Source organism: Ptychodera flava, chromosome 11, assembly GCF_041260155.1.
Source record: "Ptychodera flava strain L36383 chromosome 11, AS_Pfla_20210202, whole genome shotgun sequence".
NCBI lineage: Eukaryota > Metazoa > Hemichordata > Enteropneusta > Ptychoderidae > Ptychodera > Ptychodera flava.
In genome coordinates, this window is record NC_091938.1 from 7,347,987 (window position 1) to 7,420,075 (window position 72,089).

General features: G+C 38.1%; 4 protein-coding genes across 5 annotated transcripts in view; 3 read left to right on the top strand and 1 right to left on the bottom strand.

Moving 5' to 3' along the window:
• Positions 1-3,523: 3,523 nt before the first annotated feature.
• On the top strand, positions 3,524-20,571 carry LOC139143402 (arylsulfatase B-like). The gene is made up of 7 exons (XM_070713700.1): positions 3,524-4,190; positions 11,911-12,097; positions 12,733-12,932; positions 13,315-13,522; positions 14,461-14,710; positions 18,633-18,799; positions 19,651-20,571. Exons 1-7 carry the CDS (start codon positions 3,939-3,941, stop codon positions 19,917-19,919), a joined length of 1,533 nt encoding a protein of 510 aa, XP_070569801.1. The 5' UTR covers positions 3,524-3,938; the 3' UTR covers positions 19,920-20,571.
• Positions 20,572-20,575: 4 nt separating this feature from the next.
• LOC139143404 (transmembrane protein 237-like) lies at positions 20,576-35,868 on the bottom strand. 2 transcript variants are annotated; one of them, XR_011554585.1, is made up of 17 exons: positions 35,796-35,868; positions 34,966-35,020; positions 34,592-34,654; positions 33,389-33,583; positions 32,681-32,761; positions 31,226-31,348; positions 30,565-30,664; positions 29,558-29,601; positions 29,019-29,153; positions 27,887-27,993; positions 26,877-27,079; positions 25,969-26,045; positions 25,333-25,420; positions 24,495-24,524; positions 23,913-24,034; positions 21,323-23,557; positions 20,576-21,134 (listed from the first exon to the last, which is right to left on the bottom strand). XR_011554585.1 is itself a non-coding variant. In XM_070713701.1 (16 exons), exons 1-16 carry the CDS (start codon positions 35,808-35,810, stop codon positions 23,481-23,483), a joined length of 1,515 nt encoding a protein of 504 aa, XP_070569802.1. In that variant the 5' UTR covers positions 35,811-35,868; the 3' UTR covers positions 20,576-23,480. The 2 variants fall into 2 exon arrangements, 1 of the variants encoding a protein (XP_070569802.1); XM_070713701.1 differs by having other exon boundaries at positions 20,576-23,557.
• Positions 35,869-41,126: 5,258 nt separating this feature from the next.
• On the top strand, positions 41,127-50,127 carry LOC139143405 (uncharacterized). The gene is made up of 4 exons (XM_070713702.1): positions 41,127-41,360; positions 44,496-47,376; positions 47,596-47,652; positions 49,145-50,127. The coding sequence occupies exons 2-4, from the start codon at positions 47,316-47,318 to the stop codon at positions 49,543-49,545; spliced, it is 519 nt and encodes a 172-aa protein (XP_070569803.1). The 5' UTR covers positions 41,127-41,360; positions 44,496-47,315; the 3' UTR covers positions 49,546-50,127.
• Positions 50,128-67,617: 17,490 nt separating this feature from the next.
• Positions 67,618-72,089, top strand: part of LOC139143409 (steroid 17-alpha-hydroxylase/17,20 lyase-like) — a 15,008-nt gene continuing 10,536 nt past the window's right edge. Inside the window, exons 1-3 of the mRNA XM_070713712.1 lie at positions 67,618-67,837; positions 70,963-71,136; positions 71,982-72,075. Of these exons, the coding sequence (XP_070569813.1) occupies positions 67,684-67,837; positions 70,963-71,136; positions 71,982-72,075 (422 nt within the window). The 5' untranslated portion in view covers positions 67,618-67,683. The remainder of the gene's footprint in view (positions 67,838-70,962; positions 71,137-71,981; positions 72,076-72,089) is intronic.

The following is a 72,089-nucleotide window of genomic DNA, read 5'->3' on the forward strand; positions in this document are numbered from 1 at the left end:
GTTTCAAAAATTCAAAACTCAGTTTAAGTATATTATATCACAGTATCTCTACAATATACATGGCAAGTTTCGTCAATTTTAGTCAAGTCGAACAAGATATACAACCCTAATAAGGAAAGTTCGTTAAATACGCAAATTAATAATTAGCTAAAATAAAAATGCTAAATATCAATGTCTTCATTAATGTTATATCATAGTATCTTCAATGTACATGGCACATTTTGTCTACTTTAATTAGCCAATCCATATATATATTATATATATATATATATATATATATATATATATATATATATATATATATATATATATATATATACACATTAGGAAAAGTCGTTGAATATACTAATTAATAATTAGAGGTTCTAAAATATCAAAACCGACTATTGTTCATTAGTTTCTTAAATGTACAGAGCAATTTTCAACAATTTTGATCAAGTCAACATATCATATCAGAAACATATTCCTAAGAAGGAAAGTCGTTTATATGCAAATTAGTGATTGGCTGAATTAAAAATGCTTAATGACTTTCAATAGCGTTCACTGGAGGTTTTGTCATCTTTGATTAAGTACATCCAGGCATATATTCCAAATTAGGGAAGCTCATTATATATGCAAATTTGAAAAACTGCCTAATGACTCTCAAGAATGTTGTATCATTGTATCTTTCATATACATAGCAAATTTTGATGACTTTGGTCAAGTCAATTAAGATATTTAACCCTAATTAGGAAAGTTCGTCAAATTTGCTAATTAGGAATTGACTGAAGTAAAAAGTGCTTAAGTACTTTCAATAATATTGTGTGAACTTGTGAGCTAAACATGTTGTGCGATTTTTGCGCACGGTGATCGCAATACAGCCAAACCCCCTCCCCATAAACATAGAAATTGCTTTTACCATGTGCACGCTTTAATAATGTATGTCTCCCTTACTGGTTGGCTCCAATATATCATTTCAAAAACGCCAATCGGCTTCAATCTTTCGAGCCGCTGCACTACAGCCTTCAAAGGTCTTTGCGTAATGCTCCGAAATTTTAATGGTCTTTCATTGATTCTGCGCAATACAGTCATGATAGATTTGTCATTCTCTCTGTCCTTTTCTCGAGTTCATGGACAAACTTCAAAGTAATTCAGATTTTAACTAGTGCTGTTTTGACGACATTATGATAAATTGCGTAAACCAGATAAATCATGACCGAAGAGGGCGTGTGTCGATGCATACAGATACAGATAGACTCCTGTGACATTTTCTTTTGAAGACAAGGGTTACAGCGAGTCCCTGCGCTGACAAAATGACAATAACACGACCGAAGAAATGACCAAAACAAATCAATCACTGTTTGTAAAATTTAAAAAGCTGTGCCAGCAAATTTAATCCGCTTAATGTTCGCGTCACGTCAATATTGACGGATGACACCAAACGTTGGCAACCTTATGCTAAGTAGGACATCAAACAACGTATCTTTCTCGGAAAAAATGCCGCATTTGACGCCAATGACATATCAACTAGCTCCACCATATGTTACGTATCTTTCGTCACTACATATTGACAGTACTCATGGATTACATTAAAACTTTTCAGAGTCTGTAGAAAACTAACGTGCAATGATTTTTTTTCCAAATATTAGCCATTCAGATTAAAGTTCATAAGGAAAATATGTAAAACGGATCGAAAAAGGGCAAAAAAGTTCGTGGTTCCCGTCAGTGTTATCGATTTATCTCTCGGCGGGAGAATTGTTGTCTATCGTACTTTTCTATGTTTGGTCAAATAAAACAAACGGTGCCATTCAAAAGCAGAGCGAGACACCGTTCATCAGCGGCGGGAACGAAACATCGTTGAAAGCGACTAGCGGAGGTATGAGGCAGCTTTCAGGTTTTTCATGATGTGCCGACAACACCGAACGAGTGGATTCACCGAACAGCTCAGAGCAACATCCTCCTTTCACATGTCGCAGTTGGAGAATAGTAAGATAACGACAAAATATCAGTCTTTTCCGAACCGATGGCGGCAATGTTACTGATAAACAAACAAATATCCTTTACGCAACATTAGTTCTTATATAAAGAGACCATAGAAAGTGTTCGTTGACCATAGAAAGACAATATAGAAATCTTGTCGCTAATTATATGCCTTAATTAAAACAATGAATCTATGAACCTGTGATGGCTCTATAGGGTAAAACATCAATTTTCGAAAAAAACTAAGAGGCGAATCTTTTTCTTTACTCCAGGAGCTTTTAAATGAATCCCTGCAAATAGTAATCAGACAATAATTGTAAAAATTCCTATCCACGTTCCAGGGCACAAGTAAGGCACAGTTAAATGCCCACTTTGTGCGAACGTTTTGCGCATGTAAGATCGGTTTGCCCTTGAACATGGGCAAGCAAATGTGAAATATTGAAGGATGTACGAAAAGTCGTGCGCTAAAATGTGAGAGGAAATGATACCAGGTCATACTAAAATCTGTCCCTCATTTGAACGAGTAAGTAGCCAATGCAGGGCCGTAGTTTGTCGGGGTTCAATTTTTCACGCTATGAATTTGTAAATTTGTGTAAATTACCCAAATTCTAGTTAATCTAGGTTTTGCTCCTCTACAAGCTTGCCTTTGACAATGGTCAGGCTTCGGCCCTGCAATGAAACACCAAGATACTGTCAGGTCGACCACTCCTCTCAAAATTGTTAAATTTCATATAGATATCACGCAGTTTTTATAGAGGTGTGGACGCTCTGTTCGCTTCAGTAAAAAATAACTCATCTCAACTTCAGTAGAGTGTCACTATAAAGCGTAGTCTTCTGCGGGGAAAATTTAGTACAATCCGTACTCTGAACAAAGAGATTTTAAGGGATATAAATTATGATTTCAGATGCAAAATTTACCGTCCGCCTAAAAAATTGAATTTAATGACTTCCAGTTTATGCTTCAGGTCAAATATCTGTCTTATTTGTACACACGGTCAGGGGTTTGAAAACATCCCATATATCGAGTATTAATGATCAGTCACGTTGCTGCAAGTGGGAAGTGACTTAAATCGTTCAGCGCGAAAGGCACAGTATTATAATCGTGGTGTTTATTTTAAAGGAGATAATTGACCTGTATAAGAGACAGAATTCGCCAGTTTTCTCTTGCTTTCTTGATGCCAGAGTAAACCATTGGTCGATGTTTAAAAAAATTATTTGATAGAGGAGCACTGCTTCTCATTGTTCGCATTCTAACGTGGTGGTATCGTAATCAGTCAGTCTATGTCCGATGGGTTTCTGCCACCTGAACACTGTTTTGTGTCAGAAATGAAGTTCGTCAGGGAAGCATTCTTTCCCCAAAGCTGTTCGCAGTCTATGTAGACGAGTGAAGTTACACTTTGCAAATTTGCTCAATTTTGTTTTGCAAAATGTTCCAAAACCGGATTTCACATGCAAAACATGAAATTTCAACATATTTACATTAAAAAGTTGTCAAGATGAAAATAGTTCCGGTTCACTTGCAGTCCAATGGTGACTATGAGGCCCACGACGTCATCAACAAGGTACCATTGAATCCTTTGGAGTGCGCGATGTTCGATGTATGAGGCATTTAGTTACATGCAATATCGTTGTTGAAAAGTGTATTTCTGTCCAAACTAAAAATCAGCTGTGATCGATATCACTGGACATTATATATATTAAGGCCGTATTGGCAAGTGGAAGAGATGACAGTGACTAAAAGTTTCAACTTGGTTTAACGAGAAACTCTTCCAGTATTTAACAGACTACGTTACCGAAAACGCATCAAATAGTACAACTAATTGAGCATTAAAGTAGATGGTTGGCGGTCAATAGATGTACATTGAAAAAAAGTATTGATGTCAATCTAAATTATTCTGTTGAATGAAACAGCACATGCGTCAAACTGACAATACCAGACGTCGTACTGCGATTTATTCGAGCTGTTGCCGCCCAGCGTGATGGATCTAAAAGCACTTCTCTCCCTCGCATTCCTAGTAAAAGCGTTGGCCGTGTACACCGAAAGAGAACACCCACACATTGTGTTTATCCTTGCTGACGATCTTGGGTACTACGATATCGGTTACCATGGATCTCGAATTCAGACGCCTGTCCTGGACAAACTGGCTAACCAGGGTATCAAACTTGAAAATTACTATGTGCAACCGATTTGCACTCCAACTCGAAGCCAGTTGATGTCGGGGCGTTATCAGGTAGAGGATACAATTTCATCTACTTTTCAATTTTTCTTTCCGTTTCTACTTTGTGGTACATTCGTTCGAAAATTTCTTTCTCTTTTTGCCAAACGTATAAACAAGGTAAAGCCAGAGTAAATTCTTTATTTTGCGTCTCTCCGCGCGTGCCCAGGTTTTTGGATTTTTTGAGGGAATATATAAACTTTTCTTGCAGAATTTTCCTTCTTTGGCGATATTCTGTCGCAGACCCAAGTCACGATTTAATATTGCGAGAAATTACTTCCTTACAGCAGCCGTATTAAAACTCTTTAATCATATGAGTGGCGTAGGCCGTTATCCTGAGGAATAAAGTTAGGGCCTGGAGAGAATTAACAAGGGGGGAGGCGCTTTTTAAAAAGTCGATGCATGAAAAATATCCATACAAACGTGCTTACCCACCTCTTCTCCTCAATAAAAAATAAGTGACCTTCCCCATGCCAAATCATATATCTGTTTGCAAATTGCGTCATTATTTTCTAATTAATGTGCAAAAATAAATAAAGAATGACGAAAGCACATCTTAAGGCACTGGATAGAAAATACAGTAGGGAGGCAGGCGCTTTGTCGAGTTGGTCGCAATGTTTCGCGCAAGAATTTTTGGAGGGTCATAAATTCACACAGGGCTTTTGGGGAGGTCACCATTTTTTGCGCAACTGTTAGAAACAAAGATGTGGCCGGTATATCCTAAAATATCAAATCATAATACGTGGGAGTCTGTTGGGAAAACTATTAACATTTTCCCCGATAAAACAAGCTGTATCTGTTCTTTTATATTATATTTGATGATTCATGCTAATGTACATAGTTTGAAATGGGTGGTAAAAAGTGCATGTTTTGTTGATCCACTATACATGGGATTCTATGACAAAACTGTGAATAGTTCTTTTCCAACGTAAAACTACCAATACCTGTGCATTTATAGATGTTTGATAATTTATATAAATGTACTTAGAATTAGGTGGTTACAAGTGCATGTGTGTACAAGAAATCCAATATAAACGTAGAAATATTCGTGCATTTATAGATGTTGAATAATTGAAGTAAATGTACTTAATTAGCATAAGTAGGTTAAAAATCCATATGTGGACAGGAAATTTGATTTTGGAATTTCATAGAAAATGTGGATCCACTATACATGAGAGTCTATGAGAAAACTATGAATAATTTGTTCACAATACTAAATTAAATCTGAGCTTTTATAAGTGTTTGGCAATCGATACAAATGTACTTGATCAAGATCGCATATTTGAATGTACAGATATAAACAACAAATATGATATTGGAAGTTCACTCGAAAATATCAATTCTCTTCTCATGTGGTATAGTACAAGGAGTAAACTATTGAACATTTTTCCGAATAAAACTTGTTATATTTGTACATTTAAAGGGAGATGTTGTTCAACTAGGTTCAAATAAGTTTCTCGACAAACAATAATAGTGCTCTCTGTACAATTACAAGCCAAACTATAAATAAAGGTAAACGTTACAGAAACTGTCCATTTCTATTTTTGAATAGCTAATTGTATTACAAGTAATTGATAGAATTACCAATTGTGAAATGTTACCTTTTTTATGAATTATTTGAAACCTTGCAAGAGTGATTATTTGTAAGGTTAAAAAGTATTCGCTGAAGGTTCAAAGGTCAAATAAGAAATCATATGTCAATTAAAATAGAATTAATATGGACTGTGACACTCAGGGGGAGGGTCACTGTTTTTTGCGCATGAAAATTGGGGAGGGTCACTTATTTTGTCGCAAACACTTTTGAAAGGTCACTATTTTTCGCGCAGCATCATTTTGAAAAAGCCCCCCCTCCCCCTGTAATTTCTGTCCAGTCCCCAATTGGCGGCTGCCAATGTTACGATGAACACCAGGAAGCATTAACGAATCAGACTACAAGCTGCAACGACAGCCAACATGCAACACTGATAAAATTTGCCCGAATTGTCGATGTTATACGCAGGCGGTTATATTGACTAACAAATCTGCAAATATTGACAGCCAATATTCCGATCCTAGTAGTCTTTCGATGCTAGATAATCGAAATGTCAATTTGCCATTTACGTTTATTTGCCTTGTCAACGAAGTTTGTATATATACATGTACGCGTAATCAGTCAGCATATCGCACACAAAGCAACTTGCATCAGCTGTTGGAATGCCATCTGTAATGGTGTGACATGCATTGCCATATTATACAATATAGAAACATAGGGCCAATGTCCCTGAAGCTGCTATAGACATGGATACAAAATTAAGTATTTCTCGACTGTATGAAATTATCTCACTAAGGTCATCCTAGGGACCTGTTAACCAAATATTAAAGCTGTCTGACCATCGGTTTTGAAAAAACAGAGTCAACAGAGCCCCGCTGTGTTATGTTGAGAATAACTTTTCGTGACACATGTATTGATGAAGAAGGTGGTTATCTTTGATAGCTCATTTCAGGATGGCTTGACCAAAAATTGCAAAATTAGCAGCAAAAATACAAAATTGACGATTTCATCATAATTTAAATATATATGACATTAAAATAAAGCCTAGGAACCTGTATACCAAATATCAAAGCTATCACATGAGTAACTTTTCAGAAACAAATATTTTGACCAAAAACTGCAAAAATTGACCCAAAATAGAAATTTTAAGACTTCATCAAACTTCACTATATCACACTAGGAGAACCCCTAGGAATCTGTATACCAAATATCAAAGGCATCAGGCAGGTAGATTTTGAGAAACACATTTTTGACCAAAATTGGCATAAATTGCACCAAAACTACCGGTACAAAATTGCAGATTTCATCATATATTCAATATATCATATTTAGTTCATAGGAACCTGTATACCAAATATCAAAGCTGTCAGACGAGCGGTTTTAATGAAATAAAGTTTTTACCAAAAATGACAAAAAAATTCCTTAAAAAAACAGATTTGCAAATTTCATCACAATTTGAACAAATCCAAATTGGGTTATCTCTAGGGACCTGTATACCAAATATCAAAGCTGTCTGACCAGCAGTTATGAAGAAGAAGATTTTTTACCAAAAACGCCTTTTTTGGCACTAATTTGCATATTTTCAACAATATCTAAAAATTAAAAAAAGTAGTTTCTCATAATCATATTTTACATTTAGTACAAGAAATATCAAATCAGTAAGTACTGCTCTTCTCAAGATATTTAAGTGGACGGACTCCTCACAAACGGACATACATACATACATACATACATACATACATACACACACACTATTGAACCTCTCTTTTTTGGGAGTGGAGATTTAGCCGAGCGGTACTGTCTGTGGCCTCTCAGCTAGGCGACTGATACCGTATGTTGTGGGTTCGAATCCGATTGAAAACTAGCCGTACACATACATACATACATACATACATACATACATACATACATACATACATACATACATACATACATACATACTGACGCCGGTCGGATACCCATCCCAATAGCTTCTATAGACTATAGTCTATAGTAGCTAAAAAGGGAAAGAGATTATTTATAATAATAGAAATACTAAAACATTCATCAAAGTATGCAGAGCGTACAATTTCAAAAAAAGAGCGATTTTGTCCCTGTTAGGTGTAAAATGCTCATCGGGGACATAAATCCAGAGTAGCAAAAAGGACATTTTGCCAACCTGAGACGGCTATTTCTGAAGCTCACGGAGCAAACTGAATTTTCAAAGGCATACTTATATGAAAATGTATTACGTCCTCCCCAAGAGTACTGGAAAGGCGGTCATATTAGCTTTCAAGTGATCGGCTAATTTGTTTCCCTGGTACAAAGTTTACACTGCGACCCCTGAGTTTTATTCTTGTTTTCGAAAGAGGATGGTTTAAGTTTTACTTTCGGAAAGTTGGAGCGAAATTTTAAGTCTTTAAATTTCGAGTTTCGTACTACTTTAAATACAGGAAAGTTTAGAATTTTCTTTTACTTATGGTAGAATGCACCTCGGGGACAGATATTCGGACTCTTAATTGTTTACAATTCTTTTGTGATATACCATTTGTGGGGCACATTATATATCCCGAGGAATAAGGAAAAAATGACCTTGTTGTTTTTTCGAAAATCGAAAATCGAACATTTTATTTTTCTCGATAGATTTTACAATCGGATGGCGACCATTTTGAATATCAAATATCGGCAAATGCTGGGTAATTTGTGTTTTTAGTACCAAACTTTGCACAGTGACCCTGGCTTTTATTCTTGATTTGATTCTTGTGGATATTTCATAATTTTCCCTGAGACTTAAAAGTTATAGCTTTCCTTCCTTGCTTCAAATTTCAGGCAGTGTTTTAGAATATTAGACTAACTTTTCTGTATCCCTTCGCAAAAATTGGTCACCCTATCTCTGATCCATGAATGACATGAAATGGTCCACCTCTAAACTGTAGTCTGAAAGTGGTGATTCTCCTGCACCTGGCCCAATTGCATCAGCCCTTCCTTGCTAATTCGGTCCGGGCTTGTACAGGAATGCGAAGGTTGTATGAGAAAACTGTCAAAAAAAGGGTTGAGGATTTTGTGTATACATACTTGCGTGTATTTTTTACCAGCTTCTTACTCTGGCCTGGTGAATATGAACCATGAATTACAGTGCTCGTTGATACACCTGAAAACCAATGAAATCCAACCAAACTACACAAACGACAATAATACATTTGCCCTTGAATATAATCATGTTATCAGACAGCATTGTATTGCAATTGCTCACAGTTAGCATTCTCTTTGTAACAGAGGTTGTGTGCGGATTGAGTATGTATGCTTTAACCTCGACATGCATTAATCAGCTGGTGCTGCTTGTAATATTTAGCTTGTGTCTGCGTCTATTTCCAAAGTAGCTGTGCAAATTGTGGGGGCAATGGTCGCGGAATACCCGCACACAGCTGTATCTTTCAAAGGTAATAATAGAACGTGTATTTCAGAAATAATAGGTTTTACAGCAGCAGCTTTAAGGTTTATCGCCCTCGGCCACGTGCAACGTATGCTGTGCACATTGTGTCATGCAGACAAAACAATTTTGATTTTTAGAGGGGTTGAGAAAGTATGTTCCGCAAAATTATTTATTCGCCATCACTGCCAGTGTCAGCAGTCATTTTCTGTTGTAGGTCCCACAACAAATTGAAACAAAAACATTACAAATATTTTTTCTTGGCTAAAAAATTTCTAACGTGAGGTTCACAACTATATCTGATTGTTTCTGACAAAGGTAGAATGCAACCGAAAACGGTCTCTTCCAATGAGTTAAGGCAGGGATGCGGCCATTTTGAATTTCAAATATGGGTAATGTCAGGTAGGGGAGCTTTCAGTTATCACGAGGGGGTTGACCGGGGATATCAGGGGTGTTCCATCAAGTGAAATGTGACCCTCTACCCTTTTGCAATTTGTAAAGCATGACCCTCCCCATTCCAAATTTTACAGCTTTAATTTGTGTGATCTTACCAGAATCGCTTCGCCCTATATAGTTCAATTTTACCATATGTTCACATCTCTTTGTTTGTGCCTCTTGGGGAGTCTATTATTTGCTTATTCTTTTGAATTTAACCCTGCTTGCCATATTTTCAACATACTGGGTCTTACTCTTACCAAAATACATACAACTCTCTGCAATAAACGATATGGAATACATTACTTCTCTATTTATATGTATGCATGTGTATGTACGCTCCTTGTATTACAGAAATAACGGGCGACGCGCTGACCATTAACGTCTATTTATAGGCAAGGGCGAGGGGAAAGCTAAAAATTAACGGGCGAGGCTTGCCGAGCCCGTTGTAATTTTGGCTTTCCTCGAGCCCACGCCCACAAATAAACGTTAATGGTCAGCGCGGAGTCTGTTATTTCCATTATATTATCAATGAATCCCCAAACCGTCAAAATTTACGAAAATTTCCCAAGCGAACGACAACGGGGCCCCAGAACTTGTCAGTGAGTAGTGCGCGCACTGTAAAATTTTGCAAAACCGAAGATATTTTTTCAAAAAGTGTCTAAACTTGGCCCACAAGTATTCCGTTTTAATTTTGTGATTGATTATGATCTTTGTAAAACTTGCAATTTACGTTTCAGCCGAAAAGTTACGATGTTTACGATATTATTCATATTCACGGGCACATAAACAAACCATTATTGCGTATGTGTGGTCGCTCACATGGTTCAGCTCGACTAATTAAAATGCGACGGACAGGGCATGGTAATATAATCTTATGTGTAGTGACCTGAAGGTTTTTGGTAAAATTCCAATATCATATTTGTTGTACACAAATGAAATTCTAACCAGCCTAATCTAGTCAAGTACATTCATATCAATAATCAAGCTTACATTAATGCACACATAGCTAGTTTTGTATCGGAAAAAACATTTTATTAGCTTTCTTCATAAACTCCCATGTATGGAGAACTTGCATTTTTGGATGAAATTCCGATATCATATTTTGTTGTGCATATGCACTTCTAATCACCCTAATCTTGTCAAGTACATTTATATCAATTGTCAAACATACATAAATTCACTAATTTAGCTAGTTTTTACTGGGGCTTAACATTTATTTAACTGCAATAACCTACTTTAACTGTAATACGTTAATGTAACTGTAATTGTAATACCCTCTGTAACTGTAATACGGTACTGTAACTGCAATACCTAAGTGTCACTGTATCTGTAATACCTCACTGAAACTGTAATACCATATTGTAACTGTAACTGTAATACCATATTGTAACTGTAACTGTAATACAATATTGTAACTGTAACTGTAATACCATATTGTAACTGTAGCTGTGATACCGTATTTTATCTGTAACTGTAATACCATATTGTAACTGTAACTGTAATACCACATTGTAACTGTAACTGTAATACCATATTGTAACAGTTAAACTGTTACTGTAATACCGTATTGTGTCTGTAACTGTAATACCATATTGTAAATGTAACTGTAATACCATATTGTAACAGTTAAACTGTAACTGTAATACCGTATTGTGTCTGTAACTGTAATACCATATTGTAACTGTAACTGTAATACCATATTGTAACTGTAACTGTAATACCGTATTGTATCTGTAACTGTAATACCGTATTGTAACTGTAACTGTAATGCCGTATTGTAACTGTAACTGTAATACCATATTGTAACTGTAACTGCAATACCTTACTGTAACCTTACCTGTAATACCTTACTGTAATATGACTGTAATACCGTATTATATCTGTAAGTGTATTGTTTTTCCAAATTGCACAGGAAAGCCTCCATGAGTTGTAACAAAAGAAAATAAATTTTTGTATTTAAGTTTCGTTAAATTTGTTGTTGCTATATTTTGATCGTCAGAAAAGATTTGTTTTATTTTTGTAATTAGAAACATATATTGAGAATAATGTATTGATTTTAAAATGCTTTCGAATCTTGTCTGATATTTTTCACTTTTCGTTATTATTTACAGAGCAGGTCATGTAGTAAGCCCATTGATGTAAATATTTATGATGTACGTACATACATACATACATACATACATACATACATACATACATACATACATACATACATACATACATACATACATACATACATACATACATACATACATACATACATACATACATTTATTCATTCATTCACGTTGCACTCTGAGATATTGCTTGACCGAACATGTAAGCTTAGCGTACACAACTTTGAACTGTCCTCCCAGATACACACTGGACTACAGCATAAAGTGATATACCCAGCCCAGCCGCTTTGTTTACCGACAGACGAAGTCACACTAGCTGAGAAGCTCAGAGAGGCTGGATATGCCACTCATATGGTAGGGAAGTGGCACCTTGGTCACTACCAGAAATCCTGCCTGCCAACAAGCAGAGGGTTCGATACATTCTTCGGTAAATGGCAGATCATCAGCATATTATTTCTGGATAGGCAACAAAGAGCCTTTATTTCAGTTGGTTAATCACTTTGTAGCATAATAAAAGTGATATTCCATGTATACAGCCAATATAAATTTAATAAATGATTATTATCTTTGAGATTTGAACAAGATTGCTGAATTGTGTGACCACCAGAATATATGAAACTGTTATCGTTTACGCTAGTGTTAAAGCAAGCAGTCATTTGATTTCTTGACGCGATTCATACGAGTTTTTCTCCAAAGTTTGAATGTCAATTAAGTGTATAAAGTAAAAAGTGAAGATATGCTGTGATACACCAATTTGATTTTATTTGTTTTTCGATATGATCCGATATGACTGCCAGATGGGTCTGCCGATCAAACATTCCTCTGGCAGTCTTTTAAGTTTGGCACAAGGACAATTTCAGGCAGTTGATATATTCAATATATATTTGATTCCTAAAATTAACTGAGAACAACTGGTGACAGGAACATCAGATAGAAATGATGATCACGAATATTTTGTCACTATTTATGTCACTAAGCTAACTCTACAAAACGGCACTTTTGATTAACAACTGTCCGTCTAACGGTCGATCTATGTGTGCTTTTTAAACTGGCGTTATACAGGCTTTTACAATTGTGCCGTCGGCTACTACACGTATTCAAAGGACACGTGGTTTAAAGGCAATGAGAGTAATCAACACGTGTATGGTGATGATTTATGGAGAAATGACGTACTCGTCGCTTCGAAGTACAAGGGCAAACACAAAACCAGAGTTTTGGCTTCAGAGGCGCAAAATATTATCATGAATCACGGGAAAAGCAGAGTGAGTATTTTGAGATCTTCTGCAATGCAACAGTTGGCGAGTTCTTTATACGAGCGGACACTTTTGTTTTTCTCGAATGACGTATATCACTTGCAATTTGCGTGTATATAAGGAGAAGATCACTATCACTATGAAGATCACTGTTTTATAACATCAGACCAGAGCTATTAAATTCTCTGTTTTCCATTTTCTCAAAATAGTAGTCGGTTTAAAACACATAGGAAACTCAACTGCAGAATATGCATAGTTTCTGTATCAATGTTATGCACTCTGTATGTATGTATGTATGTATGTATGTATGTATGTATGTATGTATGTATGTATGTATGTATGTAGTTTACTGACCTTGGCCTTCAACTTCTAGACGGTACTTTCTTTGCAGCCTCTATTTCTATACTTAGCCTTCGGCGCTGTGCACGTCCCTGTTCAAGTTCCAAAAAAGTACGAAGATATGTACAGAGATATTGAAAACAAGGACAGACGCCAATTGCTCGCTTTGACAACCTTGATGGACGAAGCTGTAGGAAATGTTACGGCAGCAATGGAAGAGAAAGGTCTGTGGGACGATACAATACTGATATTCTCTTCTGGTAAGTTCTAATGTAATGAAACTACATGGATTTCTAGCTCAGCAGAATATTGCTGTGGTTGTTCATCGGTGAAGTTGCTAGTATTACTGCTGCTACTGCTGGGAATGATGATGTAACATAAACTTCAAATGTTTATGCAAAGACAGAAAGCTTCTATACAGCAAAAACTTGGCGTTAGAACTTACTTAATTATTAAATACTTATGGATAGATAAAAGAGCAGCGCAAACATTTAGAAAACAGCTTTTATAAATGCTTTATTACAGCATTTAGTTTGCGCTTTGCCATATCAGCGTCGTCACTTTTTGTCGTCTGCGTCGCTTCAACGGCCATGCATAGCAGAATAGGCACCCTTCCTGTCATTCATGCTCGGTCTAAGTGGTCTGAATTTTCGTTCGACAATGGTCGCTCAAATGTTGATTCTGGCTTTCTACTTACGGAGAAAACAACTTTTCAACGACAGAAAGACAAATGTTGATATGATAGTAATAATTCCCGTCAAAAGTGGGTATACACTTGATTTGGGTACAATTCGCTTAATATATCCCTTCTATACCCGCTTAAGGCATCTGTTTGATCTTAAAGTGGAAGACAGTTTTTGAATTCAAGGGCATTTGCGCTTTCTCTCATACTCCCCCTTCTCTCTCTCTCTCTCTCTCTCTCTCTCTCTCTCTCTCTCTCTCTCTCTCTCTCTCTCTCTCTCTCTCTCTCTCTCTGGTGCAAGTTATGTTATGCGGTCCTATTTCTAAGTTACTTTCTCATCTTTAATTCTTTTCATTTTATCTATAATATTTTAGCACCTTGGTGGTAATTAACAAGCATTCACGGCTTAAGGTTGGTCGGTGAAATTTGAAGAAGAAATGATAACAGAAGTTATGCAAACCCGCATTTTATTTAGTTATGATTGTATCTGTCTGTTATTTCACGTCTGTTTCTCAGATAACGGTGCGGCAACGAGTGCTGGTGGAAGCAACTGGCCACTAAGAGGAGGTAAAAAGGCGTACTTTCAAGGAGGAATAAAAGTTGCTGGGTTTGTTTCCAGTCCTTTACTACCGCCACACCAACATGGATCAACCAACACTGAACTAATTCACGTCAGTGATTGGTTTCCAACTCTGGTTCGCATTGCTGGGGGTCAACTGAATGGTACGAAACCCCTTGATGGCTTCGACCAGTGGGATACAATCAGGTAAGCCGGCAACCCAATCTGGTTAAACCTCTGTCGGGAGGCGCGGGGGTGGGTGGCGCTTTTAGATCAGCTCTGGTATGTCAGTTAGTAGTAGCAGTTTTAAACAGAAAAAATACAGTATTTCTGTTTTCAGGGACCTTCAAATATACGAATCTTTGTACGAATCTTTGTTAAAATGCAACAAGTGGGAAATATGTTTTGCTTGGCTGGTTTTAACCAACTTGAACTAATGGTGACGAGACTAGTCGAGACCAGATTTGATTCAGTCTTCTCATCAATGACGCTATTTTCAACATACATGAGGCATCGGCAGGCAGAACATCGAGAGGTAGACTCCCCCTCCTGCCCCCATAAAAAAACAGTTAGGGGGAAAGCTGGAGGAATTCAAGGGGGGATTTGAAAATTTTGGGGGTAGTGGAAAAGGGACTTGAAAGTTTAACACTGCCTGTAGGGGGCAGCACCTGAAAATTTTTAGTTCCCTTTTACCTTTTCATTTCCAATTCAAAGGTTTGTTAGGTAATTCAACGGAAAATGAATAGCATATTAATGCCATCCAATTGTTCTAATGTTAGTTATAATTAAACATAATCCGGAACCATTTTTCATATTTTATGACTTTTATCTCGCAAAATCTAAACCGTATGATTCTTCGTAAAAACCCAAACAAGTGGGCCTAGTTATGGGCAGAAGCTGCAATTGTTGATAATTTTTCAATATTTCTGTGCAATATATCAATGCAGTTTCTAGCTGTCTCCCTAGAATATGCTGAAACATACAATATACATTTTGTCGACAAAGCCTGTATATCTAAATATCATTTGTCAATGATACAATGCATGTTACACATACACAGGATGTGTTGGCAAGCTGAATACTGGACAGTTCAACATGCTGTTGGAAGTAGAACAAGAACCCAGTTGTATAAGGGAGCCGTCATTATTTACGGCCTGGGGGTCGAAGGAATTTCATGAGGAACTCCGAAATTTCGAGTAACCCCCTGCCAACTATGATGAATTTGAGTACCCTCCACCCCTGTAACTAAGAAATTTTGACTGACCCCCCTCTCTTACAAAATACATACACAGCAATTGTAAAGACGTTTCAAATCCTGGTGTACCCTGCCAGATTATCATCGGTTATCTCATGACAGTTGAAAAGGGTGAAACCAACAAAATGAAATTCAAAGTGACAACAAAATGCAGATATAAAAGCTCACGCTATAACCAGTATCCAACCATGTAGTATTGTTTGAGTTGGATGGGTATGATGACAGGGTTTTCTCTAGGTTATCTGACTGGGTATTGAAAGTACAAGGGAGAACATGAGGGGGAAAGAGTCAAAGGGGCTGTTCCCTATCTTGCATGGAAAATTTTGAGAAATTGACGCGTGCAATGGTTCAGTCTGATGCAATCTGAGAGGTGATTTATCTGAACACCTCGAGGGTAGAGCACGAGAGGGGGTATCCCCCTCTCGTATTGAAAATTTTGAGAAATTGATGTGTGTAATGGTACAATCTGAGAGGTGTTTCACTTTGTTTCCCATAAAAAATTGAGTAAACCCTCTCCTTCTTCTCCACAGAGAGCAACCCCCCTTGAAGTTTTCAATTTTTGAGTACCCCCCCTCACATTCCTCCGACCCCCGGGCTGTAAGTAATGAGAGCTCCCTAAAGTGAACACAAATATTGTCAAAATAATCAAATTAATACAGCTACTGCCTTGCTACTGCAGTGTCACGGTCACTGCATATCGGCAGTGAAAGAGATAGCTCTGACTCTGATGTAGTTAAAGATTAGTCTTGGTCAAATGACGCTCATGACAGTGAAATGTACATGAGATCAGATCAGATCAGAGAGCAACACTCGGAACACGGGAAAATTGAACGTTATCAGGTATTTGAATCCTGGTGTACGAGAATAATCAAATATTAAATAAAAAAATGGGGTCTCCATGCTTTATTTTCTAAATTTTCACATTCTCATCGTTAAATAACAAAAAAGTAAAACTGAAAACAGTAAAGACTCTAAACGAAAAAATGTGTGACTGAATGGAATTATTTATTTTCTACCAAATTTGCCATTATTACACCAAAGCTTTGAGAGATTAAAACGTTTGTTTTATGGAATATTTTAATCTTCAAGGTTTGTCAGTTTTGATCAGCATCTAAGTTATATATGTCTCGTACTTTTGAAAAAAATATATTTTGGTAGGTCAGTTTTTCACTATTAAATGAAGCCAGGAATTCACAATTTGCATACTCTCTCATGATCGTCATTCTGTGTGTTCTTCAGCAGGTGCCATTTACATGGCCAGAGTTAGATCCCTGCAACTCAAGTCGGCTTAGACTAATAAATCCAAAAACTCCACCTATGCGTTTAAAAATGAATCAATTTAAGAACTTGCTTTATAGGAAGATGGCCCTATAAACTGCTAATAACAGGTAGTGTCGAGTAAGTGTGTGTAGAACTGCCCAATACATGTTTATTTTTGCTTTGCATGCATACCTAATAAGTATGCGGCTATATGATAATTTTTGGCCTTGAAAAATAAAAGCAAACAAAAAAACAGGAAAAACAGATAAATGTTGAAAAATATAATTATGAAACTACTAAAATCTCATACAATACATACGTACGTACATACATACATACATACATACATACATACATACATACATACATACATACATACATACATACATACATACATACATACATACATACATACATACATACATACATACATACATACATACATACATACATACATACATACATACATACATACATACATACATACATACATACATACATACATACATACAGGCAGACAGACAGGCAGACAGACAGACAGACAGACAGAGTGGGGAGGGACTCACGATTTCTGAATACCCCGGCCAATGCCTTCCCCGGCCGTAAAGACTGCTTCTTTTCTAGGGGGATGTTCACCAAACGCAGCATTGCAATCCTATTAAGACTTCGTGACCGTTACAATGTGATGTCTCTCGATGCTTCATATAGGACGCGTCGGACTTATTCCGCAAGGGTATATTGATTGGAATTATAAGCGTACTAATGCGAGTACAAAAGAACTAATAACAAAGCTGACGTATAAGCGCGTAACACTATTATAAACGTTTTATGTTGTTATACAATTGGATTCTCAATGCACCAGCATGCGACATCAGGACGGTTGTGATGAAAATACTCGGGAAAATACTCATTGCAGCGTAAATTATCATGGAACCATGGACAGTAAAGGAGGAAGATGAAACTTAGGACAGATGATTCTTCTAAAAACTCGTGACCGTCCGAGACTGGCATTATGGCTACTAATACGGCCATTTAGAATAATAAGTGTTGGTGAATATTGAGCAATTTGTTTTTCCAGTACCAAACTTTGAACGACAACCCCTGACTTTTATTCTTGAATTTGGAAAGGAGTTGGTCAAACTTTACGTAATGAAAGTTTGAGCAAAACGGAGGCACGTACTACCTTAACAGGCCGACATTTTGTATTTAACCTTCTTGCCCCAGTTACAAGAGAAGTTGGACAGCACCCTTTGTTGGATTTTTCATATGTCAATAATAAAATAAGAAGAAGGTCTTGCTCTCTCCTTGTGTTATATCGTAATACCTATCAATTCAGTGTACATTGAATTTTCGATAATAGCACTGCTAACTGACTATACATACAGAGCTGACTAGAACGCTTGGCCCAACCTTCGATGGAAAAAAATGGAGATTTCGGATTTTTTTCAGTGAAAATTACGTTAACTTAGAGAGCTTCAAAACACGTCCACATAAGTCGTCGATCAAAAACTAGAAGTAATGTAAAATTTCAGACCGAATGTGGGCGCTTTCTCTACAATCAAGTGGGAAGTGATTTCTGAGTTTCTTATGTCGATTGTTGTCTCAATTTCACAGACATAACTTCCCATCTCCAAGGAAAGAGATTCTCATCAATATTGATCCATTGAGTGAGCGTGATGAATATGAAGAGACCACACACCCCTGGAAAAACCAGAACTTCGATGTGTACGTAAATTCTGGGCTCATCGTTGGTTCTTGGAAGCTGTTGACCGGGCATCAAGGTAAATCACGTGGCCATAAAAGCGTTTTACGCGAGAACTATCGTCAAAATATTTTGCGAGCTCAAGTGTATCTAATAGACAACGTGTCCTGTAAGGTACAGTTTAAACCTTTGCAGAGTGGTCACCCATAAGACCGAGAAATAATGATCAGGTAGATGGCTACGATTGGCTACGATTGGTCATCGTAGCATATAATTGATACTGCATTAAATAATGTGTGGAAAAAGTATCGGTGTATTTGTCGGACCGAAACATAATAATGATCCCAAAATTTTGATATCTCATTTCTGAAACGACATTCATACAGTTATTGCTCCTCGGAGGGTCTTAAACATGAAAAATCTCATGAAATTGTCCGAGGGTGACTACACGTATTTACACAATGAATAGGTGACCACTATGTTAGAACACTGATTGGAATAAATGTAACTATGCATATATTCATATCGATAGCTTTTTTGATTGTGATAAATATGCTAACGAAGTAGAAGTCGGATATTCAAGCTACGTTTTCTGTAACTATCGATGGATTTTCCATTGTGTTTGTCAGCTTTATAGGAAACATTTTCTTGCTCTACTCGCAATGTCATGCTGAAATATCACGTCCCCGTCTTGTCGACACAGCTTGTACCATTTCAAATTTAACTGTCAACAACTTCTTTTATTCTGGACATCAATTCATTTGACGACAAAAATATTTCATGTTGTGAATTGCAAAATACGTTGTGTTAGCGAGATTGATGCCGTGTGTTTCAGAACACTTTCTTGAGATAAAAAGAAATTGTTTTCTGGAACAAAGATAATGAAAGTGATATGAAGTTACAGTAATTGTCCCTTAAATATTTCTTCAGATCACGCATACTGGCGTTCGCCTCCTGAGATTCCTAGCGTGCAGATACAGACATTCAAGTTTTCGCAAAGCAAGGTCTTGTCACTCTACAACATCGAATCAGATCCAACAGAACAAGTTGACTTATCCGAATGTATGCCGGGAGTCGTATATCGCATGCTTGAAAAGCTTGGTGCATATAACAGCAGCGCAGTGACCCCTAATTTCCCGGATAACGACCTTGAAGCTGACCCTAGAAGACACGGCGGAGCGTGGGGTCCTTGGGCTTGATTTGATGTAGGGGAACAGTGCGGTGCGATGGACTTATAATAAAATGACGAGAAATTTATTTTGATGAATGAATTCTTGAATCCGATTAAATATTTTGTCGAAAAGAAACAGATTCGTTCATTCGTGAAAGCTTATGAATCTCTGGACCAAGTTTTTATTGCCTTTACGCCTACTCAGGGTATGTAGCAGTGTGGTTATATTCTGCATACTTCTGGAAGCAACTCGCTTTTCTATGTCCTGTCTGTTATAGTCTGTACTTGGTACTCTTCCCTCCACTCTCTTCATGCCATGAGTTGCTGTGTCTGATGTGTATGTTTTTTTCGCAACGCTAAATTATGTGGGGCCATAGCTGTGGTGGTTACAGACAGGATTCCTGCCTTTTACAGTCCATTTCGACAACAACAGTGGCATACACGAAAGAACGTGTGTGATTCTAGCCACGAGTGTATCTTATCAAATCTGTAAGTACTGCGGTTCTCAAGATATTTGAGTGGACGGACATCCTCACAAACGGACATACATACATACATACATACATACATACACGCCTATATACAGACTGACGCCGGACGGATACCCATCCCGATAGCTTCTATGGACTATAGTAGCTAAAAATGGCGACAGAACACAGAAATATTTAAAGGACTGGTACAAAATTTTAATAAATATAAAGATTTTTTTTTATTACAAAATGACAAACAGCACAGTCTGCTATGAAGAAATTATGCATCTGCTCACTAGGAAAACAAGAAGTTTACAAATATACAAGGATGTTGTTGATTGCTATGTACAAAATAGTTTATAAATCAAAATGTGATACTTGTGGCCTACTCTTAGATAAGAAATTACCTTGAGATATATGCATTACCTTAAAGGGACAGAGTCGGTCATATTTCATGAATTTTGTTTGATGCAAGATACTACTTATATTGTTTGACATGTTGATAGATACTGAATAATGGGTGACCATGCACATATCCGATCCCAGTTGTAGACAAATTAAATGAAACCATTGCGAAAGTGAATTAACAGTCATGACCATTAATTCATTTTTGTGATGGTTTCATGTATTGTGTCTAAAACCAGGTTCAAATATATGCATGGTCACCCATTCATTTAGTATCTGTCAACATGCAAAACAATATAAGTAGTATCTCGTATCACACAAAATTCATGAAAAATGGCTGACTTTGTCCCTTTAAGATTTGCATATATCTTAAGGTAATTTCTATATGTTTGTCCCTTTAAGTCACCCATTCATTTAGTATCTTTCAACATGCCAAATAATATAAGTAGTATCTCGTATCAAACAAAATTCATGAAATATGACCGACTTTGTCCCTTTAAGGTAATGCATATATCTTAAGGTAATTTCTATATGTTTGTCCCTTTAAGATTTGCACCAATACCGTCGGAGTGCACTGCATGCACGGCTATGAACAGTTCCTATTACTTTTCAAGAAAAAAAAATTGGTCTGAAAACCCTGGAGACAATTTTGCTATCCCTCGACATTATGGTAAAATGCATCTCAAAATCGAAAGTTTCAAAGTATTGAACCAATCTTTGTTGAGATTGGGGATCTGGCCACGCGGTTTTGTCTGTGGCTTCGCTGCTGGGTGACTGGGTGGGTGCCTTATGTTGTGAATTCAAACTCGACTGAAAACACCGGATTTCCTCAGGAACACTTTAGAATTTTGTCTTTCATAGTCAAGAATGAAAGTCAGGTGTCATTCATCATTTTTGTAGAAGAGAAACAATTGTCTTAAATTTACTGATAGTTGAAATTCAATGTGGACACTATTATCTGTGTTAAGTATGTTAAAAAAAATTTTTTTCACATAAACAAGAGAGCAGAAACATCATTTACTCCACAGACTTCAAAATGAGTCTACAAAAAACAGCAGACCAGATAAACATTCTCCTTTGGGTGGAGTCTACCCTTTAAAGGAACCTGCACAGTAAAATGCATGGGAAACTCTGCCGACATTTGTGGGTTCATAGCCCTCAGCACGGAACACTGTGTAATAGTTCCAGATTATTTTAAGAGTGTGGCTGTGCTGCATCATTAAGTGACTTCACCTTCTACTATTCCAAAGAGAAAGATTCAAAACACTTAAAGGTATACTGTCACCTGTTCCAATTTTGCCACAGTTACCATGGAAAGATAAAATCTAACCAATCACAGATTTTAAGCGGGTGGCCGCTTTTTAAAATCAGCGCCCTCACATGGGCATTTCAAATACCAAGGAACGCCCCTTTGACCATATATGCGCATATTTAGATTACAGGTGACTGTATACCTTTAAAGATACAGGTGTTACGACTGTTAGCCTCACAGCAATTGCCAAATGGCCATGTCACACCAGCTAACTGGGGCTAGGGCTAAGGGTCAGGGTAAGTATCACATGGGTCTAGGGGTAACTGGCAACCTACAGCAATGGACGGACATTTGGTAACACTATATATGCTGTACACGTTGAGTATATCCGTGCAAACATGAACTGATGTTCAGGTGATGTGACTCTCGTGCAACAGTGAATTTGAAAGTTTAAGTACTATAGACATTGTGAATTTCTGGTCACACCACTAACTACGCTATCATCTGCATACTCGTCAGAAGTTTTCACAGTTATCAATGACAGAGCAAAAATTGCCTGTACAACCTTAATTAACAAAGTTATTTTCTTTAGATAATCACGTTGAAGCCTTTCTCTGTGTTGACCTGCGTGATAAAATATCAATTTGACGGTTTAAAAGGTAAGAGAGTGGATTACATTCAACATTTCCCCGTTTTCCCATCCACTATTTAATGTTCTCACTGCCATGGTTTGGCCAAGACCAATACCAATGGTAATCATTGACCTGTTGACAAGGTGGTTGGGTGGACAGGTTCTTTGTATAGTATGGGAGTAACTAAAAGCTGGCTTCATTTCACTTTGTGGAGAGTGCCTCCACAGAAGCAGAATGACGAGTTCTTACAGACGTTCACACCGATGTCATACAAACCCATTGTAAATCCATCAATAGTCTGTGTGATAGATCTCTCCTACTAATGCTTAAACTACTAAGTTTTAAATCATAAAAATAAATAATTCCTAAAAATGATTGGCAAAAATGCAGTGCTCATAAAAACATTCTTGATTATCATTCAATCCCTTCATAACTTTATAAGAAAATTTCCTTTCTAATGAAATTTGTTGTGAAAGCATATTTTCATTCGAAAAGATTTTGCAATTTCAATATAAAGTAACGTTGATTTGCTGAAAAGGAGATTTACGATTTAAAACATTTTAGATTTGCAATTGCTCATATTTCAATCCAACATGAGTAAATTTATATCAGAGTTCACACTGTCACAACATCAGATGTTGATGTGGGCAATTTTTTTCAAGGAGAATTATAAAACCCTTTAATATTGTTAATTAATACATTATGAAAGTGTAAGCATTGTTGATTCAATCTAACTGCCTTGAAACATTGTGGTTGGCTTCCACACATTTGGAAAACGTGGGCCAGAGTTGAAAGGTCTGGCAAAGGGCCCTCTTGAGGTCTCACGTCAGCTAGACACCATGCTGTCGTTGGTTCATTTCTGTGTCTGCTTCATCCCAAAGTGGCTCATCAGTCTGTTTGAGATGGTCTGAAATACACAAAGACACATAAAATGATCAAGGCATGTGAAACAGAACTGACAAAATATCAAATTCACCAAGACAGGATGAGCATAACAGCTATACTGCAAACAAGTGCTGTACTTAAAAACAAAATCAATATTCAGCAATATGAAGCTCCCTCCTTTGATACTTTTCACACATATTTTTGTTATGAAAGGCAACAGCAATTTCCTGTGTCCCAGTCACGGAGAAGGGATTTGGACAAGGACAATGCAAGTTTGGAAAACACCGTATAGCAACAATCAAACTCTGTAATGAATAAATCACCACTGACTGTGATCAAGAGCTTGAAGAAGGGTATATCATATAATGAAAGTGTACCTTGTGTGTAATCTGTGGTCGGAGTCAGTGAGAGGATAATCCAACCCAGGATGGCACCGATCACTCTCATGAGATTCAGAATTCTCCAGACATAGAGCCTGTACTCTGCCTCGTTGTCTTGCCTGGGGTTGATAGATGATGGATAATGTAATAGTCTCTAGCTCAATGATAAGGGTATCAGTAAATTATGTAACAACAGGATGAACAGAGTGTCTCCTTAATAATTATAGGCTTCACAATCTTCACATTCATGAATGCGTATGTTTGTGTGTATGTAGGTGTATTTACTATATGTGTGTATGTATTAACACAAGTATAAATCTAGATATGTATGTTCATATGTTTGTGTGAATGGCTACGTGTATGTTGGTGTCAGAATCCCCTTGGGCATTCTGAAATTTTGAGTTGCGCCACCCTCCAACTCGCATGTAGGTATGAATGTATGTATGTATGTATGCATGCATACATACATGCATGTATGCATGCATGTATATGCCCATGCATACATACACGCATATGTAGATAGAGTCCACAACAGCTGTGATATTGCAAATGTACAACAGAAAGGCTTTCTTCACTTACCAAAGAGAGTCGTCTGGACAGTTGGGTTCACTGAAAAACAGTCAGAAAAAAGAAAACTTCAGTTTAGTCTTAAATCTGCAAAATTGAAGTATCAGCATTTGGAACACTGTCTCACATTGGTATCACTTTCAGCTGCACGCCCGACTGGGCTAGTTACAAAGTTTGGCTGGGATTTTTTCCATGAAATATGTTCTCATCCATGGAAGTAGAAACATTTTCTGTAAACTCCAAAACTTTTCTGGCTGCCTAGCAATGCCACCTATCAACAAAAAGACTTAAACATCCCAGTCCGAGAATACATGGCAGAGAAGCACAGAATGGAAACTTCTACCTATCACTACCATTGACTGCTTTTAGGGTCAAATTACAGATTCAAGTCAAATTACCACTGAATGGCCTTGTTCCAAAATACTGAAATCCATATCAAATTTCTAGGATTTTATTTGTCAGGTGATGTACATGTACTTACTTTTTCACATGCACCTAGGTAGGCTAACATTTACTTTTTTCATGCACCTAGGTTGGCTTAATTATGAACATGTAATTATTCACCCCTTTATGAACGCAACTTATTCTGAACCGGCAGAAAAATCAGAGAACTAGAAGATCACTATGACACACGTCAATATGACCTGCACTGTCTGCGTAAGATCAAATTAGTGAAAATCATGTTCTATATTTACCCAGTCTTCAAGTACTTAAGTTCATTGAAATACATTACATCGCACATGTTATGCTTTTCTAGTTTCAACCAACTTGACCTGAATGGCAAAGGGCTGACCCGGTAGGGAAAGGTTAACAAAGTGTCTGTATTGGAGATGAACTGATTTACACTTACCACAATGGAGGATCAGTGGTGCCATACAGACCAATTCTATCATCTAGTGCAGTGATACTCACAGAGAAAATAAGAGTGATCAAATACACTGAAAAAGACAATACATGTATGATTTGTATTTTTTTCAGTGATGATGTACAGTTTTTTTGACAAATCACATGTATGGTGATTAAAATCCATATAGGAACTGAGCACAAATACATGTACATGTACACCAGCCTTTATGGACAGGAAATTTTACATACCTAAGAAATGCCAAAATCAGCCCCCCACTAAACCTAAAGTTTGTTCTTGGTTTTTCGATACAAAAGGAACAGAGAAATGCAGAAAACATTGGTTGTACTAGAGCTGTCTTTGAGATGTTGAAGTGAAAATCCTATGTTGATTATTTTTTCACCTGTTCACTCCCCACTTCCCGTAAAACAGTCCGCAAACATCATTGATAACTTTGGGTTTGGGCCAAACCATTGTAGTGAAAGGGATAGAGTTGATTAATTATGTCTGTCTCTCCCTCTGTTAAAATTGATTAAATTCCTTTTGGCGTTTCAATCTCTTTATATCATTCCATCATTTTTTTATGAGTTACTCTGTGATCAAACAAGTCCAGGTCTGGTTGAGACCATTTCTAAAACTTACCTAGAATGGATATAGCTCCAGATTGGAAAGTTAGAAGCCCTTTGAAGAACTTCCTATTCGGTCTGGCAAGATCATATCTGTAGAGAGTGAAAATAAGATCACAAACTTGTCATACTATTTCTTTGATGCATGCAAAATAATAGAAAGCAAATTAAGGGAATTTTTCATTACAGCTGTAGACAATTTCAGGTTCTTCATAATACTGAAGTAAATCTAACAACAGAAGAAAAATATTGCCCCTTTTTTGTTTATTTTCATTGGTTCACTGTGGCTATATATAAGGTAGAACGCGCCTCAGGGACAGATATTTGGACTCTCAAACTTTTGCAATTCTTTTCTGACATGCCACTTGTGGGGTTAATTTTAAAGCTATTGGTGTAAGAAAACTTTTCACCAACTTAGCTTCTCGAAATTTGAAAATTACAATTTCACAGAGTTAACACATGGATGAGGGCCATTTTGAATCTTAAATATGGGTGAATCTTGAATTATTTGTTTGCCTAGTACCAAAATTTGCACGGTGACCCCTGATTTTTTTTCTTCATTTTGAAAGAAAATGGTTCAAAGATTCCTCAAGGAAAGTTTGAGCAAAAGTTCAAGTCTTCCACTTTCGGGGCACAAGCTACCATAAAATTCAATTGATGTGAGAGACAAAGACTCTTTGAAGTTTCAATCTTGAACTATCCTACACAAAGTCAATGCAAAGTAAGGAACGGTCCATACTCATTCTCTGGTTATAAATTTATTCACAGGGGTCAATTTCTCACAACGAAAGTAAAATGTTTCTTTTTCTCTTCAATTTCTCCATTTTTTGCATGGATTTAACAAAACATTCATGCATTCAACAACCTTCGACTTTGTCAGAGACATAATCAATGTTTTGGGGCCATATCCTGCCATTTGCTTACCTGTCGAATGCCGACACGGTACACACAGCCAACAGAAAGTAGTACATGGCCATGGCTGGCAGTGACAGCCTGTAGTAGTTGGCCAGGAAGTTTTCATCACCATCTGCTGACAACGAATACGCCACAACGCACTGCCACAGAGCAAAGCCAGCCAAGATACCATGGCAAAATAATGATATGGTCATGTGACCACGGTGGACAGACTGTACAGGAAAACAAAAAGAGATACAGTATGAAGTTTTCTTGAAGACAGTAAACAGACTTAATTCTTTGGGATTTTTTTTCTGTAGTAGCATTTTTTTAAATGCCTTGTGATGTTTTTAGTATATAATTTTAATTTCAGCGTTGAAAAATGGTTCTTCACTTAAAGGGACAAAGTCGGCCATTTTTTCATGAATTTTGTTTGATACGAGATACTACTTATATTATTTGACATGTTGAAAGATACTGAATAAATGGGTGACCATGCATACCCCGGTTTTAAACATGATACATGAAAGCAACGCGAGAATGAATTCATGTTTGCCATGGTTTCATTTGTCTAAAACTGGGGTCGAATGTATGCATTGTCATCCGTTCATTCAGTATCTTTCAACATGTCAAACAATATAAGTAGTATCTTGTATCAAACAGAATTCATGAAAAAATGGCCGACTTTGTTCCTTGAAGGGGAATGTCAGCTAGTATAATCTCTCTCACTGCAAAAACAAATGCGCAAAGTCCATTATAGAAAGGCGACTTCATTAGACAAGCAAAAAGTACCATTCACAGCAAAAAGTATCATCCACTCAATCTGAACATTTGTCGTGAAATATCTGTCCTTTCTCCAGAAGTGTCCTGATTATAGAGGTGTCTCAAAAGTAATAATGAAGTGGTGGATAGTATACACAGAATGTCCTCTCTTAATGCTAGACTGTATAGAAAGTACTGTGAAGTAATAAATATCATTCAAAGGGACTGTTTTGTTGTTTTCATGTGTTAGGGTAGCTTAGACAGGCATATGGACATACCATTGCTAATTCTGGGGATGTAACGGTTTTCACTGGTTCTTCTCTGCGTTCCTCTTGAGTTTCCTTGGCCTTAGCAAGACGTGATTTCTGTTCACTTTTGAAACCAGCTACAATATACACAGGATACTGCTGGTTAGAAATTGAATCTCAATGTCCCCCCCCCCCCTTCCCTAGCTATTAAATTGCTCCTCATACAACCAGTATCACCCCATCCCATGGCCATCACCACCACATCACCAGCACTACAAAGGCTTTGTTTTATTATTATGTAGGATACAAAATTCCATGTCAGAATTCAAGATTAAAGGGACAAAGTCGGCCATTTTTCATGAATTTTGTTTGATACGAGATACTACTTATATTGTTTGACATGTTGAAAGATACTGAATGAATGGGTGATTATGCATATATTTGAACCCCGTTTTAGACATGTTAAACGAAACCATCGCGAAATTGAATTAATGGTCATGACCATTAATTCATTTTTTGCACTGGTTTCATTGATAGTGTCTAAAACCGGGGTTGAATGTATGCATGGTCATCTATTCATTCAGTATCTTTCAACATGTCAAACAATATAAGTAGTATCTCGTATCAAACAAAATTCATGAAAAATGGCCGACTTTGTGCCTTTAAAATTGCAGTCATAATGTAGGAACATTGTCATTTCACACTAACTCAATTGTAATCCAATTACTGTAATCTTTTGTGAAATGGATTGGTTCAAATTCAAAGAAACTGGCCAAAACTCAAAAAAATGCAATCTCAATGCATGTATGTACACTTATAGTCACCATAATGGAGAAAGTAAATGATGAGATTCAATGTACCATTGTTAAATTGACCAAATTTATGTGTGTCACAATGGTTTAGAAAGGCTTAAATGTAAATATCCACTACCGGTATACATATTTCTTGGCAGGCCTTGACTTATAAAAATTGGAACAAAAAAGGCATTGGATACCGTTAATCATAACTCAAAATCAACACTGATAAAACATCCAATAGACATAAAAAGGATGCCTATGCCCCTTTCCCATAATATATCTTAACCTTTTGTCACTGATATTATTTCATATTCAAAGAAACTGGCCAAAACTCAAAAAAATGCAATCTCAATCAGGGTACATACTTTTCCTTTCCATAAAAAGTCGGTTGGTTGGCTGGCTAGGCAGGGTGGTCATGTGGGACGGCATTGGCACATCGTTTGATCTCTCTCTGTCAGCTGTGATAAGATCTTCTTCATGCACCATAAAATCAACTGAAACTGATAAAACCACACAAAGGAGGACATAAAGCTTGCCATTCAAAGAATTCTGCTCAATGGAGACTATTATATCTGTCACCATCTCTGTTACTTGTGAATACCCAAGCACTGCTGTGGCTTATTGGGTCAGGGGTCAGTGCCACAAAACAGCTGTGAGCCAACCTATACATGTAGGCTTTTCACGTAATATACGTCTTTGAAAAAATCAACCTGTACCGGCTTTATCACCAGGTACAATTCATTCTCTACTCCTGCTGGTCACTTCGACAATACAAACGCGTATTTTCAACCTATTTTCCATGTACCGTTGACGGTTTCTGCTCAAATTTGAATTTTTGACTTCTAATATATTCAATGCTACAGAGTGTAAAAACAAGAAGTTTAAAATAGATATGGACTATCACCTTCTCCGTCAGCTTGGTAATCTTCATCAGCAGACATTGCAACTCTGAAAAAGACAAGGGATACTCACATAATATACATAACTTCACCAATATGATCAACACTCACCAGCACATTGAAATCACTACACTCAATCTATTGACATTAGTAATAAGAGAAGTATCATGTGAGAACACTTTCATTGAAGTAGTCCTACATCTACAAGTAGCTGTGGATGGGTTTTAAGTGATGTGTCCAAGAAGACAGCATTACTGAATATCATAAAAAATACTTGCCAGAGAGGAAATATTCAGCTAACTCATTGAAGTTGACAGTTGTTGTTGTCAACAAGGAAAATTTATACATATTCTGAACAATTTTTTGTAGACTTTTGTAACGTACAGTAAATAATTATTTATGGAACATAACATCATAAAGATAATAATGTGCATCTAAAGAGTTCTATATAAGATCCTTTTTCAACTTTCTTATTTTCCAGAGCAACTGTTTTGATACAATTGAAGACTACTGGCCGCAAATCTTTTGAATTGGATAAAATGTAAAAAGATTTTGAAGAGGGTCTCTAGCTACATATGCCATCCTCTAACCTGGTCTAAAAGTTCTCTCAGTTATGATCAATACTAAACATCGTCTGTGTCCAGCAATCTTTGCACTTGTCACTCTTTCACCTTTGAACTCTGACCCTAGGGTAACCTATGACATCATGGGGAGATTTACATCTCAGCTGGAAGCAAAGTGTTGATGATCAAGTTTCACATCTAGGTTTAAATATTGGCATAATCACCTATTTTTATCATTCTTACATGAATTTACATCCTGTATTGTGACGAGGAAATTGTAAATTTTCACTTGACAGGGAGTGACAGTGGCACTGCAGCTAGAAGCTGTCATCAAATTTTAATCAAAATGGATTTACATGTATTCATACTGACAAAAATAACAAGACATTGGGTGACATGAGGTTATAAAAATGGATGAACATAGTTGGTGTAACAGTTTCACTTGTTACCTCTGCTGTTTCCTCTTTTTTGGTTTTCTTCCAGACGGTGGTTTAGATCTCGGTGTTCTGGAAGTCTCTCCGCCATCATCTCCGCCTTCAGGACTCTCCTCTGAAAGAGAAATAAATCAAAGATTCATTCCACAAAACATTGTCATTGGGAATCCAAGATTTGCAGCTGAGGAAATGGAAACACAATATTTTACAAACAAGCAGAGAGTTATGTTGAACAATCATATACAAGGGAAAAGCACAAATGCATGAGTCCATTTCTGAAAAATATATGTGTACAAAAAAAATTACAAAGAATAGAGGCAGAGACAAGACTTCCCTTGGGAGCAACCCAAGGGTCAACTGGAATTAACAATGAGCAAACAAGAGCGCCCTCTTTAGTTTAAGTCACCTACAGGGTGTAGAAGACAGAATATTGCTGAAAACAAAAGTGGAACATCACTTTTCTGCAATAGCCAAATGGATGCTCTGTACTTCATACATTCATTTTTATCCATGGCACACCAATCACTCAAGTGTCCTCCCCACTGTAAAATATTTTACATGCATATTTTTCCATTTTTTTTATGTGGGTCTGACTCAAGGGAATTTCAAGATGTCCCCTTCAGTGCACAGACTCACTAAAAACGAATTTGAAAAGTAAAAAGACTACTGCGCTCACCTTTTGTCTTTGGCTTGGCTTTCTTCCTTGGAGTTGTCTCTCTGGCTGATTCAACGCTGCCATTCTGCTCTTGTTGCAGGATTTCCTCACTCACAGATCTCGGAACTCTCTTCGATGTAGTCTCTGTATTTTGAAGAGAGTACAACAAAACAGTTACCACAAGACAAGTGAAGTTTTCTCCCCCTTGTTTCGGAGATACTGTAATTGGAATTTGCCTCACAGAGTTGATGAAGGTTATGGCAGCCATTTTGAATTTCAAATATTCATAAATTTTAGGTAATATGTTTCTCTGATTCACAATTTTGCAAAATTACCTATAAGTTTTATTTCTGATGATGAAAGTGAATGTTTAAAGTTTTCTGAGCAAATGTGTAAAACCTTTCTGCTTTGAGGGGCATATAACTTGAATCCTGACCAAGGGCATGCTTTAGTATGCACTCATCAATCCCTTACGATAAAACCAACTTGTCCAAAAGATATCATCTGCGCGACCCTTTGAATAAGACAATTGAAATAAATATTACAAGATTTTTGTCATTTTTCACATGTTTGCTACAATGTGCAAGGTTGCAGCTGAAATTTACACTGAAATCTCTGAAATATTTGCATAAGAACATAACTAAATGTAGACCTGCACATGACTCACATTAATTTCATCACTGCTGCTACAGTTACAAAATTAAATTTGTTCAGTTCACCTGACAAATACAGAAATTTAAACATACAAGTAACAGCTTCATTGCACTGTCTGTTCTGACACAATTAATAGCAACTTTGCATAACACTGCTCCAATTACCTATCAGTAGAGAGTTGCCTATCACCATCGATTTGTTAAAAGTGAGACAGATATTTTCAAATACAGCATTCATGAACAGTATTCCAGTCTTTGTCTTAATGCCTGTGTTATCTAAGTATGTTGATATATTCATTGCTGCACAACAGCTGAAGAGGCAAATTTCTGGAGCAGTAGAATCAACTCTTCATGTTGCAGTCAGTGATAAACAAAACTGAGTCCTCTATAGATTTGTATTTAACTATGATTACTTAAGGTTTGCCCTGAATTAAAATGAACAAATGTCCCTTTAAGGTAGAATGTGCCTCGGGGACAGATATTTAAACTCACTCAGTTTTACAATTCTTTTCTGGTCTTCCACTTGTTGGGGGCTCATTTTAAAGCTCTTGGAGTAAGAAATATTTTTACAGTCTTTTTTTTTGCCCACAGAGTTTGATGGAGGCCATTATGAATTTGAAATGTCCATAAATATCAGGTTATTTGTGTCTCTAGTACCAAACATTGCATGGTGACACCTGATTTTTATTCCTCAATTTGTGAAAAAATGGTGGAAAGTTTCATTTGGAAAGTTTGAGCAAAAGCTGAAGTCTTTCACTTTTGAGGCACATTCTACCTTAATCTTCAATATGCTGAAGTTTGTTTCTCCTTGATTTCACTTTACCTTTGGCTCTTCGTCTCCTGGCAGCACTGGGTGAAGATTTCAAATTGTTGATATGATTTTCATTGCCTCCTCGTAATTCAGCTGTAATCGATCAAAGAGACAACTTCCTTGACAGTTTGTTCAGTGCAACCCTTGAAAGGATGGTCACACCCACAAATTTAAGAAAAGTATACTTTTCTGAACATTTTGCATATTTTCTGCATCATGCTCTAACATAACCCATTCAGTAAATGCAGAATTACTGTATATATGGTTTTGTTTACACACAGCTAAAAAGCACTGGAATTCAGTAGATACTGGGACTAGACTGTTATAATTTTTTGTTACAGTCAAATCACAATCACTGAGTAAATATATTCCTATTATTCCCCTGTCCACACCACAAAATCAAGTGTGTTCTCTTTCAATCAAGAAAATTTCACATATTACACAGTATCTGATGGTATGGGGCTACTGTATCAGGCGTTTGTGTGAGGTTGACCATGGAGCATTGAGAAAGGTTTTTCTAGAGGGTCTACGGGTAGAAAAAATAAAAATTTCAAGATATTCCTCAAATGACTCAAAGAGTTCAGAAATCTGGAATGTTATGGGGGGGAGGCATTGCCTTCACAACTGTTTCACTCTATGGAGGTAAAACCTACATGTACCCCTTGTAAACAAAAAACGATATCAAAAATTTGGTGCTTAGGTGATCACATCTGCACATACCTTCAGCACCACTCTCAAAATCATAGCCGTGCCGAAGTTTACCAGATGCTTTCTTTTTTCTCTTTCTCGGCGTGTCGTTCAGGATATTCTCGCTGCTGCCAGACAGAGAGTGTAGCTTGTCTTCTGCCTCTAGGTCCTCCAGTGCATTGTGTCTGCCTGTACTACCAGTGGCCGGTGAATCGCTGGTTTCAATGCCTAGGGTGTGGGAAGTTATTTACGCAAATCATTAGAACATAAGAACCAGAGCATGTGACTTGCATGCGAAATACAACATCACATCTCGTTAAAATGCAGTATCAATACAATTCATGAAACACAAAGTCTGTGTATTTTACCTCACGCCAGGTTATGTGCACACTGACCTGCATGAGAATAGGACCTTAAATACTGCAGCTTATTAACCAATAACGTATATTTCTTAAACAGACCATTGATACTAACCACGATTAGCTATGGATAAATGTCATACAATTTGTCTGAAATTGCAAGGGCACTTTTTGACGTCACAAACACTTCAATAATTTGCTGACAGCAATGGTAGTCAGTGTATTCCACAACAACAGTTTCCACTTGGATATACACACATTTTCCACCCAATCTCTAGGTTATGCCTATGCAATTCACAAATTAAGAAAAGACGCTCAGCTGTTACCATTTGACTCGTCCTATAAGGGCAACTAGTGGGACAAGCTTACCTTGAAACATGAAATTGCTGCCTTCAAACGATGTCCAATGTACATTTAAATCCTTAACAAACTAGCATTTGTAACACCACACCATTGATAAGAGGCTTTGAGAAAACTACTTACATACCTGTTTTGTTTTTTTAAAACTGTGTAGTTTAAATGGGCCTGTCTGGAAACCAACCTGTCACACATACTTACTCAACGCCCTACATGACAGTCAAATTTTACCATAGGTAAACAATAGGCACATACCAACCCATGGTGGTGAAAAGATTAAAACCAAGGTTCAAATAAAACTGTTCAGTCGATCAATAAGACAAGCTTAACATGGTCTAAGCATGGTCTAATGACAACTTCAAGGTTATGTTGACTGAAATTTGTCAGCAGTCTTTCTTCATCATTTCTAAAACAGAACTTCACTGTCAGTTTTACTGATACCAAATACAGGTATGTATCCTCCTAATAAGCCTGAAAATAATGATGGTCTTAAGTTGCTGCTTTCTATTGTGACACTTACCATCTGATATGGGCTTCTTCTTCTTTTTACGCTTTCCACTCTTTGTGGATGACGTGATAGCATCTACATGACAAAAAAAGCAAGAGAGCACTATATAGCAATGAAACATGACAATTTAACTCCTAAAGTGTCAAGAGGTGCCAACATTTGATGAAAAATGAATATGTAAACAGTATTGAAACAGATACAAACTTGGCACATACATAGTAACATACACATATGAGTTCACATTGATGTATTTACAGGAACACTTGGATATAAATAATGAGCATTATCTGAATTCACACATTTTCAATCTGACGTTGACTACACTAATGAAATATGCCTGTCTAAAGCACAGAGTCTAATTGGTCTTCGGGCCTGTCATAACCTACCTGGATCACTGCCGGAGGTGAGGGGAGGCAATGACCTCGGTTTCGATGGAGTGGCCTGTAATTTGAAAATAAAGGCGGTAATTTTTGGCATGAAGGCTACAATGTTCGGCTAATAACAAGAACAGTTGGAAAACCTATGCGCTAAAATGTAATTGTATGCACCTATAACATTTGATTCTGTAATTTATCCTTTTATATGTGCATGAAGTAAACTGTACAGTACCACTCAACATGGAGGTAGTACACAGATCCATGGACTAACCTACACATGTTGGGCAGCACACGTAATCCACTGTGATGTCGACTGCTTGTGCTATTAGTTAATTAAAGTCTTTGCCGCACAGGCACAGCAACTGAGGAATTTATACTTTGCTGTGATCTGCAGCCCTACCAAGCCAAACTCTTACCAACTGCGCATTACTGCCAGGGACATAAGAGGGAGTAGGCTAAGATCACAACGAAAGATGTACTTAAAGCTTTCACATAAGTTGGAGGCACAGTCGCTTGTTGTTGGGTAGATAGGGTGAGTTGTTTTTTTTTGGTTACAGGGCCTTTGCTGGGTACCTTCACACAAGCGACTGTGTCTGGACTGGAGGTCATGTGTATGACAGTTTGGGATAGAGAAATTGAGAGAAAGAAACCACGTCAAGCTAGTAACTTAGCCTATCGAGACGGCGTAGCCAAAAGCCGACCTCTCCAAACGAACACGTTGAGTTAAATTAAGCCCTATAGAACAAACACCATTAAGAAAATTGCTAAAATAGATAACGGCAAAAATTAAAGACTCAAATACAGCCCAACAAGCGAGAGCTCGGTTTGTTTTTACTCACCACCGCCGCCGCCATTTTGAAATTCCGATGTTGTTATGAGCTTGCGCAGAAGCTTAAATGTTGACCTCGTAGTGACCCAGTTGAGTGACCCATTGCGATATGGGAATGTGCCCCTTCTCCAGCACGGTTCTCAGGGCGAGACTTGCAATAATAGTCATCAGATTTTCCCGTTTGCCAGCTCGCAAAATTACATTATACAACCCAAAAGTTGCGTTGTGAAGGAGTTATTGTGATAAAATGCCAAAACACAGCATTCAGGAATACTGGGTAGGCCCGGGACTGGTGACACCGGGAGCTCGGGAGGGGGTGGTTGGGGTGGGGAGATTCGAAAGTTTTAGTAGTAGAGAGATAATTTGAATGGTTTGCACTGGGTATAGGGGTGGGATCTGAAAATATTTTGGTTCCCTATAATTATTTTTACATTTTTAATTCCACAGTTTGGAACAAGTAGTTGAACGATATCGTACACGGTTCCAGTTCTGCTTCCCGCATCACACAGCGTTTCCGTAGCACTGATCGCAAATGACGTCACTGTTCTCTCTCATTAAGCTTAATATGCATAAATAATATTTGTTTGCATTTTCCGCATGAACGACGAAAATAAAACCTGCTAGCGTTACAATGGTTACTAAAAGTCACGTAGTTCGTAGTTTTGTATGGCTCAGACTACAAGCTGCAAACACAGCAGCGCATGCAATAGGCCTAACAATTGTCAGAATTTTAGGCAGCATTGTCCGAAAGTCCCGCGCGTGCAGCTATATTTACTAACAAACCTGAAAGCGCGATCAACGCTATTGGGCTTTCCTTCTTTCACAATTTTCTCCCCATTGCAGGTCGTTATTTCCGTTACATTTTGTTTTTAAGGTATCCACACGCTGTATTGCCAAATTCAGTTACATCTTACTATCCGCCACTGGACTGCAGACGACGACATCTGTCTGGCACAGTCAGTACGTCCGAGACAGTGTAATATGATTGATTGAGGTAGATGGGACCGTCGAGGTTAAAATTTTCAAATGAAATTATGAAATAATTTTTTTTCCGAGAAACACATGCCCATTACACCTGAAGGATTCCACATTATCAAGAAATGGGAACAGATTTCATTGATTTCGTTTTTTGTTTTACATTTTCCTTCTACAGTTTTGTCATGTCATGAAGAAAAGCATCTTCACAAAAAGAACAGCAAATATTGGCATTTCAGTGCGCTTGAAAAAAGATTCCTCTGAGAAGGGAAGTGGTAAAAGATGCACGAATTCATGTGATTAAAAAAGTAATTTCAGGTAAAGCAGGGAGTAAAAATGTGTTCACAGTGTCAATATTCTAATCCCCCCTCCATATCAAATGGTCCACCCTAAGTAAGGGCGACACTCATGGCGATGGCTACGTCGGTGTTCAGTGCAGGCCAGGAAGCCGTGCGTGATCGAGGGACTGTAGACACAAATAGTTTGTATTGAAGTTGAGAAGTAACCTCTTATCACTCTTTATCTGGCTCCATCTATCATCTGGCTAAAAACAGGTTTGTTTAGGGTGGGTTGCCGTGACATTTTTACTGCTTTCTTGCGTTTTATTACAATATTCAATCTATACCTATGATTAAAGATATCTTTCCGGACAGGCTACTCCAAAACTTACAAAACTTACCTTTTCGATGCCTTGAAGTCTGCTCTTTACAGATCTGAGATGACCTTGTATGGATGAGGTTCATACAACACGATGTAATTGTATAGACTGTGTTATTAACTATCGCGCACGACAAATATAATGAGTGCATGCATGGAAGCACTTGAAAAAGATCGGCTCACTACGTTGGAGTAGTCTTTTGGAAAATTGCCAGGTTTAGCCGAAAGCAAATAGTCTCTGTCAGCCGCAGAGCTATGTTAATTTATTATCTTTGATGTCATCCATGTCACCATGGATATAATATGTCTATCAGGGTCTACTTTAATGATGACGAAAAGGGGTCAAGCAACAACGTTGCTCATTGTTCAAGCTTGAAGGGGCATTGAGATGGCCTTTCAGACATAAAGCTGCCGACGAGTGGGTGACACCCTGTGCACATACAATACGGTGTTTTCAATCGGGTTCGAATCGAGCTCACAACGTACCACACCCAGTCACCTAGCGGAGACTCGGAAGCCACAGACAAAACCGCTCGGCCAATCCCCACTCTCAAAATTAGTGGTTCAGTAACCGAGCTTATAGTTATTACAGTTTTTCTGACTGCGTTCCCTCCACACGCAGTAGAATTCGTGAAGCACTCACACTCGTACACTCAATCACGGTCCCTCCACGGACCGTAACTCAATATCGCACACCGCACGCAAATTCTTTTCGAAGCAATGAATACACCACTTAAACTGGGCGAAAGACAGTTTAGGTCTATTGGTCCCAAGAATTGTTGGTTGCAATGGAGAAGGTAGTGTTTGTGATCCTGATTGACTTTTCCCAGTTATGTACTGCATTGATTTCTCCGTTGATGAGTACAAAGGATCTTTCCAAGCTCTGTTTTTGTCTACTATTTGGTTGTGATGATTCACACGGATTCTGCACAACACACAGTACAGTCTATGTAATCTACGTAAATAGGCAAGCGCTTGCCTATTTACGTATATTACATAGACTGTGACGTCCAATTTTGTCCGATGTAAACATTTTTGATAATTCTTTTTTTCATGATCATACTCCCTTTTGCGCTTTCTAAGTTTATGCTCTGCGACCTTCCCTGTTTTATGACAAATAGGTGATAGCACTTCAGTCCACTGCCAGCGGTAAAGAAATTGTGATCGTCTGAATAACTGTTCTTGAGGCTAACTCTACCTCGATTGCAATTTCTAATTAAATTAAACCACCTCAAGTCACTTGAAATACTTTGGATCACATTATCATTATTGGTATCCATTTCACAAAACCTCGTTCTGTCTAAGCCCAAAACATATGGAATTTTCTCTGATAAAATTCGGATAACAAATTAATTTAGAATGTGTTCTGATGGGATGATCTCTGCTCAAAGAAATTCAGTCTAACCAAATTGAAACTTCCACTATTTTAGATATTTCACTATGGTGAAAAGAGCCATTGTTGGGTCTTTTGAATGACAAAGTCTGACAGTCTGCTGCAATACATTCCAGTGATGAGGCTATATGTGGTAAAGCATAACGTTAAATATCGGACATTCAATATACATGTTTTATTTTCATTTTGAACTGCAACATATTATCTTCAAATATGATGTCGCTAAAATTACCTACAACAGATACAGTACAAATTAGCGGCTGAAGCATCATAGTGGCTGTACAAAGAGAATACTGGAGGGAAATTCCCAATCCTTCAGAATGTGAGCGTTTATTAGCCTAGCCCTGAGAAAGTAGTTGTATCTTTAGTAAAATTTTTTATCTGAAACATTCAACAATATTAGGTGAGTGCGATAACCACTTTATGTAAAACAATTTGTTAACAACTCAGAACCACGTTGAATACTGCCACGTTGAATACTGCTCACCCATCTGGTCCCCTCATCAATTATATTTAATAAGGAAATTAGAAAGAGTCCAAATAAAATTTATCAAGTATCTTTGTTTCCGTTCATCGATGGCTTACTCAAGGGCTCTGTATAGTAACCTATATTATGAATTTCGCCTTCCCACATTGGAGAACAGGCGAAAATTTTTAGACACTCTTTTTCTTTATAAAATCCTTCACTCAGTTTATAGTGTACCAGATGTCCTTGCACAGATTCATTTTAACGTTCCTGCTTTTACATTTCGTCGTGCTGTTCTTTTTAGACCAGTGTCAGCACGTACGAATATCTTGAAACACTCATTTTTATCACGTTCTCAGACATGTTTTAATTCTATCTGTAACAAGCAAAATTTAGATATTTTAATAACTTCAGTAATTTTCGTCATGGATTATGTAAGATCCTTTTTCTGAATGATTACTTTTATCTGGATGTTTTTCTGTGTGTCTTTCGCTGTGTTGCTGTTTTTTGGTTATTTCTTATGTGAATTCTCCTGTCTGTTTGTTTACGTTGTAACTGTTATATATTTTTCGTTTTTGTATTATATTTTTATTTTCAAACGAACCTGTTATTGGGGCAACCTGTTGGTTCGAGATTAATAAAATAAAATAAAATAAAAATAAAATAAAAATAAAATCAGTATTTTATGTCTCATAAGTGCACGTATGCCAAGCACAAGTTATCATGAATAATAGAGGACAGAATGCTATGTAAAAGATGTACGGCCGGCATACACACCTGATATCCCACGGAGTCCTGATATATAGTTCATGACGATGGACACTGGAAATACTTGATCTATGATTGATCTATGTCGTCTCCGAGGTTATGATTACTTTGAAAGTTCACCTCGGATGCGAGCAGATGACTTGAAAAGAGGCCTGGACAGTCTAAGGAGAAGCAATGCTCGTCGACCGGGCAAAAGTGTGTCTGATAAAAATTACCATCTTGTGTCATTTAAGCATTTCCAACCAGCACAGCTTCTTTTTGGATATTAACAGGTTTATAAACTAAGCATATTAAGACATTTATATATAGATCTATTTAACGGCAAATTTTTGTACCCTTGTTCAACCCCCATCGCATTGCATTGTGGATATCATGCTTAAAGTTGTTGGACACTGAAAAACAGGAGTTTTCTGAAACATTCAACAATATTATGTAAAACAAATACTTTTGTTCACAAGTCTTGATAAGCCTGGCACATCATTATAAAGAACATCTGTGGAATTATTGTATATAAGGGTAAAATAACAGCAAAAGCAAATATTAATCTAATCAGGGCATCAGGGGCATTAATGAATTCAGATGTTATGAAAATGTCTTGACCGAAGGGTGCCGAAAATGAAAGATTTTATGAAAATAGGACGCCCGACGGGCACGCCGACATTGAAAGGTATCATAAAAAGCATGTGCTCGATGGGCAAGTCGAAAATTACAGAATCTGAAGTTGTAGGTCTATAATGAGGCGCCCAGCAGAGGGCGCGCTGAAAATTAAAAGTAAGACTTTAAGTAACTGTCCATGCACTATATTTTCTTCGTATCTTCTTGCAATATTTTTTCCTTCCATCCTTGGTTGGATGTTTCAAAGTCAATCTCAAAAAATCTTGTTTTTTCCCAAAATTCTTCCGCCCCTAGGATATCAAATGGCTCACCCTTGTATTTGTTTTAGCAATGTCTGTTTGCGTGCCGTAGCTCAGTGTCGTCTGTGGGTTTATATTTAATTGCTTGGCCTGCGTCATCTTGTTGGCTAGGTTCCAAATCCGAATCGGTTTTCCGTAAGGTCACCCAAGGGTCACCTGATGATCAGCACTGTTCATTGGATTTCCCAGAAGCGAATAGCTATTATGAATAGGACTGACGTGTAGGTGTACACCAAAGTTATCAACTGCGAAAAGCATTGAGTCACATCAAAGAAATGACTTGTTAAAAAGGCCCAATGGTTGTAACTGGGTTCAGAACAGTGACCAGCAGGAGCCAAGCAATGTCAGTTCGGTTTCAAGTCATCAGCGTCGAGGGAAAAAAAGGCTAAACTTACAACGAAGGTAAACAATAACTACTGTGTTTTTATTGTATTTACCATAGGCCTAAATACGAACGCCTTGACGAAGCCTATGGCACCTAGACCAATCAACAAGTATTTTAAATGACGGTGCCATAATTTACGTGTGAGTTCTTGCACTTTCGGTTGTCAATTCAATTTATTGACGATAGAACACAACGTCAAGTCATACATTACAAGTCATGCAAGCTCACCGTAGAGGAAGGTATTTTCTACGTGACGTATCACCGAGCAAAGATCAGAAACAGACGGCAAGAGAAGAGTTTAAATCGAAACCATTGAATGTCCTGTACATGAAACGTCTTTGTCCTCACCTATATTTCATAAAATGTGTTTGCTTAATACCGATATGACGTAGACGTGTCTGGATGGTTTGCTGTTACACTGGCCCTCGTCGTACATACGTGCATGTCGGGAGTGCGCAGCTGTTGAGTGTTGGCTTCGTCGAGCTGACTCCCACTCGACCCTCGATACACGCCCACTCAAATACAGTACTTTTGTGGTCTCCCCAGGCCCGCAGCAAATGTAGCGAAACACTACCAAAATATGAGCCGGCTGATGCTTTTGAGCACCGACTGCTCAACGAACGACAATTAAACCACTATCCAGGACGTCCGCCCATTCCGTAAATAAATCTGTCACATGCGTACGTGGCGGCCGTCTCATGTCTGGCCGCCATTTTATATCTCATATAATGCTTAAATAGCCAACCAATACATATGTTGCCAAGACAACAAAACAGATGAGCATCGACTGTAAAAACTCGATACAAATGTAACTATATATGAAATTCTCACATGAACACTGTATGGTATTTTGAGTTCATCCTTTTTCATTTTTCTCGTGTGGTGAACTTCACGCGAAAACATATATCTGACAACAGCTTATTATAATCACATAATCAGCATAGCTTTGTTGATGTGATCTTTTTCACGTTAAAATGCGAATCTTGACCAAAAGGCTAAACAAGATCGATACATTATTTTCACATTTTCTGTAATGATCTTTCTAGATAATATTTAAAAGCCCTATAATATTTAGACTGTTGCAGTAATTTAAGTGTATACTTTTCAAAGAGATATTGCCACGGTCTCGGGGGACTGTGATATTGCCTACGAATCAAAAACGGAATTTTAATGCAGTTCTCATTAACAAACGGACTCAGATGTTGTACAGAGACAGAAAATAGAGACATATTATTTTAAAGGGATATACATGATACCAGCCAAATCATGTGCACTGATAATTGACAATACTCTACTTCTGTTGGACCTTTAATGATAAGCCCTCTAACCTATCACTATTACCCTCGGGGACAGATATTCGGATTCTCATCAAATTTTTTTTCTTATCTACCACTTGTGGGGCTCATTTTAACACTTTCGAAGAAAGAAAACTTTCACCGTCTTAATTTTTCGAAAATCCAATATTTTATTTTTTACCGATAGAGTGAACACAGAGATTGCAGCCATTTTGAATTTAAAATATCGCAAAATGTTGGTAATTTGTTTTGCTAGTTCAACCTTTGCACGATGACTCCCGATTTTTATTTTAGATTTGGTAAGAGAATGGTTGAAAGTTTCATCTAGGAAAGTTTGAGCAGAAGTTTAAGTCTTTCACTTTCGAGGCGCATACTACTTTAAATACAGAAAGACCCTCTGTAATCATCTGAGCGATTAAGGGAATGTGTTTTATTGTCATGGCTTACCTCAACGTACAATCTTAACCTTGTAATCTCAGGTGTGGCACGAATTTATTTAAAGAGTTAAAAAAAAAGAATATCATATCCCAATTGCATCGTTTAATTAAGTTTGGAGTGATTTGCTAAAATGGCATAACAAGAGAGGACAAAAGAAAGAAGTGAAATATATATATTGCGACAAACCTCAGTCGCTAGTGAGTAGGTACATGCATCCTGTCAGCAATCTTCAAGCTTATTGACAAGTTGAACATTTTGAAAATCAATTGACCCCCTCGTGCTGTTGAACAAAGCATGACCCCTGTGCAATTTTCCGATATAAGGTGGCCCATCGTGGATTTTGTCACCGTGTACGTGAACGCTCCTCTACGAGCCGTTCATTTTTGAACACTCGTGCTGCAGGTGGTTTTCGACATTTTCATTACGATCCAACCAGTATATTAAAATCCCAAGATAGTTATTTGTATAATTATTTTCTATTTATATAATTATGTATATGTGCGCATAAATTCCTTAATTCTTTTTTCTTTGCTTCTACGGTAGCAATAATTCTTAGCTAGTTATTGGGTTGTCACAGACCAAAACGACGCAAACGAACCTAGAAAGACGCTTAAAAGTAACAACTTCTTACCAACCTATGGCCATAAGCAACCGATAGGCGGAGAGCGCGCAATTGATTGTGTGTCTCAAAGAGGCCAAACCCTGACCTTAAAAGCGTTGAAATTGTTGTTTTTTGGTTTATATTGTTTGGTTATTTTCTTAAAGTTTCTATTTCCGGTTCTATTTTTATATTTTTTCGCATTTATTGATAATGCATTTAAAACACATTGGTATGTTTAGCATTTAGAACATTAGAATTTGGACGGCGCTATTTTTTTAGGTAGACTCGGTTATGGATAAGGTTTCGTTTTCAGTTTTGGATTCCGATTCGAAAGGCGAACAAAAAACCACAATGATTTCAAAATGTCCACTTAACTGACGTGACTCCAATTCAGACATTTTCATTTACAGGTGACTGTATCATAATGAGTTGTTTTTGTCTCTGTGTAGAGTTTCTTTTTCCCTTGCTATCACGCTCCTTTGTATCAAGACACATACACAAATGAATCGTGTTCACACCGACGCCATTTTCAGCGAAACAACATTGTAAATGAGTCATAAATTCCGTTCCTGACTAAATGGCAAATGTAAGTTAAAGGTATACAGTCACCTGTAATCTAAATATACCCATATATGGTCAAAGGGGCGTTCCTTGGTATTCAAAATGCTCATGTGAGGGCGCTGTTTTTAAAAAGCGGCCACCCGCTTAAAATCTGTTATATGTTAGATTTTCTCTTTGCATGGTAACTGTGGCAAAATTGGAACAGGTCACAGTATACCTTTAACTCTAAAATATTATCATCATTTTTCTTTTATTAGGTATAACAAATTGATGCGGCTGGAAGATGTCAGAAAAGCCACACCTGTTTCGCCATCTTAGTCCTCACGAGCTCTCAGGGTCAGAAATAGTAAAGAGTAAAGAAATTAAGGAAAGAGGGGTTCAAGAGGGAGAACTTCCTGCAAACCTCTTTAAAGTTCACATCCTTGGAGACTCCGGTGTCGGTAAAACCAGTCTGCGGAAAAATTTAATGGGAGAGAAGTTTGACCCAAACGAGAAAAATACATCCGGCATAGAGATCCATAAAAGTACAGTGGATGATAAGTGGCGGTCTGTGAAAGCGGGTTTGGTGGACTTTAAAACGAGTCTCCTTTGGTACACAGCGGGGATTCTTTCTGAAGAAAGGGGCGCGATAAAGGAAAGGAGCTCCAGTCAGATAGTAGACTGGCAATTCATCATTTTCCACCTTGCGACATTCGCTCTCGCTTCTATTCTTGGAATTTTTTATTTTACTGTGTATGCGAGTCAGAACAAAGTTGCCATAGTGTGTTTCTTGTTGACAGCATGTCTTCTGATCTTTGCTGACAACATATCAGCTTACAGATTAGGTGGTGGTTTTGCATTGATCATAACATTGCTTGATTTACTTCTTGAGAACGGACAGGATGTATTCTCTCCCTACGCTAACCACGGCGAGCCTATTCTGTACCTAGCCTTCCTTTCATGTATGGCAATGGTTGGTTTCTTGTTGGGTACAATTATGGGCGTCGGCTTCCGAACTGGCTTAGTGATAGCATTCACTAGCATGCTCGCTCCGGCTACTCATTTAGAGGTTAGCGTGGTATATTATGAAGTATTACTGGTTGTCTTCGGCAGTTTTGTCGGTGGCATGCTGTTTGTTGTCACAAGAGTTGTATTAAAAGGTCAATCTACGATGAATAAGAGTTGCTTTTTAGTGCTGATCTTTGTCATTGTAGTTTCTATTGAATTTCTTGGTGGTCCCGAAAAATTTAGACGTTGCGTAAGGATTTTCTGTGCTGGCTATGTTGTGTCTTCCTCCATGTTGGCCGGGCTTCCTGTTGGTAGACGTGTCAACGCTTACTTCGATGCAGGAAAACTCAAATGTTTGCCGTTAACAGTGATTGTAAGTTGTGCGCTTGCCTATATGTGTGGCTGGGTGTTACCACTACGTTTGAATCTGCCGTCTGCAATAGGGCTTACCATATTTGTGATCCTGTGTTCTCTAGAAGTATACCGTAAAAGATTTTACAATAGCCCAGCAGATGCTGATGAGCTTACTTCGATGATGGTAAAATATGAAGCTCTGAAGAAGCAAAATCTGCCCATTGTTATTAATTTTTGGGACTTTGCTGGAGACCAATTTTATTACAACACTCACCATGCGTTCATAGCTCCGTATGGATTATTTTTTTTAGTTTTTGACCTTAGGAAGTTTACCGAGAGAAGAGAAATGACTTTAGAGCGTTTAATATTTTGGCTTCATTCTATCTCTACGCATGCGGATAATCAAAGGTCTCCAATATTTCTTGTTGGAACACATAAACATGAAGTGGATCTTAAATTGTGCGAAGGGATTGCGACTGACCTGAAAAAATTCTTTTATAAAAATAGTTCATTGTACTGCAACCATCTGGTAGTCAATGAAGTAGATGACACACCCCTCTTCACAGTGGAAAATTCCATCCGAAATGACACTGATATTGACATTCTGAAACAAGCAATTATACGGAAAGTAAAGTTGCTTATGAGGAATAAATTTCCAATAAGATGGCGAAAATTTTACGATCATTACTTGAGAGGAGGAGTGAAATACAATGGTCTGATGTCTACTATCAAAAGATTCTGTTCAAGAGAGAAACAACATGAAAACGCAAAATCATTCGAGACAATTCTCAAGTATAGAGAAGCTGTTAAATTTGCTCTTAATATTGAAGCGATCAAAAATCCAGAAGAAATGAAGAACATGCTGAACTATTTCCACAAAGCTGGGTATCTCATATACCTATCTGATGATCCAATTCTCTCGCAGTATGTAGTTTTAAACCCTCAACTTATTATTCACGCGATGAGGTCGATAGTCTATGTACCTGCACTTTGGGAAAGAGATGAGCCTAACATGGTAGATAAATGGAGTGAACTGGAAGACAAAGGTGTATTGCACTACGATCTTCTGAAACACGTTATCAGCGGCTTGGGTGAGGAGATCAACGTGATGGCTACATTGTTCCAGGCTTTCGATTTCATCTGTCCCATAGGCAGAATAATTCTACCCACACATGGCTTTCCACAGGTCCAAAGGTATTTAGTTCCTTCGAAGACACAAATTCACCCAAAGACAGAGAAAAATCCCGAAAACAGACGCACCAACCTAGTTGACTCACAGCGAATATTCTACTTCGACTTCGGGTTCTTTAAGCCTGATTCCATTTTTATGCGGCTTGTTTGCAAGTGTATCCATCTTGACGTTAATTTCAAAGTTTTCAGAAATAATGCATCGTTTACTGTGGATAAAGACTTCCAGTGCAACCTCTTCCTCGAAGACCATCTTCCAGAGCAACATCTCATCAAAGTGGTTATTACTTCCGCCATGCGAGCCAATCCCTTCAGGTACTTGGGAGGTTGAACAACTACGTAGAGGCCATCCGGAAAAGGGAATATCCCGAACTAGACTATATCTGTGGCGTCCTGTGTGAATATCCAAACAAGGAAGACGAACTTCATGGAGGATGTTCGAAACAAGAACAGTTGCACGTCATACGACTAGCTCGTCCTAAAATGGCAAAGGAGTTTCCGTTTACCGAGTTAGGTTCAACTGTGACGAGATTTTGTAATGGCAACAAATGTACTATCGAACTGACCGCAAAAAGACGTGTACCTACTGCTACTTCCGTAATGCCAGAGGTACGTAGATTTTTATTTCATTGCAGTCTCTTCCATGCAGTCTCTTCCATGCAGAGAATGTGGCGAACGATTTAGTTTTGTATGGTAAGTTTCTGGAGACATCGTCTGGAGGCAATATTGGAATATGTGTAAAGATGCATAAGACAGGTTAGGCTTTGTAAAGGTCTATCGTTTAAGGCAAAATCTATAACCATTAACATACATGTTGTTTTACTACAGGAGGATCTATTCGAGGAAATGGCTACGATGATCGTCAGGATGTTACTCATAACTCAGGTAAACATGACATTGTTAAAATATGCATCGTATTTTACTGTAACCGGGACTACTTACAGCCAAGCGTCGGTTTGTTCATAGAGCTGGTTGAACAGCACTTATAACACTCCGAAACGTCATTTATACGTCAGTACAAGAATGAGTTTTGTTGTTTGATTTCAGTTTTAGCTTACATGTCCACAAACGTGAGCTTATGTCCTATAGCGATGCATGTGTGTGTCTGTGTCTGTGTCTGTGTGTATGCCGTGCGTCTTTCTGTCTTTTGGCACGATATCTCAAGAGCAGCTGATAGGATTGGAAAGAAATCTGCTATATATATTTTGCTTGAAAATAGCAAGAACTGATACGCTTTTGGTGGGTGTGGCTTGTAAAAAATGTTTATTTGCATAATGAATGATTGAAAAACATTGAGAAAGACTGCGCAAAATTTAATGAGAATTGATTACAATTGTTGATAACACTAGGGTATATCAGCGGTAAAAAGTATTTAGGGGTGACATGAAAGTTACTTTTGTAAATTTCATATTTGATGAACTTTCAGACTTAGGGATAATTATCTTAATTCACCTGACCAGCTCCCCTATGTGGCTAATTTGCTCCAACGTGGCTTTACTCATTGGTTCCGGGTCTTATGGTACCTCAATGCTCCGAAGATGGAGCCGTCTACATTCTTTCAAGGACACCTTTGTTTCATTTTCATGCCCAGATCGTAAGCTTGTGACCAGTTTGAAAGCAACGACCCTCTCAGAAAAGAATGAGAACTACCATTTTGATCTTGTCTTTGAATTTTCTTAATAATATGTTTGAAAATGTCCTAAATTACTCTGATTACTGTGGCGAAACGCAGCCAGTCCGGTGAAATCCCCCGCCCGCCGGTGGCTAACTTGTCATCATTCGTCTTCTACTCATGGTGACACGGTTATCACACGGTCATCACGTCACTCCTATTTTCTTCGAAGAACGAAAAATGTATAAATAGCCAGATAAATATGGATAGAGATGTGTGTATGTATGTGTGGTGTGTGTGTGTGTGTGTGTGTTTGTGACGTGTGTTGGTGTGTGTAAACAAGAACATAAGTTAATATGCAGAACATTCCCTTTAAAGGTATACGGTCAGCTGTTCCAATTTTGCCACAGTTACCATGGAAAGAGAAAATCTAACCAATCACAGATTTTAAGCGTGTGGCCGCTTTTTAAAACAGCGCCCTCACATGGGCATTTTGAATACCAAGGAACGCCCCTTTGACCATATATGGGATATTTAATTGATACCTTCAATGTTCCAAACCTTCCTGTAACTTGTTACCCACTAAGCAACCTACATCTTGTACCCATGTAATATTTGACGAAGTGCGGTGATCTTATTAGGATTTATATAGCTCCTGTTTTATACGAAGTGTCTTGGAATCTCAAGAAACAAATCGGTCACAACGTATAAAGCAATCGTAAGACGGTGCCAAATACTGTTATGTATTATTTTGTGGTCTTTCAGACAACAAGATGTACGACATTTACACAATATGCAGCCAATGGGATGATGACTGGGTTAAGGACAGGCTGATACCTGCAGTTCAAATTGGTCTCCACGAACGAGTTCATGTCAGGGTCAACATCTACGAGCAAACAGAAATGAATGCAATGTTCATGAAAAGCTGCAGAATCAACATAGTTATCATCAGTAAACATTCACTTAGAGATGACAGATTCAACGAGGACAGAGAAATAGCATATGCACATCGTACAGCGTCAAAGGTCATCCATGTCATCCTTGACCAATCGGAAAGCGTTCAGGAGATAGAGGGTGATCTCCAGCAAATATCAAAATGCTTTGACTTCTCTGTCGACGATAAGCCCTTCGAGAAGTTAACGGATTATATGGGAACGATGCTTTGAGGGTTTCGTACAGCGATGGTGAATTTGACCGAGATGAAATACCATGGACACTTCACAATGTTCTTGTCCCTTGAAAGCACATATCCCACTCGTGATAAAAACACTTCTCAGTGCAACGCCAAATAATGATTACGTACGCTGAGACGACATGAGACATTGTTTTCATAAATCGAAACTTAATAATGAATACCTATGCACCGTAGACTAACAGATCTACTAATATCGACTCAAGTCATCATGACGGAGTTGATTCGAACGGCTCGCGGACAAGAGTCAAGGGCAATAGCAAATCGAACCATGTTGTATCACTTTTTTGGAATGTCACGTGGCGGAGTTTTAGTCAATCACGAGATCAGTACTATAGCTGAGGCGTAATATTTAATTTTAACACACAGAACAAACGCTTTCAATTTCAGAACTTTGCGTAGATTCGGTCAATGTGACTCGCAACAGAGAAACGTTCCATTTTCGCTCGATCGCAATGCTTCATGAAGTTGGAGGTCAACATAACGTCTATAAATGGAAACAGTGTCGTTTAAACTTTTCCTGTATTGTGTCCTAAATGTCATCTTATTCAAGTTGAGCTAATTTCTTGCATCTTTTCAAAAGCCATTGCTCTAAAAATAATACCAACCGATCGTACGCGATGATGTAACGTAGAACGCGAAGAAACGACGCACAGAATTCCAGAATGTTGTAGAGGGCAATATCAGTGCACGCGACAGGGCAATATCAGCGCACGCTATATCAATTGTTGTTCTACATCATATCTATATATATTTATTACACCTCACTCATTCAGCGTGCACTGCCATTGGTTAAACATGACTCACGTGACATGTAAAAGAACGTGATGATGCCCTCTGCGAACGTGATGATGCCCTCTGCGAACTTGATGATGCCCTCTGCATTTGATATTACATGGATGACGTCATTTTACTTACTGCGCATCCTTTCTGCGCATAATAAATGGTCGTTCGCTTGAACTTGCTACTATCGCTACGAAACGTCATGCAGAGCTGTCACCCGCACACTTAGACGATATTTTGATGCAAGTAAACAGCAAACGAACGAAAATGGCAACAAGGAATGCAATTTCTGTGTTCAGCGACTATGCAAGCAACAAATTTGGATACACGACCGAGGAGATCGGCAAACTTTCAGCGGCAACCCTAGACTTCGCACTGACAATATTTTACACTGAGGTCCAGACTCATGCAGAAAGACGAACTGTACTCGAAGAAGTTTGTTCGGTGTAATAAAAATAATAACACATGAGAGCTAGGGCAAGATCACGATTTTTTGCCTGCCCTCGGGCTGGTGGTCATGATCGAAATATTGATGATGCCCTCGCCTACGGCTCGGGCATCACCAATATTTCGATCATGACCACCATCCCTTGGGCAGGCAATAAATCGTGATCTTGCCCTCGCTCTCATGTGTTATTATTTAAATATTTATCACATGAACTGGCCCGAATTCCCATCTGTGTGACGTAGAACAGGACGGATAAGAAATCCGAATTACCCTGTTGTACGTCATCAACCGAACTTTTTTCTTTCATGGTACCGTTCATACATGCATGCGTCGCGACACGAACATATTTGTTGTGATCGATGCCGTGCCAGCTCGCACGTTATTTTTACAAAAAGGTGACCCGATAAATCCAGACATGGAAACATAAAGGCATATTTGTCCAACGAAATTTCAAGTCGCTAAAACAGTAGCTTTTCCCGAGAATCGAATGGAGATACCGACGATCGTCTCGGCTCCAGTCGGGTCGTGTGGACGTCGTACCTGGCTGGCGACCCCGGTTGGCGATAAAACCGAAACCTACACCTCAAACTGAATAAATGAGTATAGTATAATCTTCGGGAAAGCGACATTGGAGGCACAAGCCTAAAGTCATTCGACTAACAACGATCAATTTCCTTAATCACACAAAAACTCCGTAAAGTCTCGCTGGGAATCAAACTTGCAGCGCGGCATAATGCTGTAGCGAAGACATAAGCTGTCGAGCTGTGTGCAGCGCTGTGGAATCCTATGTACTTCGAAAGTTGACTCAGACAACACTCAAAACAGGTTTCCGCCAACAAAATTAGGATGTATCCATGGACGAGATATGTGTCAATGCAAACATCAAAGTTCGTAAGACGAAAACATTGATGACCGAGATCGGGATTGACGAGTTGACACCGGCAGAGACCGGTGACGGCAACGTTGTGGGCACAGACATGCAATGAGTGTGTCATCGAACGGAATCTTTCGCGCTCGCAAAGGTCGTAAACTTGTGTGATATTTTGAAAGCCACGGCATCTCTGAGAATGAGAATTACTGTTTCGATCGTGTCGTCTCATTTACTTCATAAATATAATTGTAAATATTCTAAGTAACTCTGAGTACTATGGTTATCCGTCGCTAGCACGGTGAAAGCTATGTCCGCCGATGGCCAACTTGCCTTGGCATCGGTACAGCGCGAGACAATGATTGACACGTTCACGTGACCGAATCCGTACGTCTGGTTGGTGGAAATACCCTTTAATGTAGCAAATTTCAGCTTGATGGGATTTATGAATGAAAGTATCTCCTGGGTGACGGGCCGCTTTACTCTTTAAATGAAAGTAATCCGCGTAGGTAAAACACAAATCGCGACGAAATTCATGCAATTTGTTACGATAATTTTGATCCTTTTACGTTAAAAGAAAAATAAGAAGACTGTTCATGTGATAAATATATAATCCCATGGTATTTTTCTCTGTTTGACGTCATCGTATACTCGTGTTTTTCGCGAGCCGCACAACTTCTCGCCTTCGGCTCGAAGTTGTACGGCTTCGCGAAAAACACTCGTATACGATGACGTCAAACAGAGAAAAATACCATGGGATTATATATATATATATATATATATATATATATATATATATATATATATATATATATATATATATATATATATATATATATATTATATGCTTGGCCGAGCAAGGTTCATCGCGTTTACCTAACGAAGCAAGTCTACGTTATTGCTACGGATGCAATCTTAACCTCTGCAATATATACGGATTCATTTTCCACATTCTCGATAGTCCACACATAATCAAATTGTCTAAATAATGTTGCTCTGATATCAGGTTTATAGAAAACAGGGTTAAAAACTTTAAATAATGAAATATTAATTTGTGTTTGAACAACCAACATCCGCTCATTTATTTAGGTTTCGCTCATTTAGTTTTGTCAAGTCATTTAACGTTAAGTTTGATTAATAATGAAAATAATGTAAAATAACGTTTTAACGAAATATATTACTTATTTGTGTATACCTGTGCTGCAATATATTTTATAATTTTCATCTAATCAAATTTTGATGATGACTCAGCAAAGACTAAACGAGCGAAACCAAACTACATGAGCGAGTGTTAACCGTGTAAAGCCATGGAGGTAAAGCAAATGATGTTGATTTCAGTCTAGCCTGAGTGTTACCGGCAGTATGTATACAGCATCTGCCGCGCGTCTGATACTTTCTGTTTTGTTCAGAGCAACTTTGTATCCATTTTGTTACCTAAAATATCTCAAATCAGGCGGCAATCGATAAAACCAAGAACAATAATACAAAACGAAAGGAATGTCAGTAATGGCCATCATCAATTCTATGGCAAAACGAAGAGTGAAAATCGCTCTCGGTAAAGGTGTACGTGAAAAGTGGCCATTTCACGTAGAAAACGACTGCCAAACGACTGGAGAACGTATGACATCATCAGAACATGATGAGAGCATGCAGAAGTGATGATGTATCCATTCACGTTCCGTTCCTGTATGAAATCTTAACCTCTCTTATATCATAACTTAAGACGACATCGTTTCATATTCAGTAATAAATTGTGACAAGTCTTTCTGTTCTCTCACTTCCAAAGCCTGAAGGCCTTAATACGACCTCTGAAACAGGTTTTGTAACATAATAAGATGCCATTAATAACGATGCGGGGGATTCCAGTAATGTGAAAAATACAAACACACACTTTAGGACTGGAAATATATAGGCAAAAAAACCTTTTGTTCGTCGTATTAATCTGAAATCAGTATAATATCAGCTGTCGACAGCTAAACGGGACATGTAAACTCTGTAGAATGGACTAATTTTTAGATAAATGTAGAAACAAGAAGCTGTTACTTTTCATTTATTCATTTTTGTCAAGCAGTTTTTCTATATCGTAGGGCAAGCTTAACAACATTATTATATTTGACTAAAATGTCTCAACGATCAATATATATATATATATATATATATATATATATATATATATATATATATATAGACATATTTATATATATATGCATACATACATATACACACAACAGTTACAACATTTACACTTTTTGACTTGTTGAGAATAATAATGGTGATGGAGATTTGTCTCATGGTGGAACTAAATAAATGCGCACTGCGCAAACCATTCTCTGTGGCCGTGCTGTTGATTCATGAGTTCTCAGAGTTTTCACATCCAAATCCGAGTCTTCATGAAATGTCATAAAGTCTGTATGGACGCAGTGTGACGAGCGCATCGAAGGAAGTAAGAGTTCCAGTAAGTCAATTCTGAAGGTTTAGGCGGCAAACCTCATCTGCAGAATATAGTACTGTCCTTCAACCGATGATAATACTAGCACTGCCCTTCATCTTATTCAGCATTGGGTTGTCCTTCGCCTAATTACGTACATAAAATATTATTTTTCTTGACTCTAGTAGGTTTCCTACCTGTTCCTTCTCTGTCCTTCACTTGCCTTCTAGGTCCTTCCTTTTAGTTTTTGCTAATGACGTGACAGCTTTTTCAGGAGTTTATTTGGCTAGTAGTGTTCATCACGTTTTCTAAAACTTCAAATGCGTGGTGGACTTTGTTTTCTAGCTCTTTTCTGAAGTGAGCAATTTTCTCACATACCATATTGGCATAATTTTGATGTCACTGCACTGATGATAACATAGTTGCTTAAACTATTTACATATTTAGCAAAACTGATTCGCGACTTACAGCGCAGGTGTTCAATATATCACACTAGTGTACTGATCGCTAACCGCAAAAAGAATAGTCTGGACTTTTCGACTTGTGTTTCACCCAAAGATGAATATTTTGATTTGTAATTTGGCAAACTTTGATGGTCCTTATATCGGAAGAGAGGGTTCCCCATGCAGAATATCGAGACTATATCCTTGATACATCATTTTACCTTCTCGCGAAAACCCCCGCTGCAGAATACTCCAACGTACATTGTTGGAGAAGACCAAGTACCGTTGGTTTTTGACCATCGGCCGTTGAGATGATCATAGCATCAAGTGTTCCGGTAGCGGGCCTATTGGCTGCACAGTCGAGTCAGTCGAGCTACCAGAGAAAAGCACCGCCGATAACTAGAATACTCCAGACATATACGTAGGGCTATAGTGGTACCGTGTATTATTCTTATTTTCAGCTCATGTCTTGAATAGCCTGTTATGACGTTCGAAGCTGCCTATATATTGTCTCGAAAAGCACACTGTTGGCAGCAGGCAATGAGTTTTATCATTCAAAACGTGGGAAAATGCGACGACAGCACTGCTCATGCTTGCTTGTACAGCTGACAGCTCAAGCAGTGTTGTCAAACAATCATCAACACGTCTATAAATAGCCCAGAATCTGTGACCTGAGCATCTGCGTTCGCAAGTAACCATTTGGCCCTGGTCCTAATTTGTTTCTTGACATCAACTTGTCTATTTAGTGATTGGAGAGCCAAGTTTTGAAACCGAGAAAAAACACTAAAATCAAATACCTATAATTGAACATCAGCAATTTGCAATTTGGCTGTCATGTAAACAGGTTGAAGATTAGCTCTTTAAAACGAAAGTACATACTGAGTACAAAGTTGAAAGTGTCACGTAGCTTATATTGTGCACAATACGGTCAATTACCAGTGAGTATAGCGGGTTCTTTCCATCCGAAGACCTCTGCGTGTGCCGGGATTTTTTCGGAGACTGATGATAGTAACTCATGTTTCCACTTTAATATGTTCGTTGAACAGTTCGCACATCATAATTTTCATGGTAACCCTTCTTTGAGAACAAATAATCTATATTATTGAAGAGGTTAACCATTGACGGCAGTATGCCAATGACATGACTTGGGAACGTCACAAATTATTGAACTGTGAAGTATCATTGTGGTTTGTAATATATGGCGTTGGTTTCCTCCTCAATCAAGACAGTATAGATATGTGTCATCCGATGAGGGATAGCAGTGCAGCGTGGTAGTGTGTGATTACATTGGGGATTTCCAATTTTTGATAATTCCAAAATTGGATTAACCCATTTGGAATCATTCTCAATCTAGGTTTTTATCATATTACTATCAATGTGTGACTTCAGACGCCAAATTACTCATGTTTCTTTGTTTAATCTTTGCCACCCTCATGTGTTATCCCAACAGCATATAATTTAAGTGTATAGTTTGCCGTAGATTGCGAATTTAATGACATTCATTCACTCGTTAGATCATCCTAGATCAAGGACAAGAACGAGGCCAGAGGTGCGGCGAACCAAAACACAAAAGCTTTACGGTTTCGTCATAGTTTTCAGGGCTCGAAATTAGCGGTAGTCCACAACCAACTTTTCCCTGGGGCTACCAAAGTCCATGAAATGGTAGCCCACACGGACTACCAAAGACCGGGACATAAAATTCAGTCAGTACTTGGCGTGCCATGTCCGGTCCGTCATTTTGGAACGAGCTAAATTGAAGTCAAATCCAGTTGGACAGATTATGTTAAACATAAATAAGGCCAGACTATGACTTGGACTGAAAGATTCAGTCGTGCGCGGGCGCTCCGGCGCACTGCGACCTACGACCCTTTACTACGTAGTAAAGGGTCGTAGGTCGCAGTGCGCTGGAGCGCCCACACACGACTAAATCATTCAGTCTAGACTATGACTTTGTTATGCAAATTACAAGACAACCGTCCAGTGAAACCTTGCAACTTAGTTTCAATATCTCAACTGATGTACTTGGATGACAGGCACAGGAAATGATGGCCAATGAAAACGCATTTTCATTGCATTTTGATCATAATGTATCAATCACAGGCAATATGCCACCTCCCAACAGAAAGCCCATGGTCTATTTTAAGCCCTGCTACAGTACAGCAGTATATGTCAAGTCGTGCTGAGAAGTCGTGGTCGTTGTCATGACGACTGTCAGAATTTAAACTATCTCCACTTGTCGACCAATTGAATTTAGTAAGCCTCAGTAGCTGGGTGTGGCAATATATGAGGTCACACAAGATACTTACATAAAATATAACATAACATAACATATTTATTGTAACTCTTGGCATGATGAAAACTATATAATTACCTCTGTAAAGACATTTCAGATTTCAATGAAGCGAAATTGATATGCATGTACAAAATATGAAAGTTTTTGTGCATTCTACTTGTGCCAAGTGTTAACAAAATCAGAGCAGATGTTCCTATGTGATTGCTCAGGAAATAGACAATATTGTAACAAAATGGCTGTAATAAATCCATCTGAACTTCCGTCTGTTGGGACTAATTAGTATAAAATTTAACAGAAATAAGTCATTCCTTTTTATATTAAGATATCTTTATTTTCCAAAAACTTCTTTTAAAAAAACTTTCTTGTTTTGGAAAAACTAGTGACTTTGAAAATAAAGTATATTAATCTCAAATTTCACAAAATGAAATAATAACAAAATAATGATTTCACTGTAAATAGTTTTGAGATATTTTACAGATCATGATCATATTATTGTCACACATGTTTTTCTAGAAAAAGAATCTGTCTCGCGATCTATGCTTTATGTGGTGATAAAGACTAAAACTATTTATTGTTTATGTATTCCAGTTAATTCAAAATGTTTCAAATTGAAAAATATAGGTCTTATATACAAATTTTAATGACTTTAAATGTTTGCATTTGCGTTGAAATTTCATACAAAAATAGATATATTATTTTGTCAAACCGTTTCTGGCAAGCAGTCCATTATATGATCATTAAACTTGACAATAACGTAAATGTACTTCCGTCTCTGTAAATTTTAAATATATTCTATAATTTGTATGGAAATAAAAAACTGATTTCATTTTATAGTAATATATTCTATTACTAACATTTCAAAGAGTTTTTAAATATCGATCAATTAGAAGACAGTTTACACATAATAAGGTGCTGTTCGGGCAAGTGAGGTAATAGTTTCAACCTGCACGAAAATTCACCATTTTTATTGAACAAACCAACATTATTGTAAACTGTGTGGTTGTGAGACATGGCTACGCACTTTGACACCAGCCTATTAAAAATAGAATTCGGATGGGAAAATCCAAAGTCAAAGTAGAACATGCTATATGGTTTGACTGGTTCCACATTTCTCCATTACCTTCGTATCTGCTGCACATGGAAGGAACGAGAACTTGGTAATCATCCTCATCTGTCTCTTCTATTTTACAAATGAAATCATAGGCCAATAGCATGGACACCAGTGCTTTGGTGTCTCGATAAATACCCCTAAGTAAATAATCGAGAAAGGATGAGTGCAAAATTCCTTTTTGTTCAAGCTGTAAGTATGCTTGTGCCAGATGCGGTTCTCTGTTCTTCTCTTCTGGTAGATTAGTGATGACTCCCATGGCGTCAATCAAAACCTGCGGATTCAAAACTATATACTTTGAAAGAACGGGATCAGTGTCAATATATATTAGATCGCCGGTTTGATGGAAGTACTTCAGCATATCTTTCATATCTACTTCGTTTCGTATGTTGCAGTGAGCCTTTGCTTGCTGGAAAGTGTCTTCAAACTCTACTATACTGCTCCGCAGGTGATCCCCAGATTTGTATCGCAATCGGTCAAGCAGAGGGACATACCGACAAATCTTATCCATTATGGTCTGCTTTTTGAATCCATTAGAAACACAGTCAATGAAACATCGCCATCGTATCGGAAACCCATTTTTCTCGACGTTTAGTTTCGAGGATTTTTCCATAATAGCTTCTTGTAGGATCTTAATGCCGTTGTTGCCATCGCGTCTTGAATTTTCAACCAAAAACAACGGGGTGTTGTCCTTGTTGATGACAAGACTATTGCAATATTTGGATCCAGAAACATAAAATGTATATTTTAAATATTGCGCTAGTTCTCTTTTCAGTCCACTGTCTTCCATTGCATCTATGTGGGTTCCCACCATGAAAATCAGTGAATCTCTACTGTTTGCATGCATACAAATAGAATGAAGCCAGAACACCAGTCGCTGAACTTCCTCGTCCCATTTTTGCCTATCTAAAAATCTGTTTACATCAAAGACCAACAGAAAAATTGCAATTTTTGCTATGAAAGCCTGATGGCTACTGTAGTAAATCTCATCGCCTGCAAAGTCCCAAAAATTCAATGTAATAGGGAGAGTCTCGTGTTGTGACCAGTTGCACTGCACGAGGTGTTGTGTGACTTGGTCAACAAAGGCAGGACCATTGTAGCAAAGTTTTCTGTATATCTCAATGGCAACCAGCAACAAAGAAGTAAAAACACCAAATGAATATGAAGAGGGAATTTTAACCCTCCAAAGTAAGCAAATACAAACCCGATAATAACTGTGATTGGCAAGCATGGAAGCCTACTGAAGTCACAACAAGAGTTCATTAATCGACCCAAAGGAAGTCCACTAAATAAAGCAAATGAAGATACGAATGTAGTGGCAAATGCCATAAAATTCGTTTGGCAAATCAATATGATGAAGAACAAATTCCAAAGGATGGGAGCCACTGAATCAATTGACAAACCCAAAAGAGGAGAGTTTACGTGAAACAATTTACAGTTCAATATCAAAATACATATGAAGGCTCCAAAGAAACATCCTCCAACCTCTTCAATTATTTCCTGCCAATTTTGAGTGACAACTTCGTCCTGCGTTGGTGCCAACATTATGCAAAATGCAATTACTAAACCAGTTCGAAACCCAGATGCCATCGCAATGCCCAAAATGAGACTAGCAAATGTCATATACAACAATCGTAGATAGCAAGAAGAGTCAAAGAAACTGGTACAGGAAAAGAGGTCTAAATCTCGACAGGCATTCTGTATAACATCGATTGACACTATGTACAACATGAAACCCCCTCCCATGCGGTATGCTGATAACTTGTCAACAAACAGACAAAGAGCTGGGGTGCAAACCAATACTGTAAAAGCAGCTTTGTTCCGTAAAGGTAAGAGTCTGTAGACAGCCCTGAAAAAACAGCCAAGAAGAAGTAAAGGAGGGTGAAACTTAATGGATTCCAGCCAACGCTTAGTGCCTGAACACTGTAATTCAGACTCGATTCGTTCTTTATATAGGATGTTACCAATATATGAAAACAGACTAGTCTTAAAATAATTCTTTTGGGGTTTCGTACGTCGCCACTTCTCATCGACGAAGGTTTGCTGAACATCAATACCCTCGGTCCTCTCTTCATTTTGGTTGAAGTTTTCCCCCATTAAGTTTTTCCGTAGACTCGTTTTGCCAGCTCCACTGTCCCCCAGCAATTGGATTTTTATTCGATCACTGGAAAGTTGTCCATCCTCACTTCCTTGTTTAATCAGTGTCTTTGATCTCTGTACATCACGATCGGAAAGTTCTAAGGGGCTATAGTGTTTGAGCTGGTCAGATTCCGATGCCATCTTGATTTGCGTGTGACTTTGTCAAATTCTAGAATGAAACATAGGAGGAACAGCAATTATTAGTTTTTGTTTACAGGTTACTAAAGTTTCACAACCCTTGCAAGATGCTCTTACTTTTTGCCTTTATAATAATTTATAAACAATATTTAAACAATTTCAATACTGTATATTTATTCTTTCTCAACCTCACATCTTGTCTTTCCTCATCAGACAACCCCTTATGAGCATGTAAGTAATCGAGTCTCTAATGGGCATCTGCGACTTGCAATATTTGTGGCTCCATTATAATTATAATTTTGATAAAGTCTTGATGAAGTACAGATAGTAGATATGCATAATTCCACACTACGTACGTCAGGTGGGTTGTATCACTATCGACTCGAAATCCTATTTTAACACATCAACAGCTCATTCCGTGACTTTACTCCTAAGAACAAATGCGGTGAGTGGAAATTACATAATTTGCCACTCATTTAAGATTTTGACTCAAATATCTACAAAATTATTTCAATCACTTGATATTTGCTTATTTAACATGTTGGTTCAATTTATTATGATCAAGAGATCCTTTTAACCTTAACACGATTGGAACTAATTTGGGATAATTGGATGGTGAAGTAATGTCGATTTAATCTACAAATGTTACCTCATCTGCTTTTCTTTTTATATTACACACTTGTTTTTATGAGTAATTTGCGATATTGCAACATTCAGCTATATGGCACCTAACACTTTTGAGAAATTCGCAAAATATGAAAATCCAATTATCCCAAATTAGTTCCAATCGTGTTCCTTATAACATTTCCTGAATTTATTAAGTCGTCATTTTGTCTTTATTTTTCTGTTCAAGATTTTCATTAACTTTGTATCATTTTGTAGCTCCGCTGTCAGCGACGCTATTCGATATTTGAGGGCAGGGGAAATTTTAATTTTGCTCGGGCAGGGGACATATTTTTAGGTGGCAGGGGAGCAAATTTTAGTTTTTTTGTCGGGCAGGGTAGATATCGGTTGATTGTCCCGCGGACAGGGCTTGGCGAACTTGGCCAACTGCTCAATATAAAACGCAAGAGTCATAGATAATGTTTGTAAATTAATGATCTTTTGGCCATGGCTGCATTAAGTATGTAACTTCCAAAGAAAAAGTTCTGAATAACGATGACGCAATGGGTCTAGGGTTACTGGGAAAATGTAGTGCCTTGGCGTCACAGAAGCTACCCTGACTCACTGATGACTTGTTTGAACAGACGTTTTGAAAACACTGTTGACTTACTGCAAAGGTGATGTATTCGCAAATCATGGCGATACATGTACACAAACGTGTGCCGTGATGGCGTCCTCAGTGAAAATGCCAATGGCAGCGGTTTATTCCCGGAGTAAAAGACATTGTTGATACAATCGAAGATACACTGCTTGTTATAAGCTGTTTGTGCCATATTGAACGCCGGGCACAAACGTCAATTTTGCAATTGAAAGTATGCTAAAAGAAAGCAGCTTAACCTCGAGATAAACATCTTGTTATTAGCACAAGTGTTCAAGCGTCGGTTTGAAGTGTTCCGCTATTGGCAGCACTCGATCTGCTGGAAAAGAGCACTAAACCCGAACACTCCTGACACACATGTAGAGCTATGTCAGTGTATAATTCCGTTTTCAACTCACCTCTTGGATAATCTGTTTGACGACCGACGTTTCATGACGTTTGGAGATTCAATATTTTGGGACAATATCTTGTCTCGGAAGGCTTGGCGCAAGTAGAGAACAGTCAGCTTTGCCCTCGCAAGCTTGGGAAACGGAGACGATGACTGCGTGTGCAGTTGACAGCTCGGGCAGTGTTGTCAAACAATGAGCACAGAAATACTCAGTATGGTAAGCAAAATTCCGATTGCGACATAGATAGTGACGCATGTGACCTTAAATGAAAGCATTTCCGGGCGCAGTGTATCCGCGTTCGCAAATTACGGTTTGGTGTTGTTGTCCATATTATTGCTATGAAATCAACTTGTCTATTTAGTGATGAACGAGCCAATTTTTGAAACCGCGAAAACACCTAAATAAATACCGATAATGGTACGCTAACAATTTTACAATTTGGCTGACATGAAAACAGGCTGAAGATTAGCTCTTTAAAACGAAAGTGCAAATGAGTACAAAGTTGAAATAGTGTCACGTAGCATATATTGTACACAGTATTGTCAATAACCAGTTATATATAGCAGGTTCTTTCACTTCGAAGACAATCGCGTGGGCCGCGAGTTTATTTCGAAGCTAACAGTGTTGCTGACTCATGTTTCCACTATCCAGAACCAAGACAGTATAGATATGTGTCATCCGATGGGGATAGCAGTGCAGCGTGGTAGTGTGTGATCACGTTGGGGATTTCCTGCTTTGAATAATTATAAATTTGGATTTTCCACTCTGAATCATTCTCATTCTAGGTTTTCTAATATGACTGTCAGTTAGTGACAACCACACAGTAAGTGAGGCTACCCACAATTCCCCTTGATTTGTTCACTCAGACATTTTGGCTAAAAGCTTTTTCAATTTTATCAGTTTCTTAACTATAGGTAAACGGACGAGTAGGAGGCGGTTTACGGAATTTAACGGTACAGTTTGCCAGTAAAACTCCGAGGCCCGCAGGGCCGAGGAGTTTTATGACAAACTGTACCGTTAAATTCCGTAAACCGCCGACTACGAGTTCGCTTACCGTGTTATACCACGACTTTGCCAAGTTTTAGAGCCTTGTTTGCACGCCGAAAGTTTTTATTTGTGATTTTAGTGCAGTGCAAGTTGAAACTCTGGCAGGAAAACATTGACGCGTTTTGACACCTTGTTGAACGAAAGTATAAAAAAATAACCCATGATTGGATAGAACAAAGTTGACATGTGTTGCTATTGTAGTGCGATGACATGGTGGAGCACCTGGTTTGATTTGAATTGTATGAATTATGTTTGATTGATTGGTTGGTTGAATGAAGTGAAAAGGTGTTTGCAGATCGACGTTAGAGTCACGCTTTGCTCATTATTTGAGTCGAAAACTTTGAGCAGCATACACGCAATTGTCGAGTCGCTCTACGTATTTCGATATGGCGGATGAAGTACAAATGAAAGCTGTATCCGGTGCACTTCAACTACCAAAGCCAAAGATGGAGAAGAAAAGTCCCCCTGTCACGCCAGTGCTAACGGCCACTATCGGAAGACCAAGCTACACAGCCACGTCAGAGAAAGGCGCAACAGAATCTGCAAGTACAAAAAAACAATATGTCTAGATCCACAATGACTGTGGTACTGCGTGTGTGTTTGCCTGTAGCTAGATTTAACTTTACCATCATTCATTCAGTGTTTGACAACTCACTTTGAAGTCTTAAATTTCAGATTCGAATGATCGTGATAACAATAACCTTAACACAGAAGTGATATTTGCAATCAATACAGTTATTTCGCGGTGACCTGTAATTGATTTTGAGATGTACAGTCGTACAAAATTAATTCAGTCCGGTGACTCTTTTAAAGTGTCTTTACTCTGTACTTGACGGTGAAATAAATTTTTTCTGGTTAATGTCTCGCATTTGTTTTTTTGTTTACTCGTCGCCACGTGACTTCTTTGTTTAAAAAGTGTCCATTTTACAAGTTCCTTTGTTTAAAGTGTCCGATTTACTAGTAAACCGGACAGTTTTTAACAAAAGAACTGTCAGATTTACTAGTAAATCGGACACTTTTAAACAAAAGAACTTGTAAATCGGACACTTTTAAAAAAAGAAAGCCAGGTGGTAATAATAAAATATTCGGTTATGGAAATTAGAAGCATGGTTAGAACAATGGGCACGAGGCGGAGAGTGGAATAACAATTTTTAACTTACAATTTAAATTCAGGATTATTTGTTAAGACTATGTTCCAAAAATTATTGATTATGTTTAAAATTCAAGAGTAAATTGAATGAGAAGGTGATGTTTGGAGATGCTAAAAATTGCACACTTGTCAAGATAAAGTTATCAGCAACTGAGATGGTCTCATCATACCACCTGTCAGACATGCAAATTTCCTTGTTACGAACACTAAAAAAATCAATACCTTTCTTTTGCCAACACAGATGCAACTTATTCCCTTAGTTTCCTTGAAAGTATTGTGTATGGCTGTCAAAAATCTATGTCGACAAAATTACAAAATTGCTATCTCCTCCGTGGAAAAGGGGTTGATCTACTCATTATTCACAGTAAGAAATCAGAAAATTATCAGAACTATGTTGCCAGAATTTTGAAATATGGACCGAGTTGTTCTGTGTACAGAAGAAATTTGCTTCAGTTCAGTGAGTGATCTCCGTGTGTACAGATCATGGAGCATTGTGGGTAGCCTCACTTACTGTGAACTAAAAGCAATTGACAGGGGCTTACAACAGCCCTCACACTCTGCCCGAACTAACGCTCTGTTTGAAGTAAAGCAATAAAACGTCATAAAATGTAAAATTAAATCCAGAAACTACGCACACTCTGCCCAGACTAACACTCTACCCGGACAAATGCATTCAAGTATATATTCCTAAAAGGATGCAAGCTAGGCTACCTTCTAGGTCACACACAGAGTTCAACCCACGAAAGCAACGCCTCTTGCTGGGTCGCAACCCATTAATTTTTGCTTAGACCCGACCAACCTACTCCATTACTGAAGGCAATGTTGACGGAAACATGTCGCCTTTTTTCCTTGGCCTCGTCCATAGTTCTTGTGCCAGTTCTTGATACAATTTACTCTTTACAAGGTGGTCTTCTTTCTTATCCCATGAAAAATTTATCAAACTAATCACTTTCTTGGATGAGCGCGCAAAAAAACTCACAATGGCACAGAGGGCAATCGAGTGTCGAACAATCGAATGTCGGTTATACGGTAGTTAAAAGCTGCTTTGGTTCTGCAATTATTAACTTTCAACCTAGAGAAACAAATTACTCAGTATTCACCAATTTTGAAATTCAAACAAAATCGCCATTTCTGTGTTCTCTTTATAGGGATAATAGAATTCATGATTTTCACAAAACCAAGCCAGTGAAAACTTTATTTACTCCATCAGCTTCCGAGCCCCGACAAGTGGTAGGCCAAAAGAACTTGTACAAGTTAAAGAGTCCGAATATCTGTCCAAAAGGCGCATTTCTGATATGATAAACCTATAGTAGGAGTGATCGCTTTTATTTGATCACCACTCCATTAAAAGATAAGACAGGTAAACGGAAGCTCGGTCTACGCTCACTGGACTCTCAGTGTATGATAATATCAATGTGTGACATTGATGCTATCACTCGACATTGTTGGATCGCATACCCAAGTCTCTGTTTCAGTGCCATTCTCATGCTTTCTGTTACGGAACGATTGCATGTGATTAGCGAAGCGTGTCTTAGAGGTGTTAGGGACCGTTCAGTTTTTACGGCCGGGGGGGGGGGCGGCAAAATCCGGGGGGGGGGGGGGTCATCGTAATTTTGGAATCCGCAAAGGGGGGGGTCATCGCTTTTTCACTGGTAGGAAAGGGGGGGTCACCACATTTTCAAAAACATAATACCAACAATAAAGTTCACTTTATGCCATGGCCATGATCGACCCTCTTTACCGGCGGGCCGCCTTCGGCGGCCCACTACAATAAATATACATTATGTATTACCCATGACCCTCTTAACGGGCAGACGCCTTTGGCGGCCCACTCCAATTAGGTTTACTTCATGCAATGGCAATGATCCGACCCTCTTTACCGGCGGGCCGCCTGCGGTGGCCCACTACAATTAATTTACTTTATGTAATACCCCACGGCAATCTTACTGTAAAATTCCCAATTGAAGCCGCGGCTTGTATTAGAAACATTTTTGAGGGACCCCTGGGATCACGCACTGAATAATGGTAATGGCCGCGCGCCTTCAGTGGCCCTGTCCAGTAAAGTCTACTTTATGCAATAGCCATGATCGACCCTCTTTACCAGCGGGCCACCTTTGGTGGCCCACTAGAATAAAGTTGACTTTACGTAATGGCCCATGACCCTCTTAACTGGAGGGCTGCCTTTGGCGAACCACTCTAATAAAGTTTACTTTATACAATGTCCATGGACATAAGTTGTCTATGGAAATGAAGTTAAAAATTGCCTTACAGTCGTCCTAATTAACAGACGTTTCAATGGATGTGGCTGAGAAGTTTGTGCACTGGCATCTCTGCTACACGAATAAAGTGCGCCGCGTACCGCAGTTCAAATCCAAACCATGCGGGTAAATTTGACATATGGGTTTGGTTATTTTTCAGGAGGGGGGGGGGGGGTCATCAATTTTTTCGTCTGACAAAGGGGGGGTCATCTTTTTTTCACAAAAAATGCAGGGGGTCTATATTTTTTTGAACACCGGCAACAAGATTTTGCCGGCCCCCCAGGCCGTAAAAACTGAACGCTCCCTTATCAGTGAGGCCGATGTAAACCTCCTTATTTACCCCGTTGATACTTGAAGCGTTGCTTTTGCTTTTGCTTTCATGTGTTTAGGGTTTTTGGCTTTTGTCCTTTCCGCTCGTAATTCTTTATTGGCCGTTAGCACTTTTGATAGGGTATGAAAAAGGGTTACATACAGACATCCCCTTTAAATCTCGTTTTTCATGGAGAAGCATACAGTACAGGTTGACAGGCGATAGTTTTCAGTCCCTTTGAGTGAACGTTGCTGTTTTGCGTTGTCTTCCTCTTTCATGAGCTACATTCTAAACATAAATCATGAACTAAAACAACGTTGATCGTAGATAAACGTAAAATATTGCTGTAGTTGGCCGTGAATACATAGCACACGGTGGCAGGCTATTGTTTGAGGTATAGTAGGGTCGTCAAAGGATCTACTTGTACCTTTGGCGGGCGTGACCGTTGAATGACCTACAGCCACACTATGCCATGTTTAATTTACGTTTAGGTTCAGCTAATCTGTCGTGTCTGTTACCGTGTATACAGCTGTGTCCGTCGATCATCTCTTCAATATATTTCAAAGTTGTTTGACTATAGCAAACGAATCAAACTGATTTTGGGAAACTATTATAGGGCACAATGCGTGTGATCTCCCTAAATCCTTTTACTTGCATCAAGCTACATCATTTCCATGATGAGAATTATCGATTCAATGACTTGCTTGATAAAAAATTAGGCTATTGGGCCTAATCCGTTTCACTTATTCCCACTCCTCCAGGTCCTATGTTTGAAATTTCCATTTCCTTTTTGAATTGTGTAATTCAGAAAATGATCCAGCCTCCCTATAACCATCATATTCAACGATATTCTAAAGAAGCTGTCTATTTATTTTATAGAAAATGCGTGTTTTAACGTTTACTTTCATCACATATTGCTTCATGATACAAATCTTGCCAAGTACTACTATGTAGGTCACGGGTCAAAGATCGATATTATTAAGCTATTCCTTTTCACGACGCAAGCGTCAGTTGTTGCTGGTCGCCCGCTGCTTCGCATCAACAAGAAAATGTTGCTTAATGTGGATGGGATTTTTGGAGGTTGTTTAACCTATCTGTTTATTGCAGTCTTGGTTATTGTTTTACTGTCAGCATGGAGTGTTTATCGACCGCCAGGCATGCCGCCAGGACCGAGAGGCTATCCAGTCGTTGGCAGTTTGTTCTGTGAGTACGTTTCCTTTCGTGTTAAATGATTCAATATTACACACGGCGTGTTTTTGTTCAAATTATCGCACTGTTCAAAGGAGCAGGCGCTATTTTGCGTATTAGTTTAAAAGAACCTCAGTTAAAGATAGAAAATGTACGCTCTGAATGAACAATTTGTGAAATGAAAGACCTACTTCGAAAAAAAGTATTTCTGTTCCAATTCAGCTACGGTATCAGAGTATGCCATCACCCTGACCGATGACCCGGGAGGCTGTTCGTGCGTCATCACGTCTTAATATCGGCCTAGCGTCAAGGATTACGTTTAATGGGACAGCATAAATCAGTCGCTAACCAAGTCTGGGTTAGAACTGTCCATTATTCGTCTGTTGAGTCTAAAGCAAATTCGATTGCAAATACAAGGCCATCTAAGGACCAAGACGGTAGCCTTGTCAAAATGTACCCTGATCGGATGTAGTTTATTTTCAATATTTAACAGTGTCAAGCTAGTGAGCTAAAAGTGCCGTTTGTACGTTTAGGTTCGCCTTCAGGGCGAAATGTACCACATCACCAAGTGTCATGGTCAAGTTTAAACCAAATGAATTTGCCATGATCAGATTCATTAATCTATGCAAAATCACATCAGCAGAATACGTCATCAGTTCGTTGACATCGTGACCACGAGTGCACGCACTTTGGACGAAGTGAATAAACGGTAACCAGCATAAAAAAAATTTCACTGAGTAAGCATTAATGTAGTGCATCACCAGCTCAGTGACGTAGTGAAATTGATGCTCGCCTGCAAATAGTATTAGAAATGTACAAACTCGGATATTGAGTTCATATATTGTTTACAGGGATGAAAATTTCACGAATTTAAAATCGATGTTGCAAGATTTTCCCTGCCTTCAAGTAGTGTTGATCAGACACAACCACCATCTTACGTCAAGCATGCAGTGAATTTCTGCTCAACCACAGACAAATATAAATGTCTTTGTTTGTCTGTGGCTCAACTAAATGATTTCTGTGAAGTCACCGTGAAGAAAGTGTTCCGTACTAAAGAAAGTGTTCCGTACTAAATACATCATTAACAGATTGTTGCGCACTGTGGTTATATTTGCAGGCCTACCTCAATTTTGCTACCTAAGCTTGGTATAGGGCTGCGTTACACTAATGTTTATCTGCAGAACAGTGTGTATTTTATGCGGGTTATCGATTCACAAGTTATTTCATGACAACCAGGCCTCTGTCTGGGGTTCTTAAATAACCTAGTATTCGTAATCAAATATGCTTGTAACTCTGCAGAAAAATAGCCGACAGTATCAAGGGTGGATGTTCCCACAATTCAAATGTAATATTGGACCCTGGGCCCATATCAACAAGTGATGAAGCCAAAACAGTACCATTTCTGGCGTTATGGCGCTCTCTAGTACTGTGATTCAGCAAGTCGGTTTCTTCGGCCTGAGGGCAGTGGTTGTAACTTTCAACCATTTTCATGCTTTTTATGCTGTTTATTACCGACAGAAAGACAGAAATACTGAGAGCTCAGTTTTTTCAACACAACATTCATATGTATAAAGAGTTGCAACATGCGTTTAACCGTTTAGCCATAATGGCGGACTCATAAAGAGGAATACAGCGTGAAAAGGTTAATTAGTATTTGAATAAAAATAAATATATAAAATAAGAAAGGTTAAAAATAACAAAGAAGTCGTTGAATTGCAGCTACTTTCCCTTCAGAGAAGAACAAAGACAAGACCAGTTTAATTACGTCTTTCCATGATGATTTAGGTGTAAAGTTTGTTTTTAAAGTTCCCTTTATGTTTACTTCTAAGGTACTAAGTTGCTAAAAGGACTTTTTTCGTTTCTCTTTGAGACCGTAAAGGAAAGCTATGACAAAAACTACCTTTGGTTAGTGAAAATTTTATTCATGAAAAACACACCTTTTATTTGAAACCTGACTCAGGGAACAGAAACAGTTTTCCCTTCAGATGCATTAATGAGAAAAAAAAACAGTCCTGACATTTTTCCTTTGTAATGTATGTGACGGTATCAATGCATTATGGATAATTAGTTCATGCTGCTTTCTTATACAGAGTTCCCATACAGAAAACAGTCAAGAATCAGGTGTCGTCTTGCTATGCTATACATTTCAGATTTCATCATTATGAGTACACTTTACAAAACAATCTTCCAATTTGCAAACAGCTAGACATATCTGATATATTCTATTATATCATACCAGTATATTGATTGTGCAAATACAAATCTGATCGGTCGAGACGCGAAAATAACCATGGTATATTGGCGATATACCACGGCTGGCATGCGCGCGAGCTCTGCAGCTTGAGCAAAATCCGTTTATAACGTTGCAAGCCAGAATTTCAATATACTGTTATAATAGCAATAAATCACACCCTGTGATCGCTATCGCTCCTGCATATATGTCGTGAACTGGTCAATCTTTCGTAGTATACCATCGCTGGGTGTGCTTTATTGCTTAAATATACACCTGATATATTAAAGTTTTGCCCGAAAAATTGCAAGTGAATAGTGTAATTTATGGCTGGTACGATGCATTTTATGCGATTATCATGATTATGGGCCGGTCTCTTATATCGCAATCAAAACACACTGATTCTCAGCTATTGAGCATTGATGGACCCTCCCTCCTATCACCAAAATAAAAAATAGGGTAACCACTGGCCCTACAAGTCTACCATTCTAGGCCGAAGAAACTGACCCGTCCCATAGAAAGTAACATCAGCCTCGCATTTAAAAACGTTATTAAGACCCTTCTGACTTTCAGTCGCATGTCTGTGGTCGATTTCCTTTGCTATCGAATGGGTCTTGTTTCAAATAACGTCTCAGTCCCTAATCGTAAAGTGTAAAGATGTAGGTGAAACTTGTATATAAATGAATCGTTACCTTGCTGTTGTCAATCGTTTTTTTCTATCTATCTGTCTTTCTGTTTGTTGTTTCATTGTCTGGTTTGCACGGGCATATCAGCGAACTCAACACTACCAATAATATAGTTGCGTGACTTACTACTATTCATGATTACTTACACTTGTGGTACGGGTGACAACATGATTGTTAAAATGTGCAGCTTCAGTAACAAATGATAAATGATCTGCCGTTCACAGCATTAACCGATAACTTGCACCTAGACTTCATCAAGCTTGGCAAGAAGTACGGTGACATTTTTACCATCAAGTTGGGCAGTAGTTTGGTTGTCGTTCTTAACAACTACGAGCTCATCAAGGAAGCATTGGTGAAAAAGCCAACAGACTTTGCCGGTAGACCTCGCACATTCAGCGGTTAGTAAAATTAGTCTTTACACTATTGTGGCATCTCTACTGGTGATGTTGGCCGGCTCGTCACTCGCAAACGAACACAACTTAGAGAGTTTCTTACATTGAAATTCCTTAATGCTATCCACTGAATATAAATCAGCGCTAAGATTTGAGAGAAGAATTTTGGTGCCTAATTAAGAAGAGCCCTTCATTGTGCTAAATACTTGAGACAACGACAAGAATAAAAAAAGTGACATATCTCTACGAAATTTCTTAAGGCTATTTGTAAACAACAATATTTAGTATGTAATGCTGATTAGGTTCATGGCGTGCATAATTGTCTTGTTTGCTCATGGCCTCTTTAATGATTATATCGGGCTTGTACATCCTACAAAAAGACAGTGGAAGGTCGGAAAACAGTTTACAACAGAAGTGATATGTTTCTGTAATCAAAATGCTAATGAAAACTAAGTTCACTTCATATAGTATTGTAATTTATGCAATAAACTATGGGAAATGTATTTGAATTCAAATACTGTTTATAAAGCTTTGAGATCAAATAATGAGAAAAGTAAATTCTTGATGTTTAATAATGCTGAAGGTCTAAACAACTTTATTGAAAAGGTGTTCACAAGAAGAAGTGAACGTAAACGTAAGTACTTAAATACTAGAATGTAGGTGTCGATAAATGTCCTCGATACTCTTTTGTCACTTAACGATGGCATATAAGTGCAATGGTCAAGCATGTTTTATTGTTTGTTGATGTGCAAGTAGATGCATTAATGGAATGTAATGCTTTAAGCCAATGTCGGTATATAACACTTATGCACAAACAGTATTAAATACACGTCCCTTTACTTGCTTCATAGGCGATATTGTCACTGAAGGTTTCAAGGACATCGCGTTCAGTGATTACAGTCCAACATGGAAACTACATAGGAAAATTGCCCACCAAGCTATAAGGTATGCTTTGTGAC

What these genes read in the sequence shown, in the direction of transcription:
- LOC139143402 (XM_070713700.1), top strand. Translation starts at nt 3,939, where the DNA reads ATGGATCTAAAAGCACTTCTCTCCCTCGCATTCCTAGTAAAAGCGTTG. An exon ending in AATACTGATATTCTCTTCTG is followed by an intron (nt 13,523 to 14,460) that starts GTAAGTTCTAAT and finishes TCTGTTTCTCAG; the next exon opens with ATAACGGTGCGGCAACGAGT. An exon ending in GCTGTTGACCGGGCATCAAG is followed by an intron (nt 18,800 to 19,650) that starts GTAAATCACGTG and finishes ATATTTCTTCAG; the next exon opens with ATCACGCATACTGGCGTTCG.
- LOC139143405 (XM_070713702.1), top strand. Translation starts at nt 47,316, where the DNA reads ATGTACTATCGAACTGACCGCAAAAAGACGTGTACCTACTGCTACTTC. An exon ending in CTACTTCCGTAATGCCAGAG is followed by an intron (nt 47,377 to 47,595) that starts GTACGTAGATTT and finishes GTTTTACTACAG; the next exon opens with GAGGATCTATTCGAGGAAAT. An exon ending in GGATGTTACTCATAACTCAG is followed by an intron (nt 47,653 to 49,144) that starts GTAAACATGACA and finishes GTGGTCTTTCAG; the next exon opens with ACAACAAGATGTACGACATT.
- LOC139143404 (XM_070713701.1), bottom strand. An exon ending in AGCCAAGCCAAAGACAAAAG is followed by an intron (nt 30,665 to 31,225) that starts GTGAGCGCAGTA and finishes TTTCTCTTTCAG; the next exon opens with AGGAGAGTCCTGAAGGCGGA. An exon ending in TGGAGCTATATCCATTCTAG is followed by an intron (nt 25,421 to 25,968) that starts GTAAGTTTTAGA and finishes TGTCTTTTTCAG; the next exon opens with TGTATTTGATCACTCTTATT.